This window comes from Hyaena hyaena, unplaced genomic scaffold, assembly GCF_003009895.1.
Source record: "Hyaena hyaena isolate Hyena2069 unplaced genomic scaffold, ASM300989v1 scaffold_1731, whole genome shotgun sequence".
NCBI classification, from domain to species: Eukaryota; Metazoa; Chordata; class Mammalia; order Carnivora; family Hyaenidae; genus Hyaena; species Hyaena hyaena.
In genome coordinates, this window is record NW_024082365.1 from 146986 (window position 1) to 208578 (window position 61593).

At 40.2% G+C, this 61593-nt stretch overlaps 1 pseudogene; it reads right to left on the reverse strand.

Annotated features, from left to right (window-relative positions):
* Window positions 1–22367: 22367 nt before the first annotated feature.
* LOC120226520 lies at window positions 22368–49364 on the reverse strand (annotated as a pseudogene).
* Window positions 49365–61593: the final 12229 nt, after the last annotated feature.

Here is a 61593-nt window from a genome sequence, read left to right on the forward strand (position 1 = left end):
CACTGGGTTATATGGAAACCAACTTGACAATAAACTATTTGTAAAAAAAAAAAAAAGAGAGAGAGAGAGAGAGAATAAATCCAAAGCGTTCTCATCACAAGGATGAATATATTTTTTGTATCTATATGAGATGATAGATTTTTACTGAACTTGTAATCATTTCATAATTTATTTAAGTGAAATCATTATGCTGAATACCTTAAACTTATACAATACTATATGATTGCAATTATATTCAACAAAGCTGAAAACGTTTTACAAAAAACGTTGATGTCTAAAATTAGAAATTATAGTAGTGGCCCTTCTTAATCGTGGGGGCGGGCACCATAAGAGAGTCATGTGAGGAAGGGGACATAATAAAGAGGAGAGTTCTCCTACAAGACAGTAATGTTCATTTTCTTAATCTGAGAGATGGTTACAGTTGTGTGTTTACTTTGTAAAATTTAATCATGCTGAGTACTTATAACTAGGATACTTTTCTGTTTGTATGCTATCTTTCTATAAAGGCTATAGAAGGATATCTATATAAAGAAGTCTTTATAGAAGAAGACTTCTATAAAAAGTCTTAAAAATTAGTAACAAAAATGTAAACAATTTTCAAGGAAATATTTTTATTTGTTTTTTAAGGATTTTTTGTAAGTTTATTTTGAGAGAGAGCACATGCATGTGAACAGGGGAGTGGCAGAGGGAGAGGAGAGAGAGAATCCCAAGCAGGCTCCACACTGTCAATGCAGAGTCAGATGTGGGGTTTGACAACAAGAGCCATGAGATCATGACCACACCAAAGTCAGGAGTCGGACGCTTAACTTACTGAGCCACCTATCCACCTGTCAAGGAAATATTTTTAAATGAAAGTCTAGTAAAAAGGTAGCAAAAATGTATGATTTCCATCATAGAAAGAAAGTATAATGTCAGCTGTTCAATTGTTAATAAAAAAAGGTAGATTGCACTATATTAAGGAAGCTCTCACTTTGAAGGCAGATTGAGTGGGTTTGCATTTGAGCCACACATACTAGGTGTCAGCTGAGCCCTAATTTCTAATTTCAAATCCACATTCCTGATTCACCTGATTGGTTCAACTTTCATAAGGTGCCTTTGTCCAGGAAACAGGATCGTGTTTTATAATCGCTGGTGCTTCTTCTGGAAACATGTGAGAAACACAAGCAAAGCAACCTACAGAAGAAATCAGGAATTAGTGGCTGTATGGTCAACACCATTTAAATGATGTCAACTTGATTTCTTTATTAATTGACCTAAGTGTTTACGATAAAACTTTTGAAGCACATTGCACTCTTCCCAGGTATATGGAAATCAATATAGGTTTTAAGTGTTCTAACACCAAAATCACTGCAACCAGACTTATTTCAGAGTAATAAAACTAATTTTTTTCTTCATTTCCTCTCTTAGCCAGGTTTCTCAAAAAGCTGAACCTAAAGTAGACAGTTTATAAACTATTATTTTATTAGAAGTATAATCTTGTCCTAGGAAATGTAATACCACATCAATCTGCACTTATCTCAGGTTTTGAACAGGTCTTTCGTAGAGCATTGTCAGTGTATGAAAAATTTTTAATTAAAAAAAAAATTCAAGTCTCCCTCTAGTGTCCAAACTGCTATTTTACAATTCTGCTAGATATCAAATGAAAAATTAAATTCAGATGGCAAGATACTGTTTAATCTTCTAGAGAACAATATTTTAATTTTTTTAATGTTTTTTATTTATTTCTAGGAGAGAGAAAGACAGCGTGAGCAGGGGAGGGTCAGAGAGAGAGGGAGTCACAGACCGAAAGAGGCTCCAGGCTCTGAGCTGGCAGTCAGCACAGAGCCCGACGCGGGGCTCGAACCCACGAACCGCGAGATCATGACCTAAGCGAAAGTCGGACGCTTAACCGACTAAGCCACCCAGGCGCCCCGAGAACAATATTTTAAATTGTTATGTGATAATGCATGGTTTAATGGAAGGCAGGGATCAGCAAACATTTTCGGTAAATAACAGATGGTAAATATTTTAGGTATTACAGAGAACATACTGTCTCTAGAGTAAGAAAAACACAGTACCTTTGTGATTTTTTGATATTGTTTTGATTTGTTTTAGCAACCATTTAAAAATATAAAACCCCTGGACTGTGAGGGCGGCTCATTTGGTTGAGCAACTGACTCTTGATTTTAGCTCAAGTCATCATCCCAGGGTATTAGGATTGAGCCCTGCATCGGCTCTGTGCTGAGCATGGAGCCTGCTTAAGATTCTCTCTCTCTCCCTCTGCCCCTCACTCCTTCTCCCCTGCTCACATGCCCATGCACTTTTGCTCACTCTGTTCTCTCTCACTGAAAAACCACACACACACACACACACACAAATGGACCAGATTCAGGTTATAGTTTGTTGGTCCCCAGGAAAAATGCCACCCATTGTTAAAACATTCAAAGTCTTGGGTGGCTCAGTCAGTTAAACGTCTGATTCTATTTTTGCTCAGGTCATGATCTCATGTTTCATGAGATTGAGCCCTGCATGAAGCTCTGTGGTGCCAGTATGGGGCCTGCTTGGGATTCTCTCTCCCTCTCTCTCTCTGCCCCTCCCCCACTTGCTCTCTCTGTCTCTGAAAATAAACAAACATGAAAAAATTTAAGATTTATATTTTATTTTTATATCTATTTATAATTAATATTTAACTTATTCATTATATATATAATATATATATTTGTGTATATATATACATACAAACACATATATATGTGTGTATATATATTATAGATATATACTAATACATACATATATGCTAGTACATATGCCTATAACATTGATACAGTTTGTTTTTAAAGGTAAATAATGGGGCACCTGTGTGCGTCAGTCTGTTGAGTGTCCGAATTCGGCTCAGGTCTTGATCTCACAGTTCGTGGGTTGGAGCCCAGCGTGGGGCTCTGTGCTGACAGCTCAGAGCCTGGAGTCTGTTTCGGATTCTGTGTCTCCCTCTCTCTCTGTCCTTCCCCCACTCGTGCTCTGTCTCTCTCTGTCTCAAAAATAAAGAAACTATAAAAAAGTTTTAAAAAGGTAAATATTTATAACATCAAGTGCTTTACAAATATTAGTTTATAATGTTTATGCTTAGGTTAGCATTCTGAAGAATCATGGCATTTTGGTAGGTTTCTAAAATTTAGAAGAGCTCTCTGTCAGTGCAGAAATTCTTAGTACAATATCCCTAAAAGAGGGTCTGTTAGCTGCAGGTCAAAATGTTCTTTTCTTTTAAAGACTTCCTGCCTAACAGCCAGATGGCGCTAATTGTTTAAATGTCTGAGTTACATGCACGTTGTTGAAATTTCTATCTGCATGTGATAATTCTGCTCTTTGGAGATATTCAAACCTGTCCACTACATCATCCTCCATGTTTCAGGTCTCCAAATATTTGAAGATATTATGTGCCCCTACCTGGCCCCTTTTATCAGAGATTCTGAAACACCATTAGCAAAGCAGTTACATGCATGATCTCTGAATTTGCTGTTGTTCAGTTGGCCAATAATTAGTGCCAGTTTTTACTAATTGCTGGTCTTGTTACTTTGGACAAGACCCTTGAGCTCCCTGAACTGGAGAAAAGAAAATTGGTACAGAGGTTGAGTCCAACACTTCAACGACAATATCTGGATTTAAATCCAACCCCACCTCTTGTTAGTTGCAAACTGCTGAATGCCACTGTGCCTGTTTCCTCACCAATAAAATACATCCAAGAATAGCACCAATATCAAAGACTGCTTGAGAGGCTTATCAGGGACAATGCTTATCTAGTGACAGTGACATGAAAACACTCATAATGACTTGCTGTCATGCATTTTCTTCTTTCTCAATAATTATTTTTACACATAATTTTTAGTGACTGATTAAGATTTTATCTTAAAGAGATACTACTATTCACTTAACAATTTCAAATAATGAGGTAATTCTGTAGCTTTGTAATTTTAACAGTGCAGTAAATACCTGTGCACACAAGCCTTTGTCTTTAAGTGAATCAAGGTGTGTTTCCAGATGTGTTCAATGGTTCAATGAGCATGAACCCATTAAGTCTCATACTACTCAATCGTTCTCAAAAATATTACACCAATTTTCCCTTCCATCAGAACTGTTTTGAGTTGTGACCATTTAACTACATCCTCATCAGTATTCAGTTGCTAATTTTTTATGTATTTGCTAATATCTATGAGTATATCATTCTTTTCTGATAGCAAATAACCCAATTTTCTTTTGACAATTTAAGGGAAATAAAGGAAATTATTAAAGAATATACACATGTGTTAGAAGGTTACAAATATTTTAGAAATATATATATTTATATCTTTGACCAGCTGAAAAACCATGTTTCCCATCCTTACTTAAATATGAGGCCCCATTTGCCTTTGGCATACCGAAAAATATGCTGAACTCATTTTAGAAAATTCTATTCTGGAGCATTTCTTCCATATATTATCTGAGTTTCTACAATTCCTATCTTCCTTGGGTTAAGGCAGAGAAACTTTTAGAAATACAGCTATAAATGGATTGTATATCTATAAAGCTCTAATTCTGAAGTTATTTTACCTCTCCCCTCTCAGACAAAATGGTCTAAACTAAACAGATTCTTATGAAAATACATATATTGTATGTAGTATTAAGTATACATGTTACAGATACTATATAAAAATATTTAACTATGCAAGTTCCCCAATTAAAACACTAAAACTCAGGCAGAAGTAATTACCAAATATCATTATGCACTGTGTGTCCTAAAGAAAGGATTAAAAGCAAAGAATATTTAAAACTTTTTGCTGATTCATAATATATTCTATTGAAAAGTGCAGTATTTGACATCATTAGCCTCTAGGGAAATGCAAATCAAAACCACAATGACATACCACTTCACACTCACTAAAATAGCTATAATTTTTTAAATGGAAAAGAACAAGTGTTGGCAAGGATGTGGAGAAATTGGGACCCTTTTATGTTGCTGGTGGGAAAGTGAAATGTGCAGCCACTATGGAAAATGATTTGATGGTTCCTCAAAAAGTTAAACACAAAATCACCTTATGACCTAGCAATCTCCCTCCTAGGCATATACCTAAAATACTCAAGACAAATACTTCTTCACAAACGTTCATAGCAAAACTAGTCACTTTAACCAAAAGATAGAAACAAAACAAATGGCCATCAGTGGATGAATGAATAAGCAAATATTGCATACACATACAATGGAGTATTTTTAGCCACAAAAGAAATAAAGTCCTGATACATGTTAACAATGTAAATGAACCTCAAAACTATTATGCTAAGCAAAAGAAGCCAGACACAAAAGGTCACATAAAATTGTATGATACTATTTATATAAAATACCCACAATAGTTAAATCTATAGAGGCACCTTGGTTGTTACCAGGTGCTGCTGGAAGGAGGGAACGGGGAATGGCAGCTTAAGTTGGGGGAGGTCATTGAAAAGACGTGACCACTGATTTACCAGTGAGCTGGACCTCAGACCTCCTCACTCCTTCCCCAGTCCTTGGAATGTGAATTCTGCTTAATTTCCTCACTCCAAGAGGCTGCTCCCAGGACACAGCTTTGAGATAGTGATGTTGTGTTAAGAACACTTTCATAGTATATATGATTGAAATCCTGTTAAATCTTCCACATAAATTGTAAGAGTCAGTGGGCAGGCAGGAGAGGGTGATGAGGGAAAGGCAAGCTCACCACCCTCCAACCCCCACACGAAGGTGGGATATGTGTGATATTTCCCAGGCACTCTAGACTGCCAAGAACAAAGGAAAAGGGAAAACATATGGTTAACTGATGGAGATCACAGTCATGCAGGGCATGAGTCTCCATCAGTTTATATACATCTTAGTAAATTACAAGAAAAAGGCAATCTTATCAATAGCCTAACCTCCAGAAACCTGGATAGAAATGCATAGTAGAACATTTCTCCAGGGACTCCCTACTATCTTAATGTTAATGCCTTACTAGAGGAAAAACCTTAGCTTGATAATAGCAAGGACTCCAGTATCTTATGAGTCCGCTTTTGCAAACGAAACTCCTTTGGGAGGCCTCCCTCTTGTCTTTACCTCCCCTGACTCCATAGTATATAATTAGTCACTTTTCACAACTTCAGAGCAGCTCTACCTGCCCAGGGGCCCTGTCCCCTTGCTTTAATAAAATCACTTTTTTTTGCACCAAAGACATCTCAAAAATTATTCCGTGGCCATCAGCTCCAGACTCCCACCACTCCAAAACCCATGAAAGAGATCATTTGTCTTGCTTCTGCCCAAGACAAGCCTCTGCTGTAAGCCCCCTTTGCCTATGAAAACTGCCACCTATCAACCTGGAGTCGTGTGCCTTTCTTTGGTCTCTCCCTGCTCTCTGAGTATGTGGGCCAGTTTCAGATTAAACTCAGGAAGCTGCTGAGAATGTTGGGAACCAACAGCTTAATGGATACAGAGTTTTCTTTCGGAGTGACAAAATGTTCTGGAACTAGATGATTGTGATGGCTACACAATATTGTGGAATCTACTAAATGCCATTAAATTGTTCACCTTAAAATGATTTATTTTATGTTATGTGAATTTCAATTAAAGTTTTGTATTTCAATTAAAAATTATTTTTTCCAATTTCTTAAATTTAAGAAAGGTGAAAGATCTTGTACTCTGAAAATCATAAGACATTGAAGAAAGAAACCATAAGACATTAATGATGATATAAATAAAAAGATACACCATGTTCATAATATTTTAACTTAATTCAAAATATTTTTAAATTAATAGAGAAAAGATGATATAACATATCCTGTGAAAAATAAACATGTTTCCCAACAAAAGAATATGCTGTCCTTTGTGACACTAGGATTTATATCATTTTCCCCACATAGTTTGTCCTAAGTTACTATAATCTTAAACTTTTTTAAAGTTTTAAAAATAAACAACCCAAAATAAATCCTATGCTTTTATTCTTTAACCAGTATTATTAATTTAAAGTAATAATTTGTAAAGGTCATGAAAGGAAAGGCATTTTGAAGCTTGCGGGGTAGGGAAGGAGTAGCACAAGTAACAAAAATCCCAGTTTTATTGAAAAAAAAAAAGCATAGTCTTCCCAGAAATGCATGCCATCAGAAGAATTCACTCAGATACCTATTTTTTCCCAAAATTCAATTAAACTCTAAAATGATTCCCTATATTTAGAAGAGAAATAAAATCACTGGAACAAAGATATTACACTTCAGTTGACAAAAAAAAGGGAAATATATTTATTATTTGTTATATATATAATTATTAAATATTATTATTATGATTAAGGTACAGAATGTTGTCAATGTTCAATTGTTAAATATGCTTGGAGCCTATGTACATACTTGTATCTTGTTTTGCTTCCAAGAGTTTCTAATGACTGAAAAATGGATCAAGTGATTCCATCCTCATCAGGTCAACTTTGCATATGATGTTATACTTTTGGAACTAGAAAGAAAGTTTATTTGAATTGGTCTATTTTTCAATTATTTGTAGATTTCTGTGTATTATAATCATAATAATGGTTATATAATATAATATGGTTACCAAAACCATAAAAAAAACATAAAATTGTATATCTCAAAGTGTCAGATTGACAAAAGTCCTAACAAAATTAACACGTTAAATTAACAAAATTAACATTGTCTATACATTTTATTTAATTGAATATATTGAAAGAGTAATAAATTATTTCTCCAACACAGTTTATGGCTATGAAGACTAAAGCTTTAGGAATCCATGAAAACTAACCAAGTTTCAATACTACAGTTGGATCAGAGATGCACTAAATTAGAAGTTCCCAAAGCTAAGTAATGTTAGTTTTGAAGACACTATTTTCATTGTCTTCAGGAAGGGATTCAATTCTCTCTTCCAGTCTTAAAGTCTTTCATAACTTAACCCCATCAGTAGACCACTAAGAGCACAAACCAATTCTCATTGTATTTTCAGGTTAATCAGTTGGAGTTGATTTCTTTTTAATTTTAAAAGAGTCTAAAAGTTAAATCTTTTTGCTTTATTTTATTGCTTAAAATCCGTATAATCCTTTTAGCCAAGTTGATTTAGAGCTAAAGCACATAGGAACTACTTAACACTTGGCTGATGGATAATATCAACAACTTAAGATAAATATAGTTCACAACTTTAAGAGAATATACAGTTTTATACAAGTAATAATTTAACAAATGTAGTCTCCTCTAATAAAAATATCTTGATAAAGTTTTCGTGACAAATACTCAAAAGCAAGTGTACTGGCTGATAACCTCTCTCCAAACAAAGAAAGACAAAGAAAAAGCAGATCTAATAGCAAAATTAACGGGGGAAAACTTTTCTTACCTCTTCAACAAACAGACCAGGGCAGAAATCGACTTTATAATGATAAAATAAGTACAGAAATCTTAACATTTGTTCTAACATTTGCATAATGCTTTTCTCTTTCTGTCTAGTAAGTTAATAGCCAGTTCAATGTTTGCAAGTCAAAGCCCCTCTGTCCATAGGATTAACCTGAGTTAGTTTTTAACAACTTATGAATAATACCAAAAAATAAGAATTTTCAGCCTTTATTGAAAGCTTTGCAATTATTGAAAGCTTTGCAATGTCTCTGAAACAGATCACGATTACAATGTGCATAAAACAGAGGAGGGAGCACAAGACACAGCATCTATGGGTCTTCTGGGCAGATGATTATGAATTATATGAGTCAAATATCATTTCTTTAACATTGTGGACTCAAAGCGGTTAGTTTTTACTCACTCAAGGTAAACATAATATTAATCGTAATATATAATATATATATGGCTTACTCTGTTCTCAACACTGTTGTAAGTGGTTTACACATAAGTCATTCAACCCTCAGAACCAACTTACCAAAAGTTATTGTAAACCTTAACAGACAATAACTTTTTTAATATAATTTATTGTCAAGTGCCTTCTTCAATACACATCACCCATTTTCCTGTCTCCTCCCAACCCCATTAACCCTCAGTTTGTTCTCTGTATTTAAGAGTCTCTTATGGTTTGCCTAACTCTGTGTTTGAAACTATATTTTCCTCTTCCCTTCCCCCATGGTCTTCTGGTAAGTTTCCCAAATTCCACATATGAGTGAAAACATGATATCTGTCTTTCTCTGACTGACTTATTTTATTTAGCAAAATACCCTTCAATTCCATCCACTTTTTTGCAAAAGGCAAGATTTCACTATTTTTCATTGCCAAATAGTATCCCGTTCTATATATAAACCACATAATCTTTATCCATTCATCAGGTGATGGAAATTTGGGTTCTTTCCATAATTTGGCTATTGGTGAAAGTACTGCTATGAACATTGGAGTCCATGTGCTCCTATGCATCAGCACTCCTGTATCCCTTGGATAAATTCCTAGTAGTGCTATTGCTGGGTCATAGGGTAGTTCTATTTTCAATTTTTTGAGGAATGTCCACACTGTTTTCCAGAGCAACTGTACCAGTTTGCATTCCCACCAAAAGTGCAAGAGGGTTCCCGTTTCTCCACATCCTCCCCAACATCTGTTGTTACCTGAGTTGTTAATTTTAGCAACTCTGACTGGTGTGAGGTAGTATCTCAATGTGGTTTTAATTTGTATCTCCCTGGTGACAAGTGATGTTGAGCATCTTTTCATGTGTCGGTTGGCCATCTGGATGTCTTCCTTGGAAGAGTGTCTATTCATTTCTTCTGCCTATTTCTTCACTCGATTATTTGTTTTCCGAGTGTTGAGTCTGTTACGTTCTTTACAGATTTTGGATACTAATCCTTTATCCAATCTGTCATTTGCAAATGTTTTCTTCCATTCTGTCGGTTGCCTTTTAGTTTTGTTGATTGTTTCCTTTGCAGTGCAGAAGCTTTTTATCTTGATGAGGTCCCAATAGTTCACTTCTGCTTTTAATTCCTTTGCGTTTGGAGATATGTCGAGTAAGAAATTGCTGTGTCTGAGGTCAAAGAGGTTGTTTCCTGCTTTATTCTCTAGGGTTTTGATGGTTTCCTGTCTCATATTTTGGTCTTTCATCTATTTTGAGTTTATTTTTGTGTATGGTGTAAGAAAGTAGTCCAGTTTCATTCTTCTGCATGTTGCTGTCCAGTTCCCCCAGCACCATTTGCTAAAGAGACTGTCTTTTGTCCATTGGATATTCTTTCCTGCTTTGTCAAAGATTAGTTGGCCATGCATTTGTCCACCCAGTTCTGGATTCTCTATTCTATTCCATCCATTAGTCTATGTGTCTGTGTATGTGCCAGTACCATACTGTCTTCATGATTACAGCTTTGTATAGAGGCTAAAGTCCAGAAGGTGATGCCTCCCGCTTTGGTTTTCTTTTTCAATGTTACTTTGGCTCTGAGAAGAATTCCAGTGCAATTTTGATTGGGATTGAATTGAATGTGTAGATTACTTTGACCTTTTAACAATATTTGTTCTTCTAATCCATGAGCATGGAATGTTTTTCCATTTCTTTGTGTCTTCTTCAGTTTCTTTCATAAGTTTTCTATAGTTTTCAGCATACAGATCTTTTACATCTTTGGTTATGTTTATTCCTGTGTATTTTATAGTTCTTGGTGCAATTGTAAGTGAGATTAATTTCTTGATTTCTCTTTCTGCTCCTTCATTACTGTTGTATAGAAATGCAACAAATTTCTGTACATTGATTTTATATTCTGAAACTTTGCTGAATTCATGTATCAGTTCTAGCAGCTTTTTGGTGGAATCTTTCAGGTTTTCCACATAGAGTATCATGTCATTTGTGAAAAGTGAAAGTTTGACTTCTTTGCCAATTTGGATACCTTTTATTTCATTTCATTGTCTGATTGCTGAGGCTTGGACTTCCAACACTATGTTAAAAACAGTGTTAAGAGTGGACATACCTGTCATATTCCTGATCTCAGGGGGAAGGCTCTCAGTTTTTCTCCATTGAAGCTGATATTAGCTCTGGCTTTTTCATATATGGCTTTTATGAATTGTATATGAATATCTGATGGTGCCTTGGAGCTGGTCTGGAGGACCAGCTGTCTGGTTGGGTCAGTGTCAATCTGGTTCCAGTCGATAAGCAGTTACCAGAGGAAGAGAGAAGTAGTTTGGTGTAGGCGGGTTCCCCCCTCCAATGTGGGCCAATTGCCCTGTTCCCTGAAGCTCCACCTTGTTGGTGATGGGGAGAAAAATGGTGAGAGTACAGTCTCTCCTCCCCATACTGGGTGTCCCAGACCACTCTGTTTAGGCCATCCTCACAGTGCTGTGCCTGTGTGAATGGGCTGGTTTGCCCTGCTCCACAGTCTCCAGCACCTCCAAGGCAGTCAGCTGGGATTCAAACCGCAGTGTCTTAAAGAATCTCAGACTACGTTTCCCGGTTCTGGGATAGTACTACTCCACCCATCCCACAAAAAGCTTCTGGCTGGTAGGCACCTACAGGGTCTTTTGTCCTTGGAGTAGCTATATACCTTCTTCCTACAGCACTGGAAGGAGGGGCTGCTCTCTCTGACTGCACCTCTGAGCTCACTCCCCTCTTCCTCAGGCACCTGTACAGGGTGGCCGGCCCCAGAATAGAAAAAGTCCCACAACCCTGGATCATGTTGGAAATGGGTTCTTTCTCCATTTTCTCTGTTCCATGGTCTGTGGTTTTTCTCTTGTCCAAATACAATCCTACATGTTCACAGCCTCTTTTTCTCTTCCCTTTGTCTCTCCACAGAAGGTGATCCCTCCCATCCATGCCTATGCCACCTGGCTTATCTTTCTCAATTCACAATCACATACCTGTGGCCAGCCAAGTTATCTCCATGGGACCTGGAGATGTTTCTCTCACTCTGTAGCCCAGATTTCTGGAATTCCAAGTCTTCTGGCCTCAATACTGCTGCGTTTGAGGAATGAGGGAACTTTGGGACCCCCTAATTCTCCACCGTGTTGATTCCTCTCCAACAACAATTACTTGAGAAGACACCAAAGCATAGAAAGACGAAGGTCTTAGCTAATAAATGAAGAGCAATCTATGTACTGGAGCACTCGGCTTCACAGATGGTGCTCTGTTGGGCCTTAATCTGCTTCTAAATCAAGAACAAAATCTTAGAAAGAGATAAAGAAGTCACAACTCTATTCCAAAAGTATAACTGAAGTTGTGGTTTGGGAGGATAGCCAGGAGTCTTGCAAAATGGAGAATTGATTGAAGCAATCAAATGGAATTTTAATAATAAATTCTGCACAAATATATTTTTATAGAGGATACTGGGTGGCATCGTGTATGAAGAGAAGAGTAAAATCAGCAGTTAGATAAAGTAAATAGAAATTTAACTAAGAGCTATTTGAGAGGTACAAGACCTGAAACTCTGAAGACTATTTCTACCTTCCTCACCCCCAATGACAGCCATGAGTTTGTCTCAATAAATTCCTGTCCACTGACTCCAACACTCTTTCCCTAAACACACACACACACCAACATTCTTTCCCTAAACACACACACACACACACACAGGGAAATAAGGAACCAGGGTTTGGCACAGTCCTTTTGATTCCCTAAAATGGATTTTCTCATCAACTGGTTTGGAGAAGAAAAAGATGGATGTGTCTTCCACTGGAGACAGAGGGGATGGGCCAAAATAGTTGTAAGTTTATGTCCAGGGATCTGGCCTTTGAGGTCCTTTAGTACAACCTGAGAGACTCCATCAAAAATTGCCACTGCAATGATTAATGGATCATTTATTCATCCACTTACACCTGCTCATTCACACTCTTACTGGTTTTTTTGCAGAGGCCACATGGGGAAGCAGGGACAACTAAACTTTGTGGCTGCCGTGAGCAGGAGAGCACAGCAGAGCTGTGCTGGATTTATAGCTGAAACCAAATATTGGCATCTGGTAGAAGCAGAATAAAGCCAGTGGGTGCAAAGTGTTCCTCTCCACTTACTTCAGGACTGCAAGCCAGCCAGAGACACCTCCCACCTTCCACAGCCTCCATCTTGTTACAAAAGCCCTGGATAATCAGGAGCATCCCTCCATGTTCCCACTCACCAGCCATTCACACACATGTGTCCAGGTAGGATTCTCTGGTTCTGCACCTGAAGCTCCATCTAGTGTGTTCCTGCTGTGATCTTGTACAGTGTCCCCAAGACATGGCTCTGGGTTCTCCTGAATTGATTTGGACTGAAACCAATGTGCTGCTTCTTCTGTTCCTTGAGTCATCAAGTAAGCCTTGCCACATTTATCATCACATACACATATGCAAAATGGCTTAGTGTTTGGGATCTTCAGACTGGGGGCTGTAAACAAAACAATCATTTCACACAGTAGAAACCAAGGTGAGACATGATCTGGAATACCTTGTTCACCTTCACAAGTTCATCAATAAAATCTAACCCTGTTGAAATCTTTCCCAAGCAGAATGAAAGATGTTTGGGGAATAATTATGTTCTGCAGTACTATTTTGCTGTGGCAGCAGACTAGACTAGAGCTACTATCAGCTATTGAGAGCTTGACCTCAGGAGAGTCACAGACCCAGGTTCAAATCTTAGCCTTGTCTCTTATTAAGTGAATCACTTAAGCTCTCTGAGTCTCAGACTCATTCTATAATACCAGTATCTTATACATTAGCTATTGTAAGAATTAAAACAAGAATTTCTATAAACTGTTTAGCACAGATTATGCCATTAATAAATGATGCCTACTGCCTTGATAATATCAATAAGCAAAACAGCCTGATTTGGAGAAGAAATTTCCACTGTTTAGTGAAAACATCCAGTTACAAAATCCTAGAGTCAGGGCAGTTGGGACACCTGCTAGCATAAAGACAGTGCTAACTGTAGAGGCCTCTGAAAGCTCTCAGCAGCCAGCAGGGCTACAGTGAATTATACCATTCCCTTTGCAGCAGCATTAGAAAGCTCATAAAGGAAAGATCGTAGCAAGTAAATTCCCACAGAGCACAGCTGCATATTAACTTTGCAATGTAATTGTACTGAATGGCTATTTTTTAAAAAATTTTTAATGTTTTTATTTATTTTTGGGAGAGAGAGAGACAAAGAGAGAGAGACAGACAGAGTATAATCGGGGAGGGACAGAGAGAGAGGGAGACACAGAATCTCAGGCAGGCTCCAGGCTCTGAGTAGTCAGCACAGAGCCTGACGTAGGGCTCAAACCTGTGAACCATGAGATCATGACCTGAGCCAAAGTCAGGTGCTTAACCAAGTGAGCCCCTCAGGTGCCCCCTGAAAGGCTATTTTTAAATTCAAGAACAAGTTTCAGTATCATATGCATTCCATATATTAATAAAAATTAACAAACCTTGGCTTCTATTCTGTATAACATCTTCCTGGTGTCCATCTGGAAGGGTGGTCCCTGAGCACTGGCTCCATACAAGCCAGAAGGAGTCCAGGCCACCAAACAACACTGGACAAGGACCAGAAACTAATGTACCTAGGCAAGCTCTCATTCATCAGGGTTTTGATCCAGAGAGCTCAAGTTCACCCTGCTAGGCTGGCCCATCCTATCATGCAGCTATCTGAGTATGCTTTGGAGCACCTTGGAGGGAAAACATACGTGGAGAGAAGGCTGTATTCAAAGAGATTGGGCCTGCCAACAGGTGGGTCTGACCCAAGGATGAGCAGCATTCTGCTTGCCAGAGCCCAGGGATTTTGAGTCTTGGAAGATCTTCCCCAGCTGCATCATTGTGAATCAGTGCTTCAGGAGCCCCTGAGCCCCACCTCTAACCCTAACTGTGATTTTGATGGGTCATCTATCCTGACACTAGCTTTATTTTAAAATCACTGAAACAGGTGTAACACTAGTATCTCTTTTGAATTTCAAATCGAATAAGACAAGAATGCTATAAAACATGAACTATGAAGCATGATAATTGTTACTACAGCCACCAAGCACAGGATGCCCCACACATCTCTATGTATTTTCCAAGTGGTTACACATACTTACAGATGCTTCCCCACACAGGAGCTCATGAATCCTCACTTCAGCCCAGAGAGTGTCCCTACCAGGTCAGCATCTTCATCTACTGGACACTAACACTGTGGACTCTTCAGAATGTGCAGGTGCCTTGCACCTCCTCCTGGCATGGCCTCCATGACATCCCCCTCTTCCTCCTCCCTCCTCTCCCTAATGGTCCCTATCAGGGACTCTCTGGGCATCTTCTCTGCTCCTTACACCTCTTCTTTCTTGATTCCCCAGAGATTGCCATGTCCATCATTTCCACTCACCTCTGGGACTTAAAAATCAGCATCCCCAGGGCAAGGCACCTTCCTACCACCCAGAAAATGTCCTCTTTATGTGTCCACTTGTTCTGAAAGCTCTTCCATGGTGAGATGTCTCCAATATGTCCCCCTTGCTCATGGATCCTCTCCATCTGGATCACTGTCTCCCACTTTCTAAAGTTGGTTGACACATGCTCATTCTTTCTAGTATGAAAATCACCACCTCCAGCAGACATCCATAAAGTCACTTCTAACTGTCTCATGATTTATTCCATCACATCATGGATATACCTTCCCATACATGTTGGCTTTATACAATGTTGTCAAGTATTCATTCACTCCACTCTTGTCTTAAAGGACCAGGAATAGAATCCAGGAAAATCTTTCAAAATGTGTAGAAAAAAATTATTTCTTTGCTTGTGCTAATGTTTCAGCAAAACATTTCTGTCCATTATGAATGTAGTATTAGTAGTATCTGTGACTTTGTCTTGAACAGAAAGCACAGATTTTTCTTATCACTTTACAGTTATAAAATATCACTTATGTTCACAACTACTTCTAAATGATGGTAGTAGCCATAGACTTAGGTCTAGATCTTATTTAAAATGTTAATAGATAAACATTTTTGGATTGTTATGCACATTTGTTTTTGAATTTTTTCAGTATTGAGATAAGATTCATATACAGCATAATGCTTTGACTTACATATATTGTGCAATGATTACCACGGGAAATTTAGTTAACACCAATCATCTCATGGATACAGAAAAAAGAGAGAAAGTAAGAAAGAGAGAGAGGGAAGGAAGGAAGGAAGGAAGGAAGGAAGGAAGGAAGGAAGGAAGGAAGGAAGGAAGGAAGGGAAAAATATTTTGTTCTTGTGATGAGAATTTTTAGGATTCACTCTTTTAACAACTTTCATGAATACTATACTGCAGTGTTAACTATAATCTCTATGCTGTATGTTATTTTCCTAGTGTCCACTTGTTCTTTTTATTGTTTAACTGGAACCATTGTAACCTTGTCACCACCTTCACCTCATGATAACAGGAGTTCTTTGAGTGCAAGTAAAAGGGTGCTAATTAATATCCTAAAAAAATAAGAAGGCAGGGAAAAACTCCTTGGTAATGGTAAGTATGTAGCCAAAGTTAAATTCTGTAATATGGTAATACTTGGTGTGTAATTCACCACCTGTCTCTAGTAACCACAAATCTGATCTCTTTTCTATGAGTTTGATTGTTGTTTTTTGAGGTTCCAGGTATCAGTAAGATGCCATGTAATTGTATTTCCCTATGTGACTTGTTACAGTTAGCATAATGCCCTCAAGCATTTCTTGTAAGGAAGATCTAGTAGTGATGAACTCTCACAGCTACGTCTGTTCCTTCAAGGAAAGTCTTTATCTCTCCTTTGTTTTGGAAGGATGACTTTGCCCCCACATAGGATTCTTGGTTTGTGCTTTTAAAAATATCTTGAATGTATGCTCTTCTTCTCTCCTGACCTGAAATATTTCTGTTGAGCTGCTGAGAAATCTACCAGGGTCTTATGTAAGTTCCCTTGTATTTAATTTCTCTCATTTCTCTTGCTTCTTTCAAAATTCATTCTTTCAGACTTTTGAGGATATCATCCTGATGTGCCCTGGTGTAGTCCTATTTGTGTTCAGCCTATTTGGAATTCTTTGGACTTCATGCATCTGGATGTCCTTCTCTCCCCAGATTTGGGAAGTTTTTAGCCAGTATTGCTTTAAATGTATTTTCTATCCTTTTTTCGTTCTCCTTTTAAATTCCCATACTGCATACCTATTTTCTTTCAATTGTATCGCATAAGACCCACAGACCTTCTTTACACTTTCTCATTCTTTTACTTTTTGCTACTCTGACTGGAAATTTCAAATGCCCTGATCTTTCTTCTGAATGTTTGAGACTGGCTGTTGGTGCTCTCTATTGAACTCCTCAGTTGACTCATTATATTATCACCTCTAAGGCTCCTGTTTACTTTTCTTTTTTTTTAATGGTTTCTATTTCATTGACTACTTCTCATTTTGTTCATGCATTGTTTTTATTTCATAGTTTATTGTCAAGTTGGTTTCCATATAACACCCAGTGCTCATCCCAATAAGTGCCCTCCTCCATGCCCATCATCCCCTTTACCCTCTCCCCACCCCCATCAGCCCTCAGTATGGTCTCAGTATTCAAGAGTCTCTCATGGTTTGCCTTCCTCCCCCTCCCCAACTATATTTCACCTTCTTCTCACCCATGGTCTTCCTTTAAGTTCCTCCTAATCCACCTATATGTGCAAACATATGGCATCTGTCCTTCTCTGCCTGACTTATTTCACTTAGCATAACACCCTCCAGTTCCATCCACGTTTCTACTAATGGCTAGATTTCATTCTTTCTCATTGCCATGTAGTATTCCACTGTATACATAAACTATACCTTCTTTTTTTTTTATGGTTTATTTATTTTTGAGAGAGAGAGAGAGAGCGTGAGCAGAGGAGGGTCAAAGAGAGAGGGAGACACAGAATCCGAAGCAGGACCCAGGCTCTGAGCTAGCTGTCAGCACAGAGCCTGATGCAGGGCTCAAACAACGAACGGTGAGATCATGACCTGAGCCGAAGTCAGATGCTCAACCAACTGAACCACCCAGGCGCCCCAAACTATATCTTCTTGATGCACTTGTCAGTTGATGGACAGTTAGACTCTTTCCATGTTTTGGCTATTGTTGAGAGTGCTGCTATGAACACTGGGGTCCATGTGCCCCTATACATCAGCATTCCTATATCCCTTGGCTAAATTTCTAGGTATGCTTTTAGATTTTGTATTTGTGCTGTTTCTAATTTCTTGAAATATGCCTGGAGTGTAATGTACTTTCCTCTTAGGACTGCCTTTGCTTCATCCCATTGTTTGGATTGTTGTATTTTCATTTTCATTTGTTCATATATTTTTAAAATCTCTTCTATAATTGCCTGATTAATGCATTCATTCTTTAGTAGGATGTTATTTAACCCCCATGTTTTTTGAGGTTTTCCAGACTTCTTCCTATGATTTCAAGTTTCATAGCATTGTGATCTGACAGTGTGCATGGTATGATGTCAATTCTTTTATATTTATTGAGGGCTACTTTATGTCCCAGTATGTGATCTATCTTGGAGAATGTGCCATGTGCATGTGAGAAGAAAGTGAATTCCATGTCTTCAGGATGTAGAGTTCTAAATATATCTGTCAAATCCATCTGGTCCAATGTGTCATTCAGGTCCAATGTTTCTTTAGTCATTTTCTGTCTAGTTGATCTATCCATTGTTGTAAGTGGAGTATTAAAGTCCCCTGCAATTGGCACATTCTTATCACTAAGATTGTTTCTGTTTATGATTAATTATTTTATATATTTGGATGCTTCCATCTTTGGTGTGTAGATATTCATAATTGTTATCCCTTCCTGATGGATAAATCCTGTATGTATTATACAATGCCCTTCTTCATCCCTTGTTACTGCCTCTACTTTAAAGCCCACTTTGTCTAATATGAGTATGGATACTCCAGGTTTCTTTTGACTTCCAGTAGCATGATAGATATTTCTCCCTGTCCCTTTACTTTCAATCTGAAGGTGTTCTCAGGTCTAAAATGAGTCTCTTGTAGAGAGCAAATAGATGGATTTTGGGTTTTTTATCCTTTCTGCTACCCTATGTCTTTTGATTGGAGCATTTAGCCCATTTACATTAAGTGTTAATATTGAAAAACATGGGTTTAGAGTCATTGTGTTTTTTGTAGGATTCATGCTTGCGGTGTTGTATCTGGTACATTGTGTTCCTTGCAACATTTCCCTCATGAAGTCCCCCTTAGGAATTATTGTAGGGCTGGTTTAGTGGTGATGAATTCTTTCAATTTTTGTTTATTTGGGAAGACTTTTATCTCTCCTTCTATTCTGAATGACAGGCTTGCTGGATAGAGGATTCTTGGTTGCCTATTTTTTCTGTTCATCATACTGAAGATTTCCTGCCATTCCTTTCTGGCCTGCCAAGTTTCAGTAGATAGGTCTGCAACTACTCTGATAGGTCTCCCTTTGTATGTTAGGGCCCTTTTGTCCATAGCTGCTTTCAGAATAATTCCTTTGTCCTTATATTTTGTCAGTTCCACTATGCTATGTTGTGCAGATCGATTCATTACCTCTGAAGGGGAGTTCTCTGTGTTTCTTGAATTTTAATGTCTGTTTCCTTCCTCAGATTGGGGAAGTTCTCAGCTATAATTTGTTCAAGTACTCCTTCAGCGCCTTTCTCTTTCTTCCTCTTCTGGAATTCCTATGATATGCATATTTTTCCATTTGATTATATACTCAGCTCTAGAACTCTCCTTTCATGTTTCTGGATCAGTTTATCTCTCTTTTTTCCTTGGCTTCCTCTTTTTCTATAATTGAGTCTTCTAATTCACTTATTCTCCTCTCTGCCTCTTCAGTCCATACATTGGATGCCTCCATTTTATTATACACCTCATTTATAGCATTTTTTAATTCATCACAACTATCTTTAAGCTCCATAGCCTTTGTAGCAATAGCTTCTCTGATGTCTTCAATGCCTGTTTCAAGCCCAGTGATTAATTTTATGACCATTATTCTAAATTCTTATTCAGTTATGTTGTTTATATATGTTTTGAGCAGTTCTTTAGCTGTCATTTCTTCCTGGAATTTCTTTAGAGGAGAGTTCTTCCATTTCATCATTTCAGCTAGCTTTCTGTCTCTTGTTAGTATTAAAAGCTTGTTATGTTCTCTGCACCTGTGAGTAATGCTATATTAAAGAAGGCTTATTGACTGTCCATTGCCTGTCTGTTCAGGAAATGTTCTTTTAATGGTGTCTCTTGGTCGCTCTTGTTGAGACTTTGGTTATTTTATATCCCTACTCATAGTGGTATTTGGGACTCTCCACCATGTGTACTTTGGCTTATTTCTTGAGGTAGTCCTGGGGGGGTAAAAAAAACACAGACGGACAAACACACAGGGAACAAAGGTACACAAATGCACAAATAAATCCAACAAACAAGCAAACTGAAAGGGAAAAAGAAAAGGAAAAAAAGAAGAAAACAAAGAAAAGAAAAGAAAAAAGAACAAGAACAAAGCATAAAACCAGAATTCGCATCTACAAATAAAGTGCAGCGTGTATGCAGTGCTGAAGGAAGAGCATATATGAAGAGAGAAATGACAGGGCAGGGAGAAAGTGAAATTGGACAATGACCAAGCAGAGAGACTAAGAGGCTTAATTCAGAGAGAGAAGAGGAGAATATGGTAGGAGGCAGCGAGAAAGAAACAAAGATAATGTTACTCAGAGAAACTGTATAGTCTGATTACTCCAGAGAGAGAGAGAGAGATAGAAAAGTAGTTGTGGAGGTGTAGAATATACATCTAGAGAATGGGATAATGTGACTGTTTAAGCAAACCAATGACTAGAGGGCCCAGGTTAGCAGAGGGGAGGGATATGAATGAGACAAGGGAAAATATATCTGAATAGAAAGAATTGATCTAGAATTAAATACGGCAGTGCATCCATGTCGGTCTGCCCCAGGATCAGGTAAAAAAAAAAAAAAAAAAAAAAAAAAAAAAAAACAGCTCTCTAGTGGGAATGGGCATGGTTTGGTGGTTTGGTGTAGGCAGGTCTTAGCTTCCACTGCATTCTACCGGCCGCTCCCTGAGGACCCACCTTGGCGGTTGCAAGGAGAAAAATGACAGCACCCCAGTCCCTCCTTAACCAAGCATTACAAATCACTCTTTTGGGTCCAATCTCCCTGTGCCACAGCCATAGCCAACGTGGGCTGTGTTCTATGTCCCAAGCCAAGCCTTGTTTCCAGATCTTGGTCCACACTCTTTATTGATACCACCCTAAATATAAACCTGCAGGCCGGATCTTTCTCAGCCAGGTATCAAGCCAGGAAAGCAGCAGAGCAGTTTGAGGCTGAGCCACTTCCCTTCTGGATTGGGCTGGGAGAACAGCGAAGCAGATTCTCCTGTTGCTGCCTGGGATCAGGGGACCCAGCCCAAAGTCATCACCAGAGGTGGAATCAAGATCATTCTCCATCCTGGGCCAAGGTTTTTCTCTTCTCTGGGGACAGTTCTATGAGAGTTTCAGCTGCTCTTTCCTTTCCCCTCGACTCACCGCGGCTCCCTGCAAAGGGGTTTCCCTCCTCTTCCTCCATATCTCCAGGTCCCAGCCTATTTTTATCTTCCCCAGGTCGCACTCAAGCATCTATAATGTTATTTTCTCAGTGGACTCTATCGCTTTTCCTCCCAAAGTCCTGCGGTTCAGTGTCCTATGACTTCAGGTCTTCTTGGTTTAAGAGACGGGGGCAAGTGAAATGTACGGAGTTCCCTACTTCTTCACCATCTTACCTCAACCACTAAAAGCCTATTTTTAAGAAGCATGAAAAATGATCCTTCTGTAGAAGTGATATTCAAGATTTTCTTAAAGTGCATGTGGTGCTGGTATTTTATTTTCTTTGACGGAGGGAGGCTAATTTGAAGATTTCACCCCTTTCTCTTTAAAAACCTATCTGAAATATGGATTGTTTTCTGCCTTCTGGCCTTGTGTTGGCCTCAGAAGTGAACTGTTTCTGTTCCTGTTTCTTGTGCTGCTCATCACTCATTCCTTTCTGGTCTTTCTCCATGTCCAGGTTGAGACCATCGAAGTCAGGCACAGCTCACTGGTTTCCCTTCATTTTACCTTCTGTGCCTCATAACCTAATATTTCAAAGAACTGGGCCATCCTTTGTGTCTCATTGTTGATGGGTTAGGATAAAACCTGATTTCCCTTTCACATTTTCCATTGTGTCACCTTCTCCTTCTCTGCTCCACATTCACTTTCTCTTATGCTGAAGTTTCTACTCTTCTTTATTTCTCTCTATTCATGAATTTTGCATCTAGACAACCAGACTGTTGTGAAATAGTGATGGGGTTATATCACGGGTTTGCAGGTGAGCACACGGTCATGTGGTAAGGGTCTATGCGAATGATCACATAATTTAATTTTAAATTCCTACCCAGGATTTGGTTGCATCTGGATGAAGTGTATCACAATGGCATAAAATCTACTGATGGTGTAGGAAATCTCAAGATTAGAGGAAATTTTAAGGATTCTTGATTATGAGGCTCAAATGTCTAAAATCTAGGAAGGAGGTCCTTGACTGATGGACTCCCTGTTGCCCTCAGATCTGCATGCGGAAGGTCAGGGTGCTCCCTGCCATCTTCTTCTGGTAGTCCTTGTCAAATTCTTCATTCTGGGCCACAGTGAAATAGTTCTTCCGGTCGCCAGCCATCCCTGAAACAGGACAAAGTCTCAATGATTGCCACACAAGAGTACAGGGTGGAGTGAGCACACTCCCTTGGAGCCATCACAGGAATGGGAATAAAGGAAGTTTGCCTCTTAAAAATTATGTAGTGTCATGGACAAGAATGCCTAATGGGGTAAGAAACATTTCTGGAATACTCTAAACAGATCATGGGGACCACAGAGTCCAATTTGGCATCTGAGAATATAAGTCTTACGTACCTTTCCTCATAAAAGGGGAGATAGAGTGGTCCAGGAAAATGGTAGGCAAAGTGGTGTAGTTGGCCATTGGGTTGTGCTTCATTACATCGAAGGAGGTGTGATATATGATTTTATTCAGAACTTCGTCTGGAATTTCTTTATCCAGGAACTTCACAATCTTCTGAATTTCCCGCTTTGGATCCTGGATGTAGAATAGTTATACAAAGCAAATAATTTTGAGTTTTCCATTAGGGATGACATTCTGTGTGGAAAAACAGTGTTTGGGGAGGAATGAGTTAAGGGGTCAGTTCAAATATATTCAACATCCCTCAGATGATGACTACATTTAAGGGTGCTGCCAAGACCTAAAGAGGAGGGCTCTTCCTGCCCTCAGGAAATTTCCCCTGCCATAGGGAGGTGAATGTAGATATAACTATCCAGAAAACATGTTGTCCACACACAGAGAGAGAGACAAGAGATTTGTTTAAAGCGCAATTATGTCTATTGGCAGAGATCAGGAAAGGTGGTATAAAGGAGAAAAAATGTTGCAGATGAGACACAGTGTGACAAACTCTAGTACTTGAGATATAAAAGATGGCAAAAAGCCTGTGAGTTTAATAGAAGGTCAGTAAAAGGATAAATACAAAGGGATCTCAGGTCGATGGAGAAGTGTGAATTCCTATGCACTGGTTCTTTGATCAAAGAGTTGAAGAAAAGGAGCTATAGCTTTTGATTAGTTTTCTCAGCACTCGCACAAGAAGTATTTTGTAATTCTAGGACACTAACGTTGGGGTCCTAGGAGTGATTTTGTCCTGCCTCTCATACACAGTGATTTGAAATGGAGAAATATCCCAATATGTGAGACCAATCCTGCCAATGTTTATCTGGAAAAAACAGTTTGTGACGTGGGCCTGGGGTGTGGAAGAGGGAGAAGGAAACTCTCCTTGAACATTCACCAAACACAACTAGGTACTTTACATATGTGATCTTATAAGTCCTTATGATAATTTGATTAGATACAAAATGAGATGATACTCATTTTGTAGGTGAAGACATGGTTCATAGGTGTCAGGATTAATTCAACTATAAAAGCATGTGATATTTCCTGAGGAGGAAGGATCTTCTAGATTTTGTGAACTGAAGCAAAGAAAATTGAGAAGAACAGAAAAGTAGTTAGAACTCTCAAGGGTAAAACAGTCAAGAAGAATGTCATGGAGAGAAAGGATCGCACTGAAGGCTCTTCTTTGGTCAAGCCCACACACAGAATTCTGACTTTGGTTTGCTGCCCTGGAGAACATGGTGGTCTGATGTGGACTGCACTACCCCTTACCTCCTTCATGTCCTCATAGAATATGTAGAGAATACGGTGCTGGTCTTTCGCATCCCACCATCCCTTCACATGGTCATACCAGGAGCCCCATAGCACTGGAGGGAACAAGAGAGAAATGGGAGCAGGGCATCGATATCCATTTGAAACTTATAAAATGAGCCTGGATGTCTCAAATAAAAGGGAAAAAGACAAAGAAGATAAAGACCCTGGTCAGAATTCTTATTTGCAGAAGAGAGGAGCTTCTTAATATTCAGAGAGATGATAAAAAGTATTCTAGATTTCTTGGTTTTATATTTCTGCCCTGGAACTTACTAGCACATTAGATATTGTGTAGTTGCCAGGGATCATAATCTTTCTTTCCCTTGAATCACTACATGATGCCTATATCATAATCTTTCTTTCCCTTGCATCACTACATGGTTCCTAGATTAGTGTGACACAATAAACATTGTCTCCTAGTAGGCTGATTTTGATTCCTAAAAAATCTATAATTACCATGTATTTGGTCAACTTTTTGCTCTGTAATGGTGAATTAGAGGAAGAGAGGTGCCCTGGATGCCGTCTGTTGGCCCTGCCAAATTCACTCTGCACCCTGCTTCACCCTGTGAGGTTGCCCTCCAGAGACTACGGCAATGCCTCCTTTGTGTTCAGACTCCCAGGAAAAGGTACTAACAGGCTTTTTGAGGCAAGAAGAGAGTAAGGAAGGTATGTTTAAAAGGTATGTTTATTTTCCTGATGCTCTTCCTGTTGGCTCACTGTGGTACTGTTTCCCTTACTGATGGCTTCAACTCCTGTTAAGGGACCCTGTCCTTTTTCCAGGGGGGCAATGGCTCCCTACAGGTACTCATCCAAGAACACTGTATTTCCACCTGTTTGTTTCTTTAAAATCTGCCCATAGCTTTATAAATAGTGTCTTAGGTATATTCTCCCCTAAATGATCCATTTCGAATGTGCCATCCCATCCTGCCAGGACTTTGATGACTACAATCATTCAATGAAAACCCATCCTTTCTGAAGTCAGTAGAGAATAAGGAAACATGAATAAGGACACATGCACCCACAATTTCCTCTCACTCACTTTTTCCAGCTTTGAATGCCTCAACAAACTCCTCCCATGTACCAGGGTTAGGTATTATTGGAGCCATTCTTGAGAAATGGTAGTAGGACGCCACAGTGTCCTTTGGATTTCTAGCGACATAGACAATCTGAAACCAGCCAGTAAAGGGGATTGAGAGAGAGAGAGAAAACAAAACAGAGAAATATTATTGCTCACTGCAGAGGACCTTGTTATTAGAAGAATCTTAGACTATCCTAATTGAGTATCTGAACGTGTGTACATTTTTTATGTGATCGGGATGACCACATCTTCCAGTTTGCTCAGAGTTCCAACGTATATATGTGGTCTTAGATAAAGATTATGAGCATCCCCCTTTTCTTAAAAGCATTCTGGTTTCCATGATAAATACTATGGTCACCCTAACTATGATATTACTGGAGGCTAAAGAGGCCACTGTATTTTTTTCTATTGGGTAAGGTAGGTCCTCCTTGGCTTGTACTAAGTGAGGACTCTAGGTTATTGTATGGGGTAGCTAATGCAGTCAGCCATTTGGTCTCACCTGTACATGATGAACTGCAGCTTTATAGATTAATGATATCACTCCTACTTTTCATATGTGGTGAGATTGCAGGACCTTTGAGGGCAGTGCTACGTCTCCCTTTGGAGCTGCCTGTGATGATTCTTCAAATCGCAAACGCGGGGGTGTGGTCTGGCCAGGGAGAGCTGACTTCTTTCCTTCGTGTCCTGTGTTTCCCTTTTCCCCATACCGTCCAGATTCCCATGCTCACCTGTGCTGCTGTGTGCATTCTCAGCAGAGTTGGGGTGTAGGATCATATTAATGGTGACACAAGCATTTTCTTGTATCTCACTTACTGAACAGAATTTCTGTGTCCAACACAACAATTCACCCAGTAGTATTTCTCTCTCGGCCAATCTCCCCACGCTCTTCCTTTCCCAGATGCCTTTCACCCAACCCTGTCTTAGAGGAGTACAGACCCAGCATGCTTCTCTGCCTTCTTTCTTACTGGTTGATTTTTTTTCTCAGATATTTATGAAAGCATGTAGGGAACCAAAAAGTGTGACACAACTGCACCATCTTATAATGTAAATATATTTCTTAAAGCTGGATTTGGTTATTGCCTTTCTGTAAGCTTGAGTAATTGTGAAGGGGAGGTCTGGGCTAGATGGGGAGCATAGTCGGTGTGCTTGTGGCAGGAGTCAGATGACTGGGATATGACCTAATGCCCAGTATATTTTCTGAGAGTCTGCTGACCAGTCTGTGTGAATCCCCCATGGATGCGGTAACAAATTACTAGAGATGAAGTGGCTGAAACAATAAGAGATCTATTCTCTTGTGGTTCTGGAGGCTTGATTTCCCTGAGCTCAGGTCAAGCTGTTGGCCCTTTGGTGGCACTAGGGGAGAATCCCTTCACTTGCCGTTGCTAGCCCCTGAAGGCCACCTGCATTCCTTGGTTCTTGACTCAATCCCTGGCTTCACTTGTCACATCTCCTACTTCCTTTGATCTTCTTGCATCTCTCTTATATAATCCTTGTGATGATATTGAGGGCCCACTTACTAATCCAGGATAACCTTTTCATCTCAAGATCCCCTACTTAATCAAATCTACAAAGTTTATTTTACCATATAAGGTAGAATTCACAGGTTCTTTTGATTACCACATGGATATCTTTAAGGAATAGTTATTTCGTTTACCACTGCATCATAAACTGAAATATCTTGGGCTCAACTCTCTAATGTCACTTCCTACTCAAAGAAGCCTCAATTCCAAGCAGATAAAAGGAGGTGCTACTATTGAGATTTTTACATTTTTAGGAGGCCTGATTTTATTGAAAAAACTGCTAGTATGATGACTAACAAAATGTTATTGTGCCTTCTCACATTGAATCTACAATACCATTTGGAAATAATATTGCTTCTTGAGCAGCATGAGTCATATAGAATGATCTAGCTGTGGAAATAAAGCAGAGAGTTTTCACAAATCAACTTAACCTGTGTAAAATCTCAGGGAAGCAGATCAGGAATGGGACAGCCTATTGGTATGTGGAGTCCTATATAATTGCAGTGAACCTTGTTTGGAGATGGGAGATGGGCAAGATGAAGAGCTGTGACTCATGGAAGCCCAGAAAATACAGAGTCAAAACAAATCACTTGCCCTGTGTATCTAAGCACCACACATAGGGGAAAGTGTTTTGGCTAAACAGACGTGACCCTTATGGTTTTCATGGTAAGCATACAGTATAGGTCTCTAAAGTAGCTTGCTTGCAGGGAGAAGATGTGCTGGTCTGGTTGATACAAACATTTTGATTCTGCTGGATGGCTACACTTTTCACTGCAAGTTTGTAAGTTCATATTGTGCTCATATTACATATTTCATTGAATTTAAGACTCACTGATGAAACAGATATCAAAAAAACCCACTAGTATATTGGTGTACATTACACATTGAACCTGAACCTGGAAGTATCAAAATAAATGAAAATTGTTGAAAATGGAGGACATAGTGGTATAATGGTTCCTGGGAGCTTGCTCCACAAGATACGCTGTAAGCGTGGTCAGTGTAGTATCATGGTCTTACAGATGTCCATCCTTCTTTGTGTTGCTCTACCTTCCCCTCCACAGGTTTTCCCTAAATAAGTCCCTTTTATGTCTTTCCTTTTGCTTCTTAGATGATTCAAACCAAGATAAAAGCCCTCTTGAAGAAATATGTGCTTTGTTTCACCACTTGCTGTCTTTGGATGCGGCTTCATTGGCAGCTAATCAGAATGATTTTGTCTGAAATCTTCCTAGTATGTACCCAGAAATAATATTTTGAAGGAAAGTTGGATCCAGGATGGAGTATGTGGGAATGTGGGGGTAAGGCCATCATCTGCCCTATACCTCCATTGGTTATTTATCTTTCAACATCTTTGGTTGTTTCCACTTAGAGACAGTGTTTGTCCATGTGACCAAAATTAGTCCTGAAAAGTTGGCTTTTCTTACCTTTGAATTTTCTTTCCAGAAGGAAGGTGGCAGCAACTGAACAGGCAGGTGAGTCTTCATAGTTCTTGGAGAAGGCATTTTCTGGGCCAGATCCAGACCTGGGAAAGAAGGCCACACCATTTACTTGACTATTTTTCGTCAGCCTCCTGAATTCGATATTATTCGATATTGTTTTGTTAAACATCTGGAATGAGATTTACTGAATAGTAGGCTTTGCCTAAAATTATGGTTTTACATGTCTACATGCTCCCCTCCTGATTATTTGATGAATTGGTTGTACTTGTGTGGGAAGATGAAGATGCTTTGAGAGGTCTGAGCTTGGTGATAACTATGACCCCAACAACAACTTGGATATTTTGTCCCTTGGGGTTTTCTATTACTACAATGGGTAGTAGATTAAAGCAGCTGGAGAAGAGCAGGTGTCCATCTTGACATAGGTGGGCTATCGGCCAGCTCTTCAAGGCCAGCAGTTCCATCAGTCTTTCGTTCAACCTCTACTTTCCAGGCCAAGAACTGCAACAGCCACTATTCAAATACCACACTGGTCTCTGTGCTGTACTGTGGTTTTAGATGAAAAATGGTGTCTTACAATAGTCAGGTAATTTCAGTAATTTCTCCAAGGTAGTAAAAATGACAGCCAGGAGTGAAAATCAGTTAGTCTTTGGTGTGCAAAGCCAGTGGTGGGGGTTGGGGAGGGCGGCTTAAGAAACTTTGTGATAAGCAGTAGAGAGGCAAGGAAAAAGTAGACAAATCACAACAAAATCATTCCTGTAAACAGAATGTCCAATGCTGAGGGTTAAAATACCAAATACAGGCTGGGGTTTGATCACACAGCACCAGTCTCAGGGAAAGGGCTTGCCAGTGAGGCAGAGAGGCAGCCTTGGTTGGAGAAACACAGCTTCTGGTGGAGAATCAAAAAAGGGAGGAACCCCCTGGAAACCTGGAAATGATTAACAATTGACTATTGGGGGGTGTCTGGGTGGCTCAGTCAGTTAAGTGTCCGACTCCTGATTTTGGCTCAGGTCATGATCTCACAGTTTGTGAGACTGAGCCCCACATCAGTCTCTGTGCTGACAGTGTGGAGCCTGCTTATGATTCTCTTTCTCCCTCTGTCTCTGTCCCTACCTTGTTCAGCTCTCCCTCACCTCTTTCAAAATAAGTAAACTTAAAAAAATGAAATACTTAAAAAAACACAATTGACTATCAAAACTTAAATGCACAGATTTCTGTCATTAATATTCCCTTTCCCAATATTATAGATAAGTAGATGACATCCAAAAAGCTTGAAGTCCTTACTTTTCTGTCCTAGATGTAGCCAACATGTTTCACTTGGTCCTGATAATGGAAGAGTCACAGCTTCAAATTGCTTTCTGTTTCAAGGGCATCTTGAACTTTACTTGGCCAACATGGGTTTATTTAAGCATTTAAGCAACCCTGCTGTTGCATATAACCTATACAGAACAACTTAAATTCACTCAGAGTAACCCATTGTGGCCTGTAGTATTTTGTAAATGGTATTTTCTCTTTGGAACCTTTTGAGGATGCTATCCAGGAGACTTACATCTAGTAAGGGGCCATTAGCTTATATCAGATCCAAGGACCAGCCACTTCTTTCAAGTTTCTTGGCATAATGTGGCAGTTGAGGACTGTGAAATTTCTCTCACTATAAAACAGCAACTTCCTAAAATTAAACCTCCTGTTACATTAGAGCAGGCCAAGCACATATTAGGTGTCTTCACCTTTTGGGGTAACACATTCTACAGTTACAATTTACTAAAAACTATGTGTGCTGTTAGATGCAATCCAGCTTCTTTCCATTTGGGAGAACTTCACCAAATTGTCTTGCATCTGGCCCAGCAAGCCATAAAGCAGGCCCTGTCCTTAGTCTCTCTGGGCTCAGACTTCTGAGTTGAATCAGTGGAGACATCTGATTAGGCCTTGTGGAGTCTTGGGACTAAGCACAGTTTTATCTGGCTGTCCATGGGACTGGACCAAAGATCAGCCCCAGACATCAGTCTAGCATATGCCACTAGAGCACCAAATTTTGGCAGTCCACTGGGCCCTTTTAGAGAAAAAGGCATTCATAGCCCAAAGTGATTTGCAACAAGTCCTCATCCTGCACTGGGTTAGCCATTCAAGCCAGCAAAGGCTCAGCATGGCTCTGAGGCCTCACTGTTAAAGGCAAATTGTACCTTTAAAAAGGACTCAATCTGATGTCAAAGGCCTTTCCAGAGTAAAGGAGGGTGTGGCTCCCTCAAGCTCAGCCTCATGCCTACTGTTAATGGAGGTACAGCTGGTGGCACCCCCACTGTTGGCCTGTCTAGCAGTTTGAGAAGCTCCTTGGGACCAGGTGTCTGGCATGGAAAGGGAGCCAGTGTTCTTCACGTACAACAGTGCTGCCATCGTACACAGTGCCACCCACCAGTAGGCTGCAGTGGTCATCCTGCTACCTCATATCCCTAGTCAAGGAGGGCGCTCCTGGCTTGGCCCAGATAACAGGGTTGGTGGCAGTGTGTTTGACTCCATAATAGGCCACAAAGTGAGACTCCCAAGAGCCTATATATTTGCTGATTCTTGGACTGTTAGCCATGGACTCTTAAACTGGTCTGGATAATGACAAAAGGATAATTCAATGTCTCCAGGCGCCACCATTTAGAGAGGGACAACCAAGTCACGTATGCCACTTATAGTCACTCATGTCTATGCACACATGGCAACAAACACCAGAAGCACATTCTAATAACATTGAAGACTCCTTGTTCCAACATTCCAACAACATTCCAGACATAACCTTCATATAACTATCCTTCCAGAAATACCATGCCCACTAGGAGAGTGGGCCCCTATTACATCAGGCCACAGGGGAGTAATACCACTCACTGATTGGCGAAACAGGTGTGGAATCGCTTTCACCCTTGCTGTATCAAAACTGGTGGTAAATAGTTGCTTCTTTGTCCCCAGACAAAACTCTGGAAGTTTCCCAGGTCAGTGTGACAACTTGTGATGGCAAATTTGTTGTATCAGACTGCCCTGCCTTCTGCTGGAGCTAGTGGGTATGTAAACACCATCATCAATACCTTCCTGGGATGGCTACAGGCTGTTCTCTCCAGACACACTGCTTCCATTGTGCAACATCCTTCCTAACCAGATATGTGCGTGTCCCCTTACACCCATGAGACATTACAGATTCAGATCAAGGAACATGGAACTGCTTCCACCTCCGAAGCAGCTCAGTAATGGCCTCTGGAACATGGAATCTTGTGGAATTTCCACCTAGCTGACTGGCCCCAAGCAGGGGGATTTATAGAGAGGTACAATGGCTTTCAGACAGATGCTCCTCAATTTTTAAACACTAGGGACCCCCAAATGCACAGAAATTTTACCCGTGGCTCTAATACCACTTGATTCCTGGCTCTTAGCTCTCCATACCCCCATACCAACTACATGTCTTCTTAAAAAAAACACTTCTAGTACTGACAGGGACTCCTGACTCCTCTGACCTCAAGGAGGATGTCATTCACTTCTGTTCACTAGATGAATGCTGCCCTCAGCATTGTGATCTTTCCATTGTCTCACTGTCTTCCACATGCCGGCAACCTGATCAGGAGTGGATTGTGCAATATGACCCTCTCTAATAGTCCAATAGAACAAACCCTACCAAATTGCTAAGAGGTCATGATTATACAAATTTCTTTGGCCCAGATGAAGGTCCACAATCAGCCACAAAGCGAAGGACACTGACTTAGCTCACTATCTGGTTTTACAGCTGGTTAATTAAATCAAGTCCATATAAAAGCTTTGCAAGTTTTATCATGCCATAAAATTATGATTCCAGGGTCAACTAGTGGGATTGTGGATCTCAAAAAGAAGAGAAAGGTATTCCTTCTGGTGGATGCCAGTCACATTAGGAAATGAATCCCCCAACGGAACCATAGAATCCTATGGTGGCTCTCAGTGGATGCAGACAGGTCTCCACCCCATTCGAGATGAAGAGGCTAAAGACCTCTTGCTCCTAAGCAGAGACACTCTCCTTTTTGTTGCTATCCATACTGATTTCCCTGAAGGACACCCCACAAGCTAATCAAATGCATATTCACTCCTTTATTGTGGCTACCTCAGATAATAGGGTTGTTAGTAAATCCCTCCTCCAGCCTAACTCTATCTCAGAAGATGTGCAGGAACAAAGTCATTCAGGCATACAACTATACCAAAGGACAGCTGAGGACCAGGTGTTGCAGGCCCTATTAGAAGGGGTCAATGTGCTACCAGGCATGGATTCTGACCCAGAGTTCATCTCCCTCTACATTAAATGGTGCCAATGGAAGTGATGCTTAATAGAGTCATCCCATCCTTACACCATGCCTCAAATTATATATACCCCCCACCTAACAGCCCTACTGTTGTAAACACATCAGACTCATCTTGGCTGGCAGGTTTGTGTTCTAACCCCCCTATCATAGATTTCATGGGGTTATCTCTGGATTGTATAGCTGCCATCTACAAAATGTCCCTACAGTGAGCCTATCAATGTGCCCAGAATCTATATACATTATGGATGGCGTCCCCACAAAGCTCAGTCATGGATACTGCATGCTCCTTTGCAAAGTGTACCCTGATGATCTAATGGAACCCAATGAAGTCTGCACACCTAGCAGTAGAGTTCACACTTATAGTCCCATCCTGAGCCAGGCCTCTAGCACATGTACTTGGAATTAAACACCAGCAGCCCCACTTCTATCTTTCATGGATCTCCACCCAGGAAACCACCTGCAAGCACAGCAATGCCTCAGATGACACAGCCTCAGCCCAAGAGCTCTTGCCACCATTAGAAATGTGACTGCCCTTCAGTCAGCAATGCCTCTATGATAGGGTCCCCTCCTTAAGGAAAGAAAGAGAGAGAGAGAGCAAGAGAGAGAGAGAGAGAGAGAAAGAGAGAAAGAGAGAAAGAGAGAAAGAAAGAAAGAAAGAAAGAAAGAAAGAAAGAAAGAAAGAAAGAAGAAAGAAAGAAAGAAAGAAAGAAATCTCAAGGCAACCTACCTATATGCATCCATGACAACATCCCTCACGACCTTGTAACATGAGAACCTCTAATCAGACTACATGTTTGTGTGTTACCATATATGAGAGACAAAGAAGTAAAAAAATATGTAAAAAACTACATCACATGGCATTTGGGGCTCCGTTCTTTGGGTTCGAAGTCAACTGAGTGGTGCTGGCAGGAATAAAGTTGCTTCCCGGAAAGAAAAGCCACGGTGTCACCACTCTCTGTGCGAGAATCCTGCTACATTACTTGGGTGCTCTTGTCCGGGATTCAGAGATGGTGCATTTCCACCTCCTTTGCCACCAAGGATGTGAACCTCGGGGTGCCAGGAGAGACGGCCTCACCTGGCACCAACAGATTCCTGGATCTGCAAAAGACAAGTCCTCCAGAGGACTCCCATGTGAGCTCATAGAACACTTTAGGCCAAGGAACCAGCTCAGGGAGTGCCTGCCAGATGGGAACAACCCGGATTTGTTTTGGCAGACCTGCCCATAATAGGCAGAAGTGGAGCTGGTCACCTCCCAGAGTTGCATTAGTAACTCCACAAGGGAAGAGGAACGAAGCTGCAACTCTAAGGTGTTGGGCACCGGGCGCTGAGCGGCAGGTTGGAGTCACCATGTAACTGTGTATGGGGATTTGTCTCTCATTCATTTTCTGGGTCAATGACTATGATAATTAGAGCCAATTTTGTCTGATTATTCTACCTCAGAATGGGGAAATAGGGAATATTCCCAAGCAGCTCCCAAACTCCTTTTGTTTCAGGGAAGTTCTTGTCTTCTCTGGATTAACATTGACTGCCTACTTCCACTGTTTCAGGGAAGTTCTTGTCTTCTCTGGATTAACATTGACTGCCTACTTCCACTGATGGAAAACAAAACAAAAGAACCCTGTAGTTTGCTCCTCTGTCTGAACTGACTAGATTAATAACAAGGGGTTCTCTCTCTTTGCCTTCTGCTGGCAACTCATCTCTTCTGCCTTCCCTCCCCCCTTTTCTGCACCACCTGAGGGGTGGCCTGCATAATTGGTTCCTTAATGCCTCAGGTACCATCAACTTCTCCTCCCACCTGAGATGTTGAGGAGTGAAGACCACCAACATCAGATTTCCCCCACCAACATTCCAGGTAAAAATTAATCATAGGGAACAAATTGTCTTACGTGGACTCATGTAAATGTATTCAGTGTTTAAGCTAATTTAAGTTTGTTAGTTTGAGATAGACAATGTTTATCAACGTTTAAAAAAAAAGAAAACTTTAATTCTACCTATTTGCTGAAGGTCGAATAAGCTCATGTTATCTCTGTCCCAATTTGTTAACAAAAGGAAGACTTAGAGTGATGGGTAATTTTGTCTGTTTCATAGTTTTCATGGATTATTGTTAAGATAGCTTTCAAAGTCCTTGGTAACCTAAAACATTCAAGTTTTGCTTGCATGATAAATTGAGATTAAATTCATTGGAAATCTAATTAGATAAGAGGCTAAATCCCTAATAACTAGATATAAATCAGTGATTTTGACTAGTTGCAGGAAACAAAAAAAAAAAACAAAACAGGATATTTGGAACTGTTGAAAAACATGCTTTGTACTTAGTGGGTTCATAAGTTTGCTATCTCAAAAAATTATGATGTAACATAGAGTTCACAATTGGTTACTACTTAGTTTCCACTGGAGACTAAGGTTTCTAAAAGTTAAAATTCTCCTACATGTAGTTAAAACTGATAAAAAGAAAAAAAAAGAAAAGCAACTCTGTATGTAGAAAAGGAGATATGAAAGAAAGACATTAGAAATGGAAATATATTTTTTTGAAGGTAAAATAAAGTAATTTTTTCCTAAATGAGACTGGTTGTTCGGAGAAAAGTAGCTTGGGACAAAATCTAAATGTAAGGAAAAGTTGTAGAAAGCTTGTGAAGAAAAATCTTCCAAAAAAATTTTTTTATGTGTGGTCAGGACAGATTAAGGTTAAGATAAATAGATTTTAAAAGTACACAGGGTTAAGATTAAAATCCCTGCTCCTTTGAAAGCAGGAAACAACCTCCTTGACCTCCACCACAGCAACTTCTTACTTTACACATCCCCAAAAGCAAGGGAATCAAGAGCAAAAATAAACGATTGGGACCTCATCAAGATTAAAAGCTTCTGCACAGCAAAGGAAACAACCCACAAAACTAATAGGCAACCGACGGAATGGGAAAAGATAGTTGGAAATGACATATCAGATAAAGGGTTAATATCCAGAATCTATAAGGAACTCACCAAACTCCACACCCAAAAAACAAACAACCCAGTGAAGAAATGGGCAGAAGATATGAACAGACACTTCTCCAAAGAGGACATCCAGGTGGCCAACAGACACATGGAACGATGCTCAGCATCCTTCCTCATCAGGGAAATACAAATCAAAACCACACTGAGATATCACCTCACGCCAGTCAGAGTGGCTAAAATGAGCAAATCAGAGAACTCTAGATGCTGGTGAGGATGTGGAGAAACGGGCACCCTCCTACACTGTTGGTGGGAATGTAAACTGGTACAGCCCCTCTGGAAAACAGTGTGGAGGTTTCTCAGGAAACTAACAATAGAACTCCCCTATGACCAGCAATAGCACTGCTAGGAATTTACCCAAGGGATACAGAAATGCTGAGGCATAGGAGCACATGAACCCCAATGTTCATAGCAGCACTCTCAACAATAGCCAAAACATGGAAAGAGCCTAAGTGTCCATCAACGGACGAATGGATCAGGAAGATGTGGTTTACCTATACCATGGAATACTNTGAGGACTGATGGATGTGGGGGGGAGGGAGGGATGGGCATGGAGGAGGGCACTTGTGGGGATGAGCACTGAGTGTTATGTGGAAACTAATTTGACAATAAACTATTTGTAAAAAAATAAATAAATAAATAAATAAATAAAATAAAATTCCTGCTCCTTTTACTCAAAGTTGGGAAAATGATGGCAATACTCTTGGTTCAAGCCTTAAAATCCTCCACATTTTTGTTGTTCCTGTTTAGGAGAGGAGTGGATTCCTATGCCATTTGAGGGATGGATGATATCTATAAAGGGCTTTTACTAAAAAACATGGGAGCCATTTTACTAAACTTAGCCCATTGTATGACACAAATGGATATCCACATGTCTCACATAACTATGTGAGTATTGCTGAAAAAGGCAGGGGGATAGACCTTGACTTTGTCTCCTGATCTCTCTCCCTCATTGGCCAGTGATCAGTATGTAAGTTACTGCTGAGCCAAAATAAAATCAGTTCATCCCACAACAACCAGGAAAGTATTTCTTGGTCACAGTCCTTACTGCCAATGTCCTACAGGTGGGAAATGGAGGGGTGTAAAGAAAAAAAAACCCTTTACATTTCAAAGTTTAAGACAGATAAAAGGAGATCTAGGTAAGGTTTCAGACTGGATAAATATATAAAAGCTTTTCAGAATATTATAACATATTTTTTGAGATGACCTGGAAAAATATAATGCTTTTGTTAAGACAGACTCTTAATGAGACAGATGTTTTGGGGCGAAAAAATTAAGGAAATCTGATTTAGCCCTTAAATTATGCTGAATTAGCCGCTATTTTACAAACACAAAATGGAAGCCCAATGGTCTCCTTGGAAAGGTTGAGGGGAGGGAGGCTCTCATGAAATATATCCCTATTCCCTCCCGCCCCCCAACTCCCTTAAATTTGAGATAATTTTAAGGCTCAAATTTGTCTCTCAATCAGCCCTAGATATTCAGAGAACACACACAGATTGCCTGTTGGCCTTGCAGGGACCTGGAGGAGCTCCTATGAGCTGCCAATTGGGTGTATTACAAACAAAACAGAAAAGGAAGCTTAAAAACAATCTGCGGCCTTAGTTGTGGCCTTACGTACTATGTCAGACCAGACTTCCCGAGGTCCCGGCACCAAGTGCCATTTATACGTCCATTCAGAGCACTAAAATGAGAATGTCCTTAGAGGGGACAACCAAAATGAAAACCCCGTAAAACATGCCCCGTGTGTGGAAACAATCACGGAAGATCTGAATGCCCTTGGGAACCTCTATCTGTCAGGGCTCAGATTACCAATGTCCTTGGACAGGAGTAACCAGGGCCTGGGGCTTTTCACGATGGCTCCCCTAGACAACTGTCTATCAGAAACCTAGAGCCTGGGATAACTCTAAATATAGAAGGAAAACTGGTCGTATTCCTTCTTGACACTAGAACTACCTTTTCTGGCCTCCCTTACACTCCAGGCCAACTGTCCAAATGCAGCATGACAATTAAAGGCATCTCTGGAAAACTTCTAACTAAAGTTTTCTCTCAGCCCCTGGGATATTTATGGGGAAGCCTAATTTTTTTAATCCTTCTTTCCTAATAATACCAGAGAGCCTTACTTCCTTGCTAGAAAGGGACATTATAAGTAAATTAGAGACTATGGAGCTACTAACTCCAGGACAGAGAAATACTTATGTGAGTTTTTGGAAATTACTGGATATTGTAGGCTGTCCATACCAAGGTTCAGGAAAATAGTTTGCTGCTATATCATTATTAAGGAGACTCAATCCCACCTACTCTCCCCTCCCCACTCCCAATAAACTGGAGTCTGACTCCTAAACACTGTCCCCAGCTCTTGGAATGGCTATAAACAGAGCAGAGCAATTACTATTCCCAAGCTCACAGAGCTAAAAAGTCATAAAACACAGGATCACGCCTTTCATTCAGTAAGGGGCAAAACTTATCAAAATGGCCCAAAGATGTTTACTGGAAAAAGATTTGTCAAGGACAGTTCTGCAAGTAGTATCAGCCTGTGAAGTATGTCTTAGAAACAATCCTTTCAACCACAAACTTGCTCTCCCAGACAATCAAGGAACTGGAGACTATCCAGAAAAGACTAATAATTAGGTTTCACTCAAATGCCAACTTCAAAAAAATCCAACATCTATTTGTATGGGTTAATATTTTTACTAATTGTATAAAGGCCTTCCCCTACAAGCCAGAAAAGGCACAAAAAGTATAAAATTCTGCTTTATAAAATAATACCCAGGTTTGGCATACCTAAAAATTTGCAAATTAATAATGGTAAATGGGGGCATCTGGATGGCTCAGGTCATGATCTCGCGGTTCATGGGTTCGAGCTCCGCGCCGGGGTCTGTGCTGCCAGCTCAGAGCCTGGAGCCTGTTTCAAATTCTGTATCTCCCTCTCTCTCTGACCCTCCCCTGTTCATGCTGTCACTATTTCTGTCTCTATTTCTCTCTGTCTCTGTCTCTCTCTCTCAGAAATAAATAAAACTTTAAAATTAAAAAAAAAAATAATTGTAAATGGCTGCCTTGACTCTGTATCTAGCAGAACTCCTGGGTTTAGAAAATGTTTTACACATCAAAATAAAGCAGACTGTCTGCTTATACTCAGCGAAACTCTAAATAACAACTCACAAGCATTAGATGCTTAAATAATTTATTTATTATTTTTTTTACTTAGGGCCAAACTTTTGGTAATAGAGCCACCATGAATTACTTACTGCTCCTGGTTCTCCATCACTTGGGTTATGAGAAATTCCCTGACATACATTATTTACAAAATCAGGGTCTCTCACAGATGATTTGACAGGTTTGGAAACTGTAAACATTAAGATGACATCTTGTTAGTCAATATAATCTTTACTTTGTGTTTTTCTCTTTGTGTCTACTAATGTTTATGCTGCCTCATGCCTGCCAGCCTTCCTATAAAACCATACTGTGGGCCAATCCACTAACCTTTGGGTAGACTCTAACTGCTGTATCCCTACACCGTCCCTTATCAGCTTGAAGATGCCAGAAAAGTCATTGTTCCTGTTTCCTAACAGCAGTTACAGGCCCTATTCAAGGCAGGAATAAATAGGGAAAGGGTTAACATAAGGCAGGGAGAGATAAGGGACCTTCAGGGAGGCAGACTACAGCTGCAAGTGGGAGGTTAAAGAAACAGATGGAGTTCTCCCTTTATAAAATCCTTTATGAGTGCCCTCCCCACCTCCACTATCAAGGGTATATAGAGGAGAATCTAAATGAGATAGACAATCTAACCCTAAAACAACAGATGCAGGGTTAACCGTCTTTCACCACAGAGTCAGAGAACGATTACCTATATCTGACCACAGACGCTCACCCCTTTAAGCCAGGAGATGCGATATGGATAAAAGAGTAAAGTGTCCAACCCATAAAACCCCTTTGTAGGGGCCCGTTCACTGTCATTTTGACCACCCTTATTGCAGTAAAGGTAGCCAGTGTGGGTCCCTGGATTCATTATAGCAGAGTGAAGCCGGCATCTCCAACTGGGAATGCATTTCTGATCCATCAACGCTGTGAAAGCTGACCATATGGAAAGAGCAATCTGCAACTCCAGAGGCTCCAGGAGACTGCAGCCCTGCTTTAGTCACTTCAGAAGCCAACTAATCTCTGCACAGCAGAAGCTTAAGGAATCCATGGTCTGGTGAAACAAAATACTATCCTTATTTTTATGTTTCCTTACTCTGATGCACTGTCACGACTTGTTTCTCACTATTACTGTGATTCTTCTAACTCTTTGCCATAGGATTGGCCGAGGCCACCCTGGACAGCTGGAAATTGGTGAGAGGTTTCTGTTAACAGTCACCTTCCTTTTGTGGATAGGATACCTTGTTGGTACCAACATGGGAAAACAATGGCCATAAGAGACTGGAAAATGAGATCCCCACAAACCTTATATTAAAACAAAATACTCCAATCCTACTACCTGGGTTTGGCTTCTCAAAAGCTCAATTATTGGGAAAAACTGTCTTGCCTAGTGAGGGGAAAAGTTCACCATCGTCTCTGTTAAAAACTTAACATGTTAAGAAGATGTGGTTTATCTATACCATGGAATACTACATGGCAATGAGAAAGAATGAAATCTGGCCATGTGTAGCAACATGGATGGACCTTGAGGGTGTTATGCTGAGCGAAATAAGTCAGGCAGAGAAGGACAAATATCATATGTTTGCACGTATAGGAGGATTAGGAGGAACTTAACTGAGGAACAAGGGGGAGAAGAAGGGGGGAAATGGTGGGGAAAAGGGAGAGAGAGAAACCATGAGAGACTCTTGAATGCTGACAAAAACTGAGGACTGATGGATGTGGGGGGGAGGGAGGGATGGGCATGGAGGAGGGCACTTGTGGGGATGAGCACTGAGTGTTATGTGGAAACTAATTTGACAATAAACTATTTGTAAAAAAAATTTAAAAAATAAACTGGTGAGACTAAAAAAACAAAACAAAAAACAAAACTTAACATGTCAAGGCCAATGATTTTAAAACTCAACTGCCCAGGGAAAAAAATGGCTGGAGGACCCCAGATTACCTTAAACCTGATCCCCACCCCTTGTCTAACTTCTATCATCTCCAAGAGGCCTGAGACAATGGTGCGTCCCAGTTGGGCTGTACTAGATATTTGGAAGGACAGCTTAGTTTCTACTTCCCTCAGTCTGGTCAGGGTCATTGTGCTGGAAACTATTCATCCATCTTTCTTTCGTCCTGATCCCACTTGCCAGAGAAAAACATTTGGGAGTCCAAGTGTATTGGGACAGGGAGACTCAAAAAATCAGGGTGCCTTACAAATTAACAATTAAAAAAATAATAAATGACCTCCCAAGCCTATAATCCAATATTATGGATCTGCCATCTAGACAGAGGATTGGTATTGGGCCTACTACATTCCCATTTACATCCTAAGCCACACATATTAGACTACAGCAATTGTAAAAATTATAACCAATGAAACTTCCAGAGCTCTTAACTTACTAGCCAAGCAACAAACTTAAATGTACAATGCCATGTCTCAAAATTGCTGGGCCTCAGGTTACATGCTAGGTTCTGAGAGAGGTGTTTGTGAAAAATTTAACCAGAGCAACTGCTGCCTACAGATAGATGATGAGGAAAAAGTCATAGAGGAGATCACAATCAAATACAAAATGTTACTCATGTCCAGTCCAGACCTGGAACGGTTGAAACCCCGGGGAGTTATTTGGAGGATGTCTTTCAACTCTCAGGGGATTCAAAAGCCTCATGTAAATCATCCTCCTAATTTTAGGAGGGTACTTAATCCTGAGCAATTTACCAGGGTGAGTTTGATTTAACAAAGAAGAAAACATTATAAGAATTGATAGTAAGAATTTCACATTATTTAATATTAGAACTAAAACTTAAAACGGATGAAGGGATGGGTGGAAGAACAATATGTAAACCTTATAGGTTCTAACAAAGTAGAAAGAATGTAACTTAAAATTTAGAGTAAGATTACTGGTGATTATAAAAGTAACGGGGGGAATACAAAAATCCCTTTGAAACTGGCAGATCAGGTAGTGAAAGGTTAAGTAAGAGGAAAGAGGATTAAGTACTTATATAAGGTGATAATAATACACAAGCAACCAATCACCAGAAAAATATTTAACAATTTCCTAAACAAAAACAGAAACTCAAAATAAAAAAGAAGTGAAAACTCACACACAAAGCCATCCAAATTGGTCAGGAAGAAGTAAAACTTTCACTATTTGCGGATGACATGATACTATATGTAAAAAACCCTAAAAACTCCACCAAGAAACAATTAGAACTAATGTATAAATTCAGCTGAGTCACAGGACACAAAACCAATGAACAGAAATCTATTGCATTTATACATCAATAAATAAGGAACAGAAAGAGAAATTAAGAAAGCAATCTCATTATAATTGCACCAAAAGTAATAAAACACCTAGGAATGCACTTATCCAAGGACGTGAAAGATCTGTACTCTGAAAACTATAAAACATTGATGAGATAAATTGAAGATGACACACAAAAAATGGAAAGACATTCCATGCTCATGGATTGGAAGAACAAATGTTATTAAAATGTCCATACTATCCAAAGTAAGATACACATTTAATAAAGTCCTTATCAAAATGCAACAGCACTTATTCTCAGAAACAGAACACATAATTCTAAAATTTGTATAAAACCACAAAAGACCCAAAATAGTCAAAACAATCTTGAGAAAGAAAAACAAAGCTTGAGGTATGACAATTCCTGATTTCAAGTTATACTACAAAGCTGTAGTAATGAAAACAGTATGGTACCGACACAAACACAGACACATAGATCAATAGACCAGGATAGAAAGCCCAGAAACAACCCAAAATTATGTGGTCAATTAATCTTCAACAAGGCAGGAAAGAATATCCAATGGGAAGGAGACTGCCTCTTCAACAGGTAGTGCTGGGAGGTTTGGACAGCTACATGAAGAAGAATGAAGCTAGATCAATTTCTTACATCATACACAAAAATCAATTCAAACTGGATGAAAAGGGCACCTAGGTGACTCAATCAGCTGAGCGTCTGACTTCAGCTCAGGTTATGATCTTGCATTTTGTGAGTTCAAGCTCCACACTGGGCTCCCTCCTGTCAGATCCTTCAGATCCTCTGTTTTCCTCTCTCTCTGCCTCTCCCCTGCTTGTGCTGTCCTTCTCAAAAATAAATAAACCTTAGAAAAGTGGATGAAAGGCCTAAATGTGAGACCTGAAACCATAAACATCCTAGAAGAGAGCACAAGCAGTAATTTCTCCGAGATAGGCCATAGCAACATTTTTCTAGATATGACTCCTGAGGCAAAGAAAATAAAAGCAAAAATAAACTACTGAGACCACCTCAAATTAAATCTTCTTCTCAGCAAGGAAACACTCAGCAAAACAAAAAAGACACCCTACTGAATGGGAGAGGATATTTGCAAATGATATATCTGATAAAGGGTTAGTATCTAAAATATATAAAGAACATAGATAACTTAATACCACAAAAAACAAATAATCCAAGTAAAATGGGCAGAAGACATGAAGAGACATTTCTCCAAAGAAGACATCCAGATGGCATACAGACACGTGAAAAGATGCTCAACATCACTCCTCATCAGGGAAATGCAAATCAAAATTAAAATGAGGTGTGCCTTGGTGGCTCAGTCAGTTGACTATTGGACTTTGGCTCAGGTTGTGATCTTGTAGAGTCCTTCATTGGACTCTGCACTGACAGCTCAGAGCCTGGAGCCTGCTTCAGATTCTCTCTCTCTCTCTCTCTCTCTGTCCCTCCTTCACTTGATCTCTCTCTCTCTCTTTCTCTGTCTCAAGAAGAAATAAATAAACTTGAAAAGACATATGCACATATTTAAAAAAAACTACAATGAGATATTACCTTGCACCTGTCAGAATAGCTAAAATAAAAAACATAAGTAATAATAAACTGGTGAAGGTCTGATGAAAAGGAATCCTCTTGCACTGTTGGTGGGAATAAAAACTGGTACAACCGCTGTGGAAAACACTATGGAGCTTCCTCACAAAATTAAAATCAGAACTACCCTACAATCTAGTAATCATGCATATACATATATATATGGAATATTACTGAGTCATAAAAAATAATGAAATCTTGCCATTTGTAATGAAGTAATGACATGGATGGAGGTAGAGACTATTATGCTAAGTGAAATAACTCAGAGAAAGACAAATACCATATAACCTCACTCTTACACAGAATTTAAGAAACAAAACAGATGAACAAAAGAAAAATAAAAAAGAGAGAGAGAAATCAAGAAACAGACTCTTAACTATAGAGAAGAAACATGGATATCAGAGGGGAGCTGGATGAGGAGATGTGTCAACTAGGTAAAGGGATTAGGAATACACTTATTGTGATGAGCACTGAGTAACATATAGATTTGTTGAATCACTATATTGTATATCTGAGACTAATATAACACTGTATGTTAACTATAGTGGAATTAAAATAGAAAATAAAAATAACTTAAGAACTCACACAAATTTTTTAAGAAAAATAAAAATAAAAAGGATATAACAAATAGGGAAAGAAACAGTAAACATTTCTTATTGCACATGATAATATTGTCACCATCTAGACCCCAAGGCCTGACCTTTACTATCCACCTGCTTGTACCCACCAACATGTGTTACACATTTTTCCTCAAGCTCTTCTTTTCAGCTTATCTCTTAACTCTGCCAAAAGACCCAATGTTCATAGCATCCTGTGATGGAAACCGAAACTATCCTTCAAGCAATAATGACTGCCCTGATGATGAGCTCCAACTGGCCCAGACCATCCATACCAGTTTGAGGTCAACCCCCAACTCACATCTGCACAGGCAGACCATGGAGTGACCTTGAGGTGACCAACAGTTACCTTTACTTCATTATAATGTTAAAACCTCCACCCAAGGAGGAGCACAGGCCTCATTAACATAACATGCAATGTGTGTATAGGCATGTTTCCTTAAGGCACATGCATGACCTTATGCCTCCCCCTTTACATACATGACAAAACTCCCCTTTCTGAATATTTATCCTAACCCTAAATAAAATGAACCCATTTACCCTTGTTCTGAGAGTCATGGCTTTGGAAATTATTCCCCATGATCTTATCGCTACAAATAAAGTTTCCTTTGTGTGACAGCTCTACCTGGTGTAGTTTCTATCTGTGACTCCCTAAGGAGTAAATTCATGTTAGTTCAGTTACAATATGACATAATTGTGAACAAACATATCAGCCATATCAATAAATGTGAGTGGGACCAAATCATCTATTAAAAATAGATGATTCGAGGGGTCACTGGCAGGCTCAGTTGAAAGAGCATGTGACTCTTGATCTTAGGGTTGTGAGTTCGAGCCCCATGTTGGATGTAGAGATTACTTAAATGAATAAAAATAGGTTCAGATTGGCTCATAAGAGAAAACTTGATTATATGCAGCATAGAAGACACACCTAAAACACAGAAAAAGTGAAAATTAAAGGGGAAATAAGTAGCGATATTGATGTTATCAGATAAAGTAGTATTCAACCCCAAAAGCATTATATAAGACAAAGAAAGAACTCTGGAGGTGCCTGGGTGGCTTGGTCAGTTAAGTGTCTGACTCTTAATTTTGACTCAGGTCATGATCTTATGGTTCGTGGGACTGAGCCCTGTGCTAGACTCTGTGTTCACAGTGCGGAGCCTGTTTGGGGTTATGTCTCTCTTCTCCCCCCAACCCCCGTGCGTGTACATGTGCTCTCTCTCTCTCTCTCTCTGTGTCTCAACATAAAAAAATAAACTGAAAAAAAGAATTTTACAATGCTAAAATGCCCCTTATATCAATAAAATAGAAAAATCATGAATATCTATGAGCCAAATAACAGAATAACCCAATAGAATATACAAAAGTTACTAGAACCAATAAGCAGGGATGCAGAATACAAGATCAAGTATAAATAGCAATTATACTTCAGTATACCAGCAACAAATAAAGATTAATATCAAAAAATGCCATTTATAATACCATTAAATAAAAATATTTATGGTTAAATTTGATTGAAGATGTGCTTGACATAAGTGACAGAAGACATCAGACACTGGCAAGGGAAATTAAACAAGGCCTAAGTTGTTGAAGAGATGAACCACATTCCTAGATCAGAAATCCAGATTTTGTTAGAGTAATACTTCTCCCCAAATAGATCAATAGATTCAATGTAATCCCAACCAAATATTGGAATTTTTTTTAGAAACAAACAGTCTGATTCTAGAACTTACAAAGATCCTAATATAGGTAAAGCAACTTTGAAAATGAAATAGAAACCTGGAGAATTTACAATATCTAATTTCAAAGCTTATGAAGCTATAGTAAGCAGGAGGTGTGGAGTTGGCATAGAGATAGACACAAAATGGTATATATATAACATATATAGACACATATAGTTGATTTTTGACAAGAGATCAAGCTATTCAAAGGGGGAAAATGGATATTTATCAATTAATGGTCCTGGAATAGTTGACACAATCAATAATGTGTTTTCGATATTATTTTAGAAATAAAAATAATTGTGGTTTGACAGTTAATAATTTACTCAATGTCACCAGGTAAACATTTGAACCTGTATTATTTGATTCAAAAGTCTATGGCTTTTCATCATTGGGTTGTCATCTGTTATAAAAGCTAGTATTTGCCACTATTTCCTATATAAAAACATGTCCTTTATTCCTAATTGATTTCAAGCTCTTCAAGGATGCTGTGTCTTATCTTTCTTCACATCTTTGGTGTGAAGCGTAATTGTTTGTTGATGATAATAATCTATATATGATTTTGTTTGATTCTGTGGTCGACTGGTTGTAGATAAAATATATTTGAAGAGAATCCTCTATGAGAAGGGAGCACAATCACAGAGGAATGTGGTTCTTAATCACTGGATGCTAGGAGTCCTCACCCTTCCTTCTCTGTGTTATACATTCATCGTTACTCTTGAATTCCCAATCGCCAGTAGGGAATGAGCTGTCTGATGTTGCCCAATCTTATATATTTAGAAAAGGAATTTAGAAGTCTTATTTCCCAGATGAAGTGAGTATAATGATCTTAACCTCTTTCCCAGTATCCTTGAAATATTTTCCAGAAGGCTAATTGTAGAAATAATTCTCTTCTCAGATGCAAACTGACCTAACACCGTAGTCATGGGTCTTAGCTACAACATCATGGGCATTATTTGGGCAAGCTTACCTGAGTTGAAGGGTGGGGGAAGAGCCCACTCAATGAAAGGTTGCCGGTCAAAGGTGTTGGCCCGCTGGCACTTCTCCACATCGCCATCATTTTGGATCATGTCCACAATCTCCTGTGTCCAGGTTGTACCTAGGGGCAATACTTACTGTCAATTCCATCTACTCACTGCACAGTTCAATTCATTTCCTTGATTATTTATGTATTCAGTAAAATTTATACGTGCTGAGTGTTAAGCAGAATCAGCTTACTTACTGCCTCGTCTTTAATCCTCAGATAGTCTGAGCAAATGAATACTGAATACTGAATCAAATTACCGTAGGGACATACAGAGATGAATTAGGCACTGTTCTTGTCTCATACGTTTACAATCTTTTTGGACGATGTAAGATAGGACAGTGACTGCTTCTTGCCTAGCTTATATCCATTCTTTCTTTCTTCCTCAAGTTAATAGATCCTTAATTTTTAGCTGGGCATATAGTTATTTGCCTCAAAGGCAATGTTCTTCAGTCTTTCTTGCATAATGTGCCCACGCCATTTTGGAAAGTTGTCTTTAAAGAAAAGGGACTGTGCCTGGGTGGCTCAGTCGGTTAAGAGTCCGACTTCAGCTCAGGCCATGATCTCATGGTTCATAGGTTCGAACCCCACGTCAGTCTTGTGCTGACAGCTAGCCCAGAGCCAGGAGCCTGTCATCAGAATCTGTCTCCCTCTCTCTCTGAGACTCCCCCGTTCATGCTGTCTCTATCTCTCTCTCAAAAATAAAGAAAACATTTAAAAACTTTAAAGGGAAGGGACATGACCTTATTCCTCCTTTCCTACCTCCTTGCTGCTTTTGAAGTGTGCATGGGATGGCTCGAGCTCCAGGAGTCAGATTGGACTGTAAAACCAAAAGCTACACTTGGAGATGGTGCAGTAGAAAGTTAGGAAAAGTCTGAGTCTTTGATGATCAATGCAGCCACCGTTTCAGCACTGACTACTAATTCTTCAGACTGCTTTTTCTTTTGTGTGATTTTGGATTTTGTGACACTTGTAGCAAAATTGAATCTAAAGGATACAGAAGAGGAGTGGACATAGACATAGAGGTGGAAAAAGAGGTAGACTCATTGTCCACCAGATATCCATTTTCCTGTTTACATCAGAAGTGTTTGGTGTCTCTCTGGTTGCTCGCTGAAACATAGGACATATACACAGTTAACTAGAAAATGAACAGTATACAGTAAGAGCCAAAAAGGATGTGCAAAGGGATACAGGACTAGTCTACAGAGGAGGAGAGCCAACTTGCTGTGGAAGAGGTAAGTAAGGATCAGCTGAGATGGCTTTGAAGTGTAGAGTCAAGAGGGACTGGAATGTCCATTCACATTAAGAAGCCAGGACATCCCAGGCAGGGAGCCTCAGGAGCAAGATAGAGTCACATTTCCTCATTGGGAAGTAGAAACAGGCGCACAGCAGGTATGAGGTGGTAGCTGAAGTGAGGGACTAAAGGCTGGAGACTTGGGAACTGTCTTATGAGAGGCTTTGGGATTGACTGCAAAATTTCAAAGGTGAGTTGAAAATATTTCTGCTCTGAGGTGCAATGAAAATTCAGGTTCAGTTCTGGGCAGGAGGAGTGTCCTGTGCAAACCAGACAGAGAAGGAGATTCTTGAAACAATTGAACCCTGATGACAGAAAGGCCATGCCCTAGTTTAAGTAACGCTGAATCTTGAGAACAGAGTGAGGCTAAGGAGGGAATGCCTAGCCAGAGTCTATTAACAGTCTAATAAAGAAAGGTTCGAAGAACTGCAGTGATCACATCCTTTTCTGAGGTCTTTTGGTTAGGATTACCTGGAGTCCCCCTTGGTGAGTCAAATGGCCACTGAGACTTTCCCAAACCGGCTACAGCTTCGAGATCCCTGCCTCACTTGGTCATATAGCTTGACATTACCAGCGCATGTAATGCAGGGGGATCGTCAGTCATTTTCGCAGCCTACCCAAGTAAGATATTCTCTGTTCGTCCACCCCTGTACAAATCTCGGAACTTCTTGCCTTCTCAGACCTTCACTTTTGTCACAGCCTCTCATTATTTTTATGAGGCCCTGGTAGGTGTCATCTCCCCTTCTTCAGATTCTTCTTCAGATTGGGTTTGGACTCAATACCATCAGAATATTTCCAATTGAGGGGAAAGCCCTCATTTCCACATCAGTGTCCCCCACCAAGGGACACTTATTAATGGGCATGAAGTGCTGTTACTGCGGGGTTGCCTCACGGATGGGAACCAGGAGTGGCTGGGTTGGCAAGATTACTGTGAGAACTTCTGTACAATTTCTCAGACTCTGCTTTTAAATAACTTTACAATTCATTCAGTCCTTTGAAGATTTCGCATCTGGCAATCTCTTTCTTCATCAGAGACCTACTAAAACAGGAAAACCTTGGATCCTAGGGGATTGGAGCTCAGAAGCAAGTCTGGTTTCATTTCTCCAGGGGCTAGGCCTGGAGAAAATCTGTATTTTTAAAATCAGAAGACCCCTGCTCCTCCTATCCACCTCCAGATTCCCAAACCTACCTGCTTTGGCATAGGATGCAATGAGAAGATCATCAGGTCTTGCTTGGAAATTCCAGATGTTCTCCCAATTATCACTCATCATCTTGGTCATAAGGACTCCATTCACTTCCCTGGTTTCTGGTTGTATGTATTTTCCGACTAGCTAAAGGTCTTTCATTTCCTCCAAGGACATCTTTCTACGTAGACTTATGAGACTGATGCTTAAAGAAAAGTGTGCTTGTATCAACTCAGAACAGTCATTCCTGTCAAGAAAAATATTCCTGAGAAGGTTAGGATAGGGGCACGTGGGTGACTCAGTCAGGTAAGTGCCCAACGTCAGCTCAGGACATGATCTCTCAGTCAGTGAGTCCGAATCCCACATTGGGCTCTGTGCTGACAGCTCAGAGCCTGGAGCCTGCTTCAGATTCTGTGTCTCCCTCTGTCTCTGCCCTTCCCCTGCTTTCACTCTGTCTTTCTCTCTCTAAAAAATAAAATAAACACACACACAAAAAAAAAAGAAAGAAAGAAAGAAAGGAGAGGCAGTGATATGGTGGGCATTCATTACTATGCTTAATGTTAATTTCAGTGAGAGAAGTCATGGGAGAAGCCAGAAGCATTTTCAATAGCGTCGTTTCAGGGTGTCCAGATGGTAAAGGTAAGAACATATTTCAGAGGAAAACACGTTGTGAGATGAGTTAGACTGGATGGGTTTCAAGGGGCTCCTCAGAGATGTCTTGTCTGATGCATAATGATAGCAGGGGGCCAGGGAAGAAGGCTGCTGGGTTCACAGGCCCTTGTTAAGGTTGGGCAACAAGAGAGGGCTGAAACAGAATCAGCACCTGGGCTGACCATCTACAAGCCAGGGTTGGCGAAATCACACCTGACCTAGACAGCTCTAGAGCTAACCTGAGTCACAGAGTGGGTGGGGCAGAACTAGATTCGTGTTGGGGTTGCCTTTCAGCACAGTGACCATCAAGAGATCTCAGTGTGTCATGTCTGTGTTACACAAAAGTCTCCCTGCATGTCTACAGCTCCAGCCATAACTCCCTGCCCCAAATCTCTGGCTGAAGTGCAACATCTGCCAGCTGAGGAGGTAATCCCGGGTTGCTTGAGGGAGTAACCCCCACTGGCTTGGGGTGCCACAGCAGTTCCCTTCGCAGATAACTTTATTTCAGTTACCTAAAATCCTACACTTATTATAGCAATGTAGCACACTAAATCAAACCACAGCATTACTAATTTTAAGTTTAAGAATAATCCTGACACACTTAGTAAGTACTTATTATGTAGAAGAAACTTTGACATATTGGAATATCCAAGAGATGAGGCTTGCAACTTGAAGTTAACATATTATTCAGTATTTTAATGTTTAGACTTGGGATTTTCTGCTGAAAGGTTAGGCAATTTTACTTTGTTTACAAATGTTTAAGAGAATTTAAGAGTCAATTCAAAGCTTACTACTGCAAGATTTGTGAGATTTAATAAAGTAATTCGAATTTCTTCCTCTTTTTGTTATCGTCAGACACCCGAAGTACTTAAAGAGAATAAGTGCAATTTAAAATATTTAGTGGAATTTTATTAAGTAGGTTCAAGAGGTCTTTGTAAGTGGAAACCATTTGCACATATGCCCTTAATACTCTGTGATCTCCTGGCTTAGTCTTTTTTTTTTTTTTTCTATGTTGCTCTTTAGCATTTTTTTTCTTTTTTCTTTTTCTTTTTTTTTCTTACAAATAGTTTATTGTCAAATTAATTTCCACACAACACCCAGTGCTCATCCCCACAAATGCCCTCCTCCATGCCCATCCCCCCTCACCCTTACATCCATCAGTTTTCAGTTTTTGTCAGCATTCAAGAGTCTCTCATGTTTTGCCTCTCTCCCTTCCCCCCCATTTCCCCCATTCTTCTCCCCTTTGTTCCTCAGTTAAGTTCCTCCTAATCCTCCTATACGTGCAAACGTATGATATTTGTCCTTCTCTGCCTGACTTATTTCACTCAGCATAACACCCTCAAGGTCCATCCATGTTGCGACACATGGCAAGATTTCATTGTTTCTCATTGCCATGGAGTATTCCATGGTATAGATAAACCACATCTTCTTGATCCATTCGTCCATTGATGGACACTTAGGCTCTTTCCATGTTTTAGCTATTGTGGAGAGTGCTGCTATGAACATTGGGGTACATGTGCTCCTATGCATCAGCATTTCTGTATCCCTTGGGTAAATTCCTAGCAGTGCTATTGCTGGGTCATAAGGGAGTTCTATTGTTAGTTTCCTGAGGAACCTCCACACTGTTTTCCAGAGGGGCTGTACCAGTTTACATTCCCACCAACAGTGTAGGAGGGTGCCCGTTTCTCCACATCCTCGCCAGCATCTAGAGTTCTCTGATTTGCTCATTTTAGCCACTCTGACTGGCGTGAGGTGGTATCTCAGTGTGGTTTTGATTTGTATTTCCCTGATGAGGAGGGATGCTGAGCATCGTTTCATGTGTCTGTTGGCCATCTGGATGTCCTCTTTGGAGAAGTGTCTGTTCATGTCTTCTGCCCATTTCTTCACTGGGTTGTTTGTTTTTCGGGCGTGTAGTTTGGTGAGTTCCTTATAGATTCTGGATATTAACCCTTTATCTGATATGTCATTTGCAACTATCTTTTCCCATTCCGTTGGTTGCCTATTAATTTTCTGGGTTGTTTCCTTGGCTGTGCAGAAGCTTTTAATCTTGATGAGGTCCCAACAGTTTATTTTTGCTCTTGATTCCCTTGCTTTTGGGGATGTGTCAAGTAAGAAGTTGCTGCGGTGGAGGTCAAGGAGGTTGTTTCCTGCTTTCTCCTCTAGGGTGTTGATAGTTTCCTGTCTCACGTTCAGGTCCTTTATCCATTTTGAGTTGATTTTTGTGCATGGTGTGAGAAAATGATCTAGTTTCATTCTTCTGCATGTTGCTGTCCAGTTCTCCCAACACCATCTGTTAAAAAGGCTGTCTTTTTTCCATTGGATATTCTTTCCTGCTTTGTCAAAGATCAGTTGGCTGTATACTTTTGGGTCCACTTCTGAGTTCTCAATTCTGTTCCATTGGTCTATGTGTCTGTTTTTGTGCCAATACCATACTGTCTTGAGGATGACAGCTTTGTAGTAGAGGCTGAAGTCTGGGATGGTGATACCTCCCGTTTTGGTTTTATTTTTCAGTATTACTTTGGCTATTCGGGGTCTTTTGTGGTTCCATACAAATTTTTGGATAGTTTGTTCTAGTTTTGAGAAGTATGCTGGTGCAATTTTGATTGGAATTGCATTGAATGTGTAGAGTGCTTTAGGTAGTAATGACATCTTAACTATATTTATTCTTCCTATCCATGAGCATGGGATGTTTTTCCATTTATTTGTGTCTTCTTCAATTTCCTTCATAAGTTTTCTGTAGTTTTCATCATACAGATCTTTTGTGCCCTTGGTTAAGTTTATTCCTAAGTATTTTATGGTTTTTTGTGCAATTGTGAATGGGATCAGCTTCTTGATTTCTCTTTCTGATGCTTCATTGTTGGTGTATAAAAATGCAACCAATATCTATAAGTTGATTTTGTACCCTGCAACTTAGCTAAATTCTTGGATCAGTTTCAGTAGGCTTCTGGTGGAGTCTGTTGGGTTTTCTATGTAGAGTATCATGTCGTCTGCAAAAAGTGAGAGTTTGACTTATTCTTTTCCAATTCTGATTCCTTTGATTTCCTTTTGTTGTCTGATGGCTGATGCTAGGATTCCAGCACTATGTTAAACAGCAGTAGTGAGAGTGGACATCCCTGCCATGTTCCTGGTCTCTGGGGGAAATCTCTCAGTTTTTCCCCGTTGAGGATGATGTTAGCTGAAGGCTTCTCATAGATGGCTTTGATGATGTTAAGTAAGTTCCTTCTATCCCAACTTTCTCTAGAGTCTTTATTAAGAAGGGATGTTGTATTTTGTCAAATGCTTTTTCTGCATCTATCGACAGGATCATATCGTTTTTATCTTTTCTTTTGTTGATGTGATGTATCACGTTGATTAATTTGCGAATGTTGAACCAGCCCTGTAACCCAGGAATGAATCCCACTTGATCTTGGTGGATGAATCTTTTTATGTGCTGCTGGATTCTATTTGCAAGGATCTTGTTGAGAATTTTTGCATCCGTATTCATCAAGGATATTGGCCTGTAGTTCTCTTTTTTTGCTGGGTCTCTGTCTGGCTTGGGAATCAGAGTGATGCTGGCTTCATAAAATGAGTCTGGGAGTTTTCCTTCACTTTCTATTTTTTGGAATAGCTTGAGAGGAATGGGTATTAATTCTGTTTTAAACATCTGGTAGAATTCCCCGGGGAAGCCATCTGGTCCAGGCTCCAGGTTCTGAGCTAGCTGTCAGCACAGAGCCCAACGCAGGGCTCGAACCCAAGGACCATGAGATCATGACCTGAGCCAAAGTCAGCCGCCCAACCGACTGAGCCTCCCAGGTGCCCCTCTACTGGTTTAGTCTTAATTGTAAGTTTTGGTTTCCTCTCTGGAGCATGAGGGGATCAGACTGTAACTCCAAGTTGACTCTGCTGCATGTCTCATTTAAAGTTTTCTTTAGGTGAAAGTTAGATAAAATAGTGACCACTCCATTCAGAAGGAGTTTTCTGCTTCCTGAGATCTCTTTCCTCAATCCTAAAATTTAAAGTGATCAAGCAGAACTGCAGTGGTGCAGTTGACAGAACTTGACTGTGGGTTTTCCCTCACCTGTCCTCCACCTTGGGGCTCTTTGTGCAGGCATAGCACACCACATCCAGGTCTGTCCTTCCAACTGGTCTGTCCCTCTTCCCTGTCTGTGCTGGCCATTTCCAAGCAGCGATAGATGCTTGTGGATAACTTGGGATGCCTCTGTGACTGCAGAGGAGGCCTGGGAGCTTACAGTTACCCAGCAGATGGACTCTGGGTCTTGTTCTTTCATTTTGATGGCACAGGTTCACATTTACCTGTCTTCTATTTTGGGCTTCCATGTACATTTTATTCTGACGAAAGGACTCTGGGATGCATAGAAAGAGTGTGACAACAGCCTTTTTAGGACACTGCTCTCCACTTCTAGAGTGGCAATTACAATACGTTGAACTTTTCCAGGAATTAATGTCCCTAAGTCAGAAGAGATGAATATTGGGGCTAGAGGAGAAGGGACAGATGGAGGTGTACCCAAAAACAGACTGAAGCAATTGAAATAATTTTGGAGAACTTTCTTTTGTCTTAATGATTAAATGAGTTACAGTGGAATATTGTTCAGCACTAAAAAGAAATGAACTATTAAGCCATGAAAAGACATGGCGGGAAATTAAATGCCTCCTACTAAGTGAAAGAAGCTAATCTCAAAAGGCTTCATACTGTACGATTACAACATTCTGACATTTTGGAAAGGGTAAAGCCATAGAGGCAGTAAAAAGATCAGTGGTTGCCAGGGGGTTGGGGGAGGGAGGGAAGAATAAGTGCAGCACAGACTATGTTTAGATATTCTTGTATAGTACTATAATGATGGAAATATGTCATTATACATTTGTCCAAACCCACATGTCAGACAGCACCAAGAGAAACCTAATGTAAGCTATGAATTTGGGTGATTATGAGGTATTGATGCAAGTTAATCAATGGTAACAAATGTGACACTCTGGTGGGGATTTAAAAAATAAATTTTTAATGTTATTCATGAATGGTATTTAAAGAATTCAATCTCTGATGGTCCTAATATATAGAACGGCAATTGATTTTTTTGTGTATTGATCTGTATTCTGCAATCCTGCTAAATTCACTTAATTAGTTCTACAAGGTTTCTTATCGATTCCTTTAGAAAAAACAGTACTACTTCTTTTTTGTCAATCTGTCTACATTTATTTCTTTCATTTGCCTTATTGCATTAGCTATGACTTTCAGTACAATGTTAAACAGAAGTGGAAGAAACAAACCTCCTTGTCTTGTTTCCAATTTTGGGAGTGAAGCTTTCCGTCTTTCATCTCCAAGTATGACATTAGCTGTAGGCTTTCTGTAATACCCTTTATTAGGTAAATGAAATTCCCTTTCATTCCTAATTTGATGAGAGTTTTAGCATAAGTGGATATGGAATTTTGCCAAATTATTAGTCTACATTTCCTGAGACAATTACATAAATTTTTCTTTTTAAGTCTATAAAAATTGTGAACTACACTGTTTGATTTTCAAATGTTAAAAACAATTTTGCACTTTTTCCAGCTGAAATTCCGGAGTTGAGTGTCTTCAGTGGATGGCTAAGTTTTCCTAACCACACATCCCCACAGGAAGTGGAACCCTACAATCAGGTAAGGGCCTCAGGTTGGCTGACACCAGAAACATTAGGTGACAGTGTGTTGCGAGGTTACCAGCAAGTGGTTGTCCCACAACAGCCCCATATAAATCATTACAAGGTGCAGTCAGTGCACAGGTGCGAAACTGTAGCGTGCAGAAATTTGCTACTGCTGTTCTTTTGTTTTGTTTTGTTTTGTTTTAATTTTTTAAATATTTTTATTTATTTCTGAGAGAGAGAGAGAGAGAGAGAGAGAGACAGTGTGAGCAGGGGAGGTTCAGAAACAAAGGGAGATACAGAGTCTGATGCAGGGTCCAGGCTCTAAGCTAGCTGTCAGCACAGAGCCTGACGCGGGGCTCAAGCCCATGAATTGTGAGATCATGACCTGAGCCGAAGTCAGACGCTCAACCGACTGAGTCACCTAGGCACCCCTGCTGCTGCGGGTCTTACTCTGTGCCTGCTGTACCATGCCATCTGGGTCACAGGACTTCACCTGGACCCCAGAGAGGCAACACTAGAAAGTTTCTGCAACTGCACAGCCACTCGCCTGCAATTGCATCCAGAGTTAGGGGAGTGGCTGCACCCCAAAGGACGCCTCATGTGGATCCTAGCCGGCGATTCAAGCCTTCTCTCTTAAATGGGACCAATGGAACAAATACTTAAAGGCCACCAGCTCTGCCCAAATGATCACCAGCATCCTGACCTCTAGGAACAGGCCATTACACTGCCCTAATTTCAATCCTAATTGGCTGATGGGTTTATGGAGCTCACACCAATCTCTGGCAAGAGAAGGCCAAACATTCAACTCCCAGGAGCATATCACTAAATTTTCTTTAAACCAAGCTTATGCGTGTGCCTCCAGCTGTTCTGTTCCATGATGGAGACTCATGCCATGGAGGAGAGAACTACCCCATCATTTGTGAGGTGCATCTCTCAGGACCCCCCAAATTTACTGAGAATGCGATAAGTGCCTCCGACAGTGCAAGCAAACCCTAGTCAGGCCTTTTAAACACATGAGACTCTGTTAGACATCTTGGCCCCCAGGTCTCCTCCTAAGTTGCTCCCTGGGAGAACCACCGTATTCTGACATGGCTCCCTTCACCTGTTGCAATGCTAGAGATAGCAATGCCTATGCCCATAGCGGCATGAAATCTGAGACATGACCATACCAACAGCATGGGTCTTGAGGATTCAAGACATGACAGTGTGCTAGCCCATGACTCCCTGGGACACAGCCTCATCCTGAATGCAGCCTCTGCAACCTTCTCCTGTGGCAGAGATGACACCCAGGAATACATGGCAGCTGATGATAGTGAATACTCCTAGAGACTTGGCTGTGAACTGAGCATTTATTTATCAGAATCCCCTGCTGTTGATCCCCTTGAGTGGAATTTGGCAAAGTTAGCCTTGTTTAACCCAGGCTCCCTTGCTTGCTGCTTGACTGTGAGACAGGCTGCTCTCTGCTGTGCCTTTCAGATTTGGAAAGCCAAGGTATGTGTCCAGTCTTACAACGTTGTGGGTCCCCTTTGCTTGCTCCCATCACACCTGTTAGATTGGTCCACGTTATGCATCTTACTAGGAGTTAGTGATTTTAATTTCTGTTGAGAAGACCCTTCCCTGGCTGGAGGTGCACCTGGCATAGCACCTCCCACTTCAAGAACAAAGCTGCAGGGTCACCTTCCTCCACCACCCGTCCCCATAGTCACCACTCAGGGCTCCATAATCTTCCCCTTAAGCCTTCTAATAGTCTTGTTTGTTAGAGCATTTCTTAAGGATTTCTTAATACAGATGATTTTAGACAACTGTGGCTTTAGATTACTTATTGGCCCAGCAAGGAGGTGTATGTCCTATAAAGACCACCCCTTCCTGCATATAAGCTAAAAATTCTGGACAAGTTCAGACAGTCTATCAGGTACAGCTATTCCATAATGTAACCCTAGTTATAAAAACCTACCTTCACCTTACCCAAAGGCTTTGATTTATTTTCTTGGCTGGACTGCTACAAATGAGGGAACGATTTGACAGGATTTCAAAATGTTTTCTTTTGAATTATATTGTTATTTGTCCTTTATGCTTTGCTCATATGTTTCATATGCTGGGTGACCAATGCCTGTCAGCAGCTTTTATTATCTCTGCTGTCTGGACGGTGTCCATGATTTTCCCTAAAGATTAATGTGTAGGCACTGTGGGATCACTTGTGATGAAAAAGCAGCTTTCTCCACTACTGCTCAGGCATTTCACAGTATGACAATCCTGCTCATACCCAGGGTCTGGAATTCAGATATTGACTTGAGTTTAGGAAGTCTACCATAAGTTCCTGCTTTATTTTTCCCAGGACACCTTCTAAAATAACCACTCAGAGTTAGGCCTGAAAAAAGTCATTGACCACCATGCCCGTCACCTTGTAAGAGGGGCTTGCTACCCCGCTCTTGATCTCCTGCTTGCTGGTGACCTGGGACCAAACCCTGCCCTTCCCTTGGTTCATTGTGTCACCTCCCTTCTGGGATCTCTAAGTAATAAATCTTGTGGCTCTACTTCCTTTGTGTGGGTGCACTGAAATTGCACCTTCAATCAAATGACTCCAGGGTTTCCACGCCACCAGGGTAGGAGCTCAGATGGTGCAGGAACACCTGTTGCCCTTGTGCTTGTGCCTCCTTATCCAGTAGGTCATCCCTGCGTATTCTTACTTCAGCACACTTGCCCTGGCTTCTCAGCACAGTTTACGATTAGGAACACTTTATATGTGGGACTTCTTTAGTTCTATTTTGAAGATAGGCTCGTCCAGACAACATTTTTGTTTGATCTGATAGGCTCTGTGACTGCTTTCAAAGAATTTCAGCTGATCTTTATGGAAGAATGCAGCTAGTAAATGTAAAAGGAATGATAGCTATTAAAACAACACCCGTGGATGCTAACTGCCTTTGGATATTATGCTGAGAGAAGTGGGATATTCACACAGTTTCAAAGTATCCACTCACAGCAGATTAAAGAGGGGAACATGTACCTTCTAATGAAGAGTTGGGGAGCCAATCACCTCCACCAAGTGCAAATCAGCATTTCTGAGAGAGAATGACCTGGATTATGTGCCAGTTGTGGTGCAGCCAGATCTCAGAGGCATCACCTGGGTCATTTTCTAGGATCAATGTCTAACCTAAATTTCATCATGAAGAACTATTGGACACAACCAGAATTTGGGATGTTCTGTGAGATAACTGGCTTGGATTTTTCAAAAGAATCAATATTAGGGAAATAGACAACAAAAGGGAACGAAATGGTTTGAGCTGGGGAACTGATCCAGATGATAAGAGACAAAAGAGACATAAAAATGCAATGCAAGGATCTTCACTGAATTCTGAATAGGAAAAAAGCAGCTTTTTGGGACATTTTAGGGCACGTTGGGAAAATATGAAATTGATTGCATGCTTAGTCATGTTATAATTAAAGAGGAGAATGTCCTTATTTAAGGAAATAAAAACTGAAATATGTAAGGGGTGAAGCATCACAGTGGCCTCAATTTACATTCTGAAGTTTCTTTAAAATAGTATACATTTATTTGTAAATAGAGGGACACAGTGGGGAATACATGTGTCAAAATCTTAATCGTTGTTGAATTTAGGAGAATGTTTACAGGTATTCGTTGCATATTTTGAAACAACTTCATGTAGGTAACCTAGGTGGCTGAGTCGGTTGAGGATCTGATTCTTGATTTTAGCTCAGGTCATGATCTCGAGGGTGGGGGTTCCAGCCCCACATCAAATAAAAGACATATTTGAAAAATATTTGGTCTAGCTTTTAAAAAGACTTTTTATAACTGCAGGCTTGTTCAGGTTATTTACTTCTCTAAACATACAATTCTCTCTCTGGCTATGCCTAAACTAAACTTTAAAATATTGATGGCTTCATATTCATATTACCTGATGTTCTAAGAGTCTTCATATGCTATTTGTCCTTTTTGCTGATTCTTTCTAAATGAAGTTTTAATTTCGGGGTTGTGGGTCTGTTTTCTGTGGAGACACATGTCAGAGTCACAAGTGGTCTGGTTGAGGGCTTGCCTGTCCCGAGGTTTGGATGTGCCCTGTGAGGTAGCCCAGGACTATTTCTAACTCGTGATGTAGTTTTATATTAATTTATTGTCTTAAGGTTGCTGGGCCAAGTGGGTTGTAGAATTTGATCTATAGTGCAGACTCACGCATAACAAATTCTTAGGGGTCACTTCTTTTTCATCCATAACCCCCAACAAACATAGTCATGCTCCCTCACCGTCTCCTGGTACAGAGAGACTAGTTTTATTCAGAGCACTTTTTTTTTTTCCAGAGCATTTTAAAACAATCCAAGTTCACAACAGGGCTGCTTATCTCCAGTTCCCTCGAGTCCCTGCTCATGACCTTCACAAGCATTAACGAGGAAGTGGGCATTTTCCCCACCAAACCCAGCAGCAGTCAGTGTCCTCTTACACCAAGCCATTTTTCCCTGGGTGCTTTTGAATATCCTTTTTTTTCCTTCATGCCCAGCTTCACATTTAAAAGCATGTTTGTTGCATGTAATATAATTTCTTGGTGTTTGAATTGGCAGAATTTTCAAGCAATCTTGTTTGTTTTCTTATCGGAACCAGTTCCTTAATCTATTATTTTTGGCGTAAGGGAAGAAACTATTATTCTGTATACCAGCAGAAAGAACTCCCCTGGCTTTTAAATTTTTAAAACTTCTTACATTGAGTGATAAAAATAAATAACATTTATTTAAAAACCAAACTCTTTCTTCAAAAATGGTGAAAACAATTTCCATGATATAGGAAAATAGTGGTGCCCTGGAAATCTATAAAGCAGCTAGTTTTAGCTTCTTGTTCCAAGGAAGCATGTTACATTCATCGCAGGGGCTCCAGTGCTGGTCTGATAACTAGCACAGAGTGGGGGTCTGATTTTTGTTATTGTCATTAACTGATTTTAAAGGTGCTTATATACCCATCAAATAGGAAGACACATCTTTTTCTTCTTGAATCACAGCTTGCCTTCTGTGCAACTTTAACACCAAAAGCACATCATCATTGTTGCCACTTACAGACAAAGTGCCAGACTGTGTATCTACCTATGGGAAAATGGAATTAGCATGTGGACAGCTCTCCTGTGAACTGTGAAAGTGGGAATTTCCTCCTGGTTCCCAAGGGAGTTTCAGGCCCTCTGGGTCCAAACTCAGTCACAGCTAAGCCAGTAGAGGCATGTGTGAGATAGGACTTGCCCAGGACACTGGCCAGTGGGTGCCCCCCTGCAGCCCCCTAGTTCTAGTTCCCTGTCCTGGTGGAATGTGAATGTCTCCTGTTGGGCCAGGGATGTATCTTCTTCCACATCCACCTATTTACTGCATGCTCATGCAAGTTTGTTGGGCTCCAAGGCAAGGTGAAGGGCTCAGGAACCCACACTGCCATATAGAGCAGCCTTCAGGAAGTTACTGGGGGCAGGTCCCTCCATGACACTAAAGTGCCCACCTGAAGGGAGAACTTCAGCCCTGTAAATTCACAAGGTAGACCCGATTCAATTCACTCACTTGATCATGCTGGGCACACATGGACTGTCTCCACCTCCCAAGTTCTGATATCTTGGGAGGGGATGTGGGGATTTCAGTAAATGACAAACTGTTACTGAGGTAAATGGTGAAGCTTTCAGAGGACCTCTGAGTCTGGTTTATGCAAGACGTAGGTTATGCAAGATACCCTGCACCACCCTTGGCTCCTGTTTCTCTTGTGGCTTTGGGATATCACACCTCAATGTCACAACTCCCTGGCCTGAGGCAAAAAGAGGCCAGTGATCCTGATCCTGCTCATTGCCCTTTCACTCCCAGAACTAAGTGTTTTTGGTTGCTTAGCCTGATCCTTTTCTGAAGATATTAAGTTAGGAGGAGAGAATTCTTTCTGCAGTCATAGAAAAGCAAAGAAGGCTTGTGGTCAGCCCTGTAGGCTGCTTTCGTGGGCTCCTGAATCTGCCACCACTGTGCCCTTCAACTTTTTCAAAACAATGTCAATTGAATAGGCAGGGAAATCTGGCTCCGTTGTGATCTTTTGGCAGAGAACCCGAGACCCAACTGTCCTTGGTCTGAACCCTGTTTTAGAATGGCCTCAGTTTTCTTTTTTTTTTTTTTTTTTT